Source organism: Lipotes vexillifer, unplaced genomic scaffold (genome assembly GCF_000442215.2).
Source record: "Lipotes vexillifer unplaced genomic scaffold, Lipotes_vexillifer_v1.1 scaffold644, whole genome shotgun sequence".
Taxonomy (NCBI): Eukaryota; Metazoa; Chordata; class Mammalia; order Artiodactyla; family Lipotidae; genus Lipotes; species Lipotes vexillifer.
In genome coordinates this window covers 2,959,349-3,031,437 of record NW_006783288.1, presented here as the reverse complement: position 1 = coordinate 3,031,437, position 72,089 = coordinate 2,959,349, and the positions used below count along the sequence as shown (strand labels likewise).

At 36.3% G+C, this 72,089-nt stretch overlaps 2 protein-coding genes across 2 annotated transcripts in view; both read left to right on the top strand.

Moving 5' to 3' along the window:
- The window catches only part of PLAA (phospholipase A2 activating protein), a 37,498-nt gene extending 35,828 nt beyond the window's left edge, over positions 1 to 1,670 (top strand). The window contains exons 14-15 of the mRNA XM_007455922.1: positions 1 to 122; positions 1,144 to 1,670. The exon at positions 1 to 122 is cut by the window's left edge and continues 14 nt beyond it. Of these exons, the coding sequence (XP_007455984.1) occupies positions 1 to 122; positions 1,144 to 1,670 (649 nt within the window). The remainder of the gene's footprint in view (positions 123 to 1,143) is intronic.
- Positions 1,671 to 11,745: 10,075 nt separating this feature from the next.
- CAAP1 (caspase activity and apoptosis inhibitor 1) lies at positions 11,746 to 62,937 on the top strand. The gene is made up of 6 exons (XM_007455912.1): positions 11,746 to 12,113; positions 16,614 to 16,814; positions 17,653 to 17,737; positions 18,634 to 18,709; positions 44,614 to 44,687; positions 62,581 to 62,937. Exons 1-6 carry the CDS (start codon positions 11,799 to 11,801, stop codon positions 62,925 to 62,927), a joined length of 1,098 nt encoding a protein of 365 aa, XP_007455974.1. The 5' UTR covers positions 11,746 to 11,798; the 3' UTR covers positions 62,928 to 62,937.
- The last annotated feature ends 9,152 nt before the right edge of the window (positions 62,938 to 72,089 follow it).

The window sequence follows — 72,089 nt, the reverse complement described above, 5'->3', positions numbered from 1 at the left end:
GTTAACCGAGGATGACTTGGTACTTCTTGAAAAGATACTGTCTCTAATATGTAATAATTCTTCAGAAAAACCCACAGCCCAGCAACTTCAGATTTTATGGAAAGCTGTTAATTGGCCTGAAGGTACAGAAACACTCTTTAAAATGTAACTAGAAAGCAGAAAGTATATCTTTTAATTTCATACTACTGGTGTTTCTAGGTTAAATAAAAGTTGACATGTTAGTTGAAATTCGCATGGGGAAAAACTTCACAAAAAGGATTCACTATACCACTGTAACTCATAGTCTTGCTCTGGTCACATACCTTAAGAGAATCTGAAGGTAATGGGATGATCCCATACATGGACCATTTTGTATACTCTTTCAGAGCATCTGTGGGTTCCCTGCAAGCCATCCACGAAACTCTATCTGACCTGTTAAACATAGGCTAGAAACATTTGCTATAAGTATGTTTCCTTTTATTTAGTTAATTCTTTTTTATTCTAAAAGTGTCCTCTTCCCCATTATTTTTTCATGTAATTGATTTATTGGAGAAAAAATCATTTTTCCTGCAAAATGTCCTATATTTTGAATTTGGCTGATCACTTAATGTGTTCCTCTATCTCTGTTTTTCCTGCTAGACATAATTAGATTCTGGTTCAGTAGTTTTTTTCAGGTGAATATCCTTTATAAATGATGTTGCATACTACCTTTATATCACAGGGCCCATAATTTCTGCTTTCCTCACTTTTAATGATGTTAAGGTTGTTTAGCGCATTCATTTACATGGTGTCTACCCAGTCCCTTAAATATAAATCCTTCCACCAATGTGTATAATAAGCATCCTGTTGTCATTTGTGAACTGGAATTCTCCTATGAAGAACTTTCCCTCAATTCTTTGGTCTTGTTTTAGAATTTTTTAAAAGCAAGGTCCCAATCCTATTCTTTGCACAAAGATTTATTGAATACTCACTGTATGTCAAGCTATTTTAATAACCCAGGAGAGTTACCATATTTTTAAAGTAATGTGATCTTGTAGCAATAAATACAGTTTCTATAAATATGAAAAATCAGTTAACACAAGTTTCAGAACTATACACATTTTGTAAAGCAGGCATATGATTTTTAATGTTTTTTTAACATTAATGAATTTTTCTTTTCAATAGATATTGTCTTTCCTGCACTTGACATTCTTCGGTTATCAATTAAACATCCCAGGTTCAGCAGCCATCTCATCAGTCTTCTGAACCCTAAAGGAAAGCCAGCAAACCAGCTGCTTGCTCTCAGGACTTTTTGCAATTGTTTTGTTGGCCAGGCAGGACAAAAGCTCATGATGTCCCAGAGGGAATCACTACTGTCCCATGCAATAGAACTGAAATCAGGGAGCAATAAGAACATTCACATTGCTCTGGCTACATTAACCCTGAACTATTCTGTTTGTTTTCATAAAGACCATAACATTGAAGGGAAAGCTCAGTGCTTGTCAGTAATTAGCACAGTCTTGGAAGTTGTACAAGACCTGGAAGCCACTTTTAGACTTCTTGTGGCTCTTGGGACACTTATCAGTGATGATTCAAACGCTGTACAATTAGCCAAATCTTTAGGCGTTGATTCTCAAATAAAAAAGTATGCCTCGGTATCAGAACCAGCTAAAGTAAGTGAATGCTGTAGACTTATCCTAAATTTACTGTAACAGTGGGCTTGGGGACTGAGATTTTAAATTGGTAAGTTTTTTTTTTTTCTCACATTTCACGTGTCTGATTACAGATGATGAAAACAATGCTGTGGATTAAGTAAAATTTCAGATCTTGTAAAGTGGGGGCGGGGGAGGGGAAACAAAGGAGAAATAAAATTTTTGCACTGATGAACTGTGAAATTTTCCTGGGTAATGGGGATAGGTTTTTTAATAGTTCAGATATAAATTAAGAATGAGCTATGACCAACAGCAACACAACTACAGTGGTGTAGTTCCCTTACCTTAGCCAACTAGGAGAAGACAAGGGCTTTTATTTATGTAATCTGCTTTACTACTTATATACCCCAGACTGTTACTTGTTGGTGGTTGTCTTTTATTTAATTTCTGCTCTACTCATTTTCATTGCTGGATTCTTTCAACAGCACTGATTGATTTCAAGGTTTTGTTTTAGGACAACTACTTTAGAATTTTTAAAATTAAATTTGTTATAAATTATTCCATATATTGAAAAGATATAAAATAATTTCTTCATTTAAGTCCTTTGTAAATAGAAAGTTTGTTTGATGGCTCATTTTTAGTTCAAGTAAAAGCAAATTACTAAGCTGTGTTATGTGTATCAGTTCAGACAGATGAAGCTCCAAATTGACTACAGGCTTATGATCCAGTTTCTTTTCCCCTTCACTATTTGAGGTAACTTCATTATTCATTCCAGTTTCGATATCTGATTGTCTATTTTTGGTCATTTCCATTATATCAAAGGGAATTTGGAATGTGTTGAATATTATCAGGCAATTGAGCGAGCGAGAATACATCAAACTGTTATTTGCAAGTCGAGAGACTGTCATGGGAAATTAGTATTTTTGAGCCTCTAACATGGTCCCGGTATAGTGCTAAACACTTGGATATTTAATTCCCAAATCCTGTTAAATGTAGGGTGATGTTATCTCTATTTTCAGAAGTAAAGATAGTGGGATGAATCATGATGGGAAAAAAGGAAAAGTACAAACCATAACATACTTCCTAGAGAGGGAGGGGTCACAAATTTGTCTATGAACATCCTAGCAATGAACATCAAGAAGGAACCAACCCATTAATTATATAATTTATTGTGTCTAAGAGAACCTTAATTTCTTAAGAGAAGTGTAACTATTCTTAATCTAAAATAGTGAGCATCATTCCCAACATTTATGATATTTAGAACCATGAATTTCCTGGCTTAATGCCAAATTGCAGTCTAAGAAGAACAGTTCCTCCCCAATGAGAGAGGAATGGTTTGATTATCTAGATTAAGCCAAGGAAAAACTTTTGGAATATCAAAAGAGAATGGGTAAAATGTAAATTGAGGGGATATGTATTTTGCTAAGTATTAAATTGCAATTTTCTGGTGTGTACCCAGACGTTAAATATTGTTTGCTGTTTCCATTAGTTACCCGTGCTTTGCTTTTTGTCGAATTGGGATTTAGGGGGTTAAGTCAAAGTTAAATGACTGCATTAAGAGTGTAACTGGGTCAGCCTGGTTCAGTGCTTACAATACAGTGCTTTCTTTTTAACATGTTGTGTTTAGCATGCAATTGTAAGTACAATTTATCTGCAATATTTTGAAATACTAGGTACCTTTGAATAATGGTAGGATGTAAAGTCTTCGTTAAGAATAGGAGTTTACTCTTCAAAATGTAAGGGGTGGCAAATGGTAAACACTGTTTGCTTCCCATTAGTGTGCAAGTGTTTTTATAACCACTTTTATTATACTGTTATGTCATGTTTATTGAAGAAAAATTACAAAATACAGTTTAGCAAAAAGGAAAAAAAATCCCACTTGAAAGATTAAGTGATAAGTGGTGATCTAATTGTTTTAAAGATTTTTTTAAGTTACTTTTTTCCATGATTCCCTTATTATTTTTTTCTGAATAGAAAAATACACATTCATTGAATAAAACACACACACATTAAATAAAAATTGCCTATAATTCCACTACCCAGAGAGAATCATTCTTGACATCTTGTGCCATATCAATTGGTATGTAAACATGTTTTATTTTTTAAAAAAAGGATCGTATGATACACATTGTTCAATAACCTGATTTTTAAACTTGACATATAGTACACATATTTCCACCTTAATAAATATGTTATATTGATGTGCCCATTTCCTATTATCTGACATTGTTTCCTATTTCAGCTATCAAGCAATGCTATGGCAAATCTCACAAGTTTCTTACTAATTCCTTCGGATACATTTTATACTTGGAATTGGTGGGTCAAGTTAATGCACATTTTTAAACTTCGATAAATGTTGCCAAATCACCTCCAGTGGTAAAAGTCTTGGAGTGAATGTTCTTCATATTGCATTAGAAACAGTTGCCTGCAAAAGAGCTAAGTTATCATTGTCTCTAATTCATTAACTATTATAGTCCCCCTCTGGCATTACATTTTTAAAAATGAGCATTTTAGGGAATTCTCTGGCTGTCCAGTGGTTAGGATTCCACGCTTCCACTGCAGGGGGGCAGGGTTCGATCCCTGGTTAGAGAACTAAGATCCCCCATGCCACACGGTGTGGCCAATAAATAAATAAATAAAACGAGCATGTTATGATTTTTCATGACTAGCTGAATTTATAATTAAATAACAATGTGACAAAATTTTTTTATCTACCTCATAATCTTCTTAAAATAATGGAAGAAGCATAGCTAAAAACCTTCTTCACAAAGATAATTCTGGGGATAAGACTGGGTTATGGCTTCCTTAGCAGTTACCACTGTATACTATGGTTATTTTGTGAAAAAATAATAAAATGTATAGAGGATCATTAGTGACGTATCATCCTTTCTAGAGGTCTTGAGATATAAATTACCCACCTGAGAATAGGAAATGTTATTCAGTCATTTTAAAAAATAACTTATTATTACTCTAATTTCTAGTGCATTTTTCTGTAGAAAATTATACACAGTATCTCAGTCTGTTTCAGTCTGTTGTAGTCTGCTACAACAAAAATACCATAGATTTGGTGGCTTAAACAACAAACATTTACTTCTCACAGTTCCAGAGACTGGAAGGTCCAAGATAAAGGTGCTGGCATATTTGGTGTTTGGTAAAGGCTCACTTTCTGGCTCTTAGATGCTGTCTTCCTGTGTCCTTGCATGGCAGAAGGGAGGGGGGAGCTCTCTGGGGACCCCTCAATCCTGAGGGCTCCACTCTCATGATCTAATCACCTCCCAAAGGCTCCACCTCCAAATACCATCACGTAAGAGATTATGTTTCAACATATTTTGAAGAGGCACATTCAGTCTGTAGCACACAGTGTAGTTGTCATTATAAATACAATTTTGAAGACTTTCATTTAACATCATTTTTCCATGTGTTTCCTTTCAATTTTTTAATGAAAATGTTCATACATACAATGAACACTCATGGACTTGCCAACTAGGTTCTGCAGTTGTTAACATTTTGCCATATTTGCTTTATCTCTATTGTTAATACTTCCATTTGAAATTATTTTAAAATAAGTTACAAATAACACACTTATCAACTAAATACTTCATTATGCATCTTTTAAGAAAAAAACATTTTAAAGAATATTCTTATTAATAACCACATACTAAAAGAATTAGTAATTTCATAACATCTAATATCCAGTGTATATTCAAATTTCCTCATTGTCCTAAGAATGTTTTTTATAACTTTTGTTCTAAAGGATCTAATCTAAAAATTCAAGTTTTATGTATTGAATTTAGTTATTTGGTTATATGGCTCTTTGATCTCTTAATCTATAACAGTTCCTCTATCTCTCTTTTTTTTTTTTTTAATCATTGACTTTGAAGTGTGTTGGCCAATCCAGAATGTTAACTACTCCCATTTTGTATTTGTAAAAAATATTCTTATAACCCTACTGTATTATCTACTGTTGCTTAATAAATTACCTCAATACTTAGTGACTTAAAATAACACAAATTTATTATCTCAAATTTTCTGTGAGTGAGGAATCCTGCCACAACTTAGCTGGTTCCTCTGCTGCTTTGTTTCACATGAGGCTGCAATCAAGGTGCCCACCAAGGCTGGGGGTCTCAGCTGAAGGCTGGACTGGGGAAGGATGCATTTTTTTAAGCTCACTTACATAGTTAGTGTTCAGTTCTTTTTGATTGCTGAGTTAAGGACCTCAGTTCCTAGCTGGCTGTTGGCCAGAGGCTGCCATCAGTTTTGCCTGGTGGGCCTCCCTGACATGGCCAGTTGCTTCATCAAAGCCAGGAAGAGAGAGTCTGCTAGCAGGACCAACAAGAATCTTTATAATTTAATCACAAACATGACATCCCCTCAACATCAAGATACTCTATTGCTTGGAAGTAAATTACTCAAGAGAAGTGGATTACACAAGGTTATGAATACCAGGGAGAGGGATCTTTGGTGGCCCTCTTAGAATTTGCCTGCCACACCTATTTCCTATAAACAGAAAGCTAAATCCAAAGGCTTGGGTAGATTGAAATTAGACTATTGTGGCCACAATATTCACAGGTGATTAGTACCTGTTTTTTGTTTGTTTGTTTTTTTACTTGATTGCATCATATCTGAGCTTCCTTAATGATGTTTTCCTTCGCTTGACTAAAGGACGTTAGGAGAATAAACATGGTATAATTGGCATTCTAGTTACCATCTCAACAAAGATGGGCGAACATTTTTTTTGGAGGGGGACATTTTTTTAAAGTTTTCTTGTTCTTAAATATTTTTCCACCTGTCTGCTTCCCAAAGTGGTTATCAGGTTTTATTTGTTTAATATTTGAAATTAGGATGCTTGTTTTCCAAGGATACTAAGAGAGGCAGGATCTTGACTTTGAGGGCAAAAGTAAACCACTCGTGCCTGTCATGGAGGAAAATAGCCTTCAGAATAAGGTGGGTAATGGAAGTTTTAGAGGAGAAAGCTGACCAACATACTTCTGTAAAGTAGGTAAGCTGATATTGATGCTAGGCCTAAGATGAATTCCTGGGACTTAAAACTTGACCCTGGGTTTCCTGGACATTTTATAATAAATCAGAAAAGTATAATGTCCAAGTGGCAATGATATTTTCATTAGATAAGATGTAATAGAGATAACATCACTCTACATTTAAGGCATATGATATAGCAATGTTTACTCAATGGTTTGCAACTGTATTTAAAACCAACCAGTTGAGCAGCATTGCAAAGAACAGATGAATTTAAGTAAACTAAATAGCATGCATTAAGCAAGTACATTATGCTATTTCCTATGTTTACCATTATTTCCATGGGGCAAGTACTGCTAGTAATCTTACTTTTATAGGTGAAGAAACTGAAAGAGGTCAAGTAAATTTTTTTGACAAGTCAGTAGTAACAAAACAACAAAATTATATTTAAAAAATGATGTTGGCAAAACTGGATATCCATATGGAGAAAAATCTCAATTTGTAGTAGCCACTTCACTTTATCATGATAGCAACTATGATGGTTGGTAGTGGCATGTAGGGTTGATACATAGAGCAGAAAAAAGTGGCCTGAAACAAGTCCTCAAACCACATTTCTTTCATTCGTGTGTCCTCAAAGGAACTAATAAATTCAAGAAATGTTTGCTTACATCTACATCATTTAAAATTTCAGTAGAGCAACCAGAGATGCACTGTAATACAGCAAAAGAGTACTGGGTTTGGAGTTAAAAAGCCATATAGTTCAGTGATATTTCCACCACTTACTAATGAGTTAAGGCAAGTTACTTAACCTCAGTCCCAGTTTACACATCTCTACATTGAGATTTCATAAAATAGAAGAATACGATATTTGTGTAAAAGCCTAGCAAAATACGGGTTTCCCTGGTTGCACAGTGGTTAAGAATCCACCTGCCAATGCAGGGGACACAGGTTCGAGCCCTGGTCCGGGAAGATCCCACATGCCGCGGAGTAACTAAGCCCATGCGTCACAACTACTGAGCCTGCGCTCTAGAGCCTTTGAGCCCAACTACTGAAGCCTGTGCGCCTAAAGCCGGTGCTCTGCAACAAGAGAAGCCACAACAATGAGAAGCCCAAGCACCGCAAGGAAGAGCAGCCCCCGCTCACCGCATCTAGAGAAAGCCCGCGCATAGCAATGAAGACCCAACGCAGCCAAAAAAAAAAAAAAAAAGCCTAGCAAAATATCTGCCACATTTGTGTTTACCAGGCATTACTTTCAAAGATAACCAAGTCTAACATCTTCTTTAACAATGAAAGTGACTGCTGTGTACGAAGAATATTTAAAAGGAAAAGAAAAATACTAGATTTTATTGCTACAGAGGGAAAAGGTGCCCATGTAGGTGGTAGGGGGTGGTGGTGTCCTGATGATTTTTTAATAAAAGCAGTTGGTTGGAACTCTAAACACAAATATCCTTACACTTCTTTATAATGCCACAGAACCTCACCATGAAATATACAGGCATTTCTGTTAGAATATAAGAATCACATCTACCCATCCTATAGCTGTAGTATTGAACAGTGACTCATTTGATATCAAACAGCGTTGAAGGTCCTTCTCATAACTAGCAGAGAAATACAAGGAAAGAGGGGGCAGGGGGAGTCTAGAAAGTATGCATATAAGTTAACTATAGCCACAGTAATACTGCACAGAAAACAATAACAAAAACGATAGCATTTATTTAGCTCAGGAGTTAACAAGTTCGGGGTTTGGCTGATCCTGGCTAGGCTCATTTGTGACTGCTCTACTCTGGACTTGACTGGATAGCTTAGCTGGGGCAGCTGAGCCCTATTTGTCTCCTCTTTCTCCTGGGACCAATGGGCTAGTCTGAGTATATAATTTTTATGGTGATGGTGGAAGCACAAGAGTGAACCATCCTAACTGCACAAGCCTTTTTTTCTTTTTTTGCACAAGCTGTTTTTGAGACTGCTTGCTGCACATCTGCTAATATCCCCTTGGCTTCATTAAGTCATATGGTTGACTCCACTTTGCAGGAATTATGTCTCTAGTCAGTGGAAGAAGGACATCAAATTACATGGCAAAGGGCACAAATACAGAGAGGTGAAGACCTGGAGCCATTAATGCCATTTACCACAGTGACGACATAGAAAGAAGCTCTGTGTGGATCTGCAACTTCTCAGTACAGAGTTTAACAAGCATTGAGTTTCTAGCATGTGCCAGATACTGTATTATATGTTGAGACTACAAAGATATGTAATACACGGCCTCTGTTCATGAGAACCAACAGTATTTTGAAGAAGATATTAGCAAGTGCCTGCAGTGGAGAGTTTTGGTTGCTCTGTAGGGAGAAGAGTAGGCTATAAAGGAAAAAGCGGCTAATCTTAGCACGGTTCAGAATGCAAGTGATTTGGAAGGGTTTTAAATAAGAAGTGATACTTGAAGTGAAACCTTAGATGTAGTTAAGGTGAGTGGAGGTGGGGTTTTTGAATAGTCTCGGAGGGTATATTTCTAGGAAAGCTATGGGGCAGCAGAAATAAATGCTGTTCCTGGAACATCTTACATGTCGTAAGTTGTATTAATTAGGACTCTAGGTTGCAAGTGACAGAAAGTAACAGATCAGCTTAAAAAAAAAAAAAAGAATTATTGGCTCACTGATGAAAAATGACACCATTAGGACTTTCTGTGTCTTGTTTCAGCAAGTGTCTCTTGTTGGTCTCATTCTCTTAGCATCCTTCCCAGGACAGGGAACACGACAACTAGCAGCTATGAGGTAACTTCCTTATAGTTCATCATTTAAGATGAAAGAGGAAAATTCTCATCTAATGTCTCTTTATAAAATTCCAGAGGAGTACTGATTGGCCCCAGCATTAATGCATCCTGTCCCTAGCCAATCACTGTGATTAATGCTCACTGGGTTAACTCACTGAAGAGTAGTTATGAAAATGGCCTATAAATCCCAATCTCTGTCCACCCTCCCGCATATTTGTTCCAGGGCAGAAAAGCAGTCCTGCATCTGCTTGCACAGCTTTTAAGTTCATAACAATATTTAGTGCTGGGCCTCTTAAGCTCTATAATATTGGGTTGAACCATATGAAACTGTCACCATTCAACCAGTTTTGACTTAGAAAAAAGGCAATTTCATATGGTTCAACCTACATAGACAATGGCATCTCACTGACTCTAAGCCAACCTGGATGTCTCTGTCATATTCACACCATGAGTCAAAGCCCTTTCCCTGTCTTCATGACCTCATTTAAGCTTAATTACCTCCTTAAACTCCCTACCCCAAATATAGTTATATTGGGTTATATACAAATTTTGGAGGAACATAATTCAGTTCATAACAAGGTCACAACAGTTACATGTTATTGATTTTATGTATTTATTCTGTCTGTGAATATACTGTAATATTCCCATTCCTTTCAGGCATGAGACTTAATGAGGCCAATATGGAACTCCTGAGGGCACAGTGGGCTTGGCCTCAGCACTGACTTTAGAAGGCAAATATAAGGGTGGAATGTGGAGTGGAGACAGCTATTTTCCCAGACCTGGGATTGCCCCTGCAACCTGGTTTGTTTTAGGCACTTACTAAATAAGTGCTGAGTGACTGAGACAGGTAGGGAATGTGGTCAAAGAGAGGTTTCTTTTTTCAACTGCTTTCTGTCACCTCAATGAAAGTTAGAAAATTACTACCACCCAGGTAGTGTTGCACTATCCTTACCTTTTTCCTTCTGTGGCTAAAGACCTCAGCTGAGACCACTGAAGCCAAAAGGTGACACATTTTTTTATGTGTTCTTGATCTCTGATTTTAAAACCTGGTTTGTGTTTAGATCCAAAAATCCCACACAGCAGCCCACAAAAGCTAACGTTCATAAAACTATGACCCATAATCTATTTTCAAAAACTCACTCGTCTTTTTCTTGTCCCTCATGCACTCTATGCAGGAAATACATAATCTTCGGAAATACTCCCTAAATTCTCTTCTATTCTTTTCCATTGCTGCCTTCACACACTGCTCCTTTTCTTTTGCATTTCTTGCCTCAAATCCCTTTAAAAAATGGTCTGGGATCTCCTTATTGGTCACCTCCACTCCTAAACTCTTCTTGTTTTCCTCTCCTTCAAAAAACCATGAACTAGTGTGAAACGGCAGTTTATGAGGAAAGAAGGAAGAGAGAAAAGGTAGCAACACTAATATGCCAATAGTATTTTATTCCTGCTCCCCTTTCCCCAACATAAAGAATTAATTTACATTTAGCAGTTCGCTATACTTACTCTGGTAGATAAATGGTTAAACACTACCGGACTACTTGATGATGAGGAAACAGTGTTCCAATCAGTGGAAAAGTATTCAACACTGTAAGTCAAGAATCCAAGTTAAAACTACTATTATCATGTGTCAGAACAAATTCTTACAAAGATTTCAGTGTATGCATGACATTCTAAGTTGGTTCAGCCCTTCTTTTTCAAAGGAACTCGATTAAATAGAAGAAAAATAAGATGCTTATATCCTTTGATCAATTTTTTTAGTACAAAATAATGTAAATTTTTTCTTAAGTTATTTATAGCGGCATTTTTCTGACAATGTGCCAGGCTGTCAACAACATAAGCGCCAGTATTTGAATATTAAATAAAGAATAAATACAAACGTCAAGGGCCTTTAGAGTGAAAAGGAATCATGCCCAGAGAGTAGTGTTAATGGAGAAAAACAAAGAAGCAGAAGACCCTACTCTTGTACAACTCTCTAAAATACATTTAAAAAAAGCTATCCACGTGATGATGATAATGAGATTTCCCTTAAATTTTCTTTATTGTTGTTAGTGTCAACCAAAAACTGAAAGACAAATGACATTGGAGAATCAAACAATATACCTTTACCTTACTGTGTATTGTATATAGACAAAGATTGAAAAACAGTATCAATAAGGCAAAGAGTTGTTGTAATGCTCCGCCTTCGGCCCTTTGTAGGGGTGTGAAAACAAACAACAAAAAACCACCCACCTTACTCACCTGCCGCAAACTCAAGCCTACCTCCTCAGCTGGCGGAGGAAGCGCTATTGGCCCCGGCCCCGCCTCCAGAAACGCCTCGTGACGTCAGCGATGCGGCCGGAAGTGACGTCAAAGCTGCGACGCCCCGTGCCCGCTGCTAGCTGGTGCCGCAGGGTTTAGGTCGATCCAGAAGCGGCGGGCTTTCCCCGGATGGTTGCAGCAGAGGGATCATGACGGGGAAGAAGTCTTCCCGGGAGAAGCGGCGCAAACGAAGCGGTCAGGAGGCGGCGGCGGCGCTCGCGGCGCCCGCGGCGCCGGACCCGGTTCCCGCCGTCGCCAGCGGCGGCAGTGGAAGCACCAGCGGTTGCGGGAGCGCCAGCGGCTGCGGGAGCGTCACCTGCTGTGGGAACACCAGCTTGAGTGGAAGTGTCACCGGCGGTGGGAGCTGCGGCAGCTGCTGGGGTGGGAGCAGCGTGGAGCGCAGTGAGCGCCGTAAGCGGAGGAGCACTGACTCATCTGCCAGCGTCTCCGGCTCCTTGCAGCAGGTGCGTGCGTGCTCTTCTCGCCTCTTCTCGAAGCGGCTGCGTTTCCGGAAGAAGGTGGGCTAGGAGCGGAATGTGGCAGCGGGATGCGGAGCCGGAGGTATCTTATGTTAGCGCTGCAATCCTAAGGGGTCCCGTGTTTGAAGTTCACGTTCCTAAGTTCCCTTGAACCCCACACTCGCACGTCTTGAACTTAAAGTTTCCGATTTACCGATCGTCTGACTCATACTGCTTTTGGCTTCTTCCACTCCTGTGGTCTCCTCAGTCTCCTTGAAAAGTATGGGTCAGGAACTACCCTTCAGTGCCCTTGCGAGCCGCGCTTTATTTCTCTCTTCCACCACGTTACAAGATGAGAAAATTGAGGCCCAAAGAGGTTAAGGAAGTTTACCCACAGTCAGTTTGTTAATAACGCCTACATTCGAATGCAATATCTGATTATAAAAGCCATGTTCTTTATGCTCCATCGACCTAGCAAGATATTAACGTTTTTTAAAAAAAGTTTGCTTATATTATAAAACAAATGCGTGAATACGTACTTTAAATGTATACAACACAGAAATGAAGGGAAAATCATGGAAGTCTCTATGCTTCCCTATTAATAGTTTGATATGCAGTCTCTTTATTAACTCCTGTCAGCCCTGATAATTCTTTTTTTATTTAAATTTTTTTGAATTTTTATTTTTTATTGGAGTATAGTTGATTTACGGTGTTGTGTTAGTTTCAGGTGTACAGCAAAGTGCCTCAGTTATACATGTACATATATCCTTTTTCAGCCCTGATATTTCTTATATTTTGTTCTTTTCAAAATTTTATTTACTTATTTTTGGCTGCGTTGGGTCTTTGTTGCTGCGCACAGCCTTTCTCTAGTTGCAGTGAGTGGGGGCTGCTCTTCATTGCGGTGCGCGGGCCTCTCATTGCAGTGACTTCTCTTGTGGAGCACGGGCTCTAGGCGCACGGGCTTCAGTAGTTGTGGCACGCGGGCTCAATAGTTGTGGCTCACGGGCTCTAGAGTGGAGGCTCAGTAGTTGTGGCGCACGGGCTAAGTTGCTCTGCGGCATGTGGGATCTTCCCGGACCAGGGCTTGAACCCGTGTGCCCTGCATTGGCAGGCGGATTCTTAACCACGGCGCCACCAGGGAAGTCCTTTTCTTTCTTTTTAATCTAAGGCTTTTAGTATAGTGTTGAACACAAGCGTTCATAGTAGGCATTCTTTTCCCATGTTTTTTGTAGTAGAAACATTTCTAATTTTACACCAGTAAGTGTATTTGCCATAGGTTCTGAAAGATACCTTTGATCAAGTTAAGGACATTTTCTTTAATTCGTGGTTTTCTGAGGGTTGTAGAGTTCTATCAGATGTCTTTAGGGCATTGTGTTGAGGTGATCAGTAGTTTTCATTCTTAATCTGATTATGTAATTTTATTGATAAGTTAACTTATATTGAATTGTCCTCAGCATTCTTGGGATAAATACTATTTGATTTGTTGATTTGGTTGTTGTACTCGGCTGAAATTCAGTATCTTTACTTTTGTGCCTATGTTCTTAAGTTAAATAAGCTTACTGTTTTTATTTTTGTAGTTAACCTGTCTTGTTTTGGTATCAGGGTTATGGTAGTCTTATGGATTGAGTTGGGAAAGCTTTGCATTTTTTTTGGTGTGTTCCAGAGTAGTTTATATCTTTTTCTCAAAGATATGTCGGAACTTGACTGTTGGACCATACAGCTGTCGGGGTCTGGTGGATTTTTCTAGGGGTGTTTTTTTTTTCTCTTAACTGCCATCTATTTTTCCCAGAATTCTTCAGTAGTTATAGATCTATGCATTTTTTCCACCCCTTCTAGATTCAGTTTTGGATATCACCATTCTTATCTTAGTTTCCATGTCTTTAGTACTCTTTAGTATTATGGGGAGACCAATAATAAGGATTCTATAAGCATTTGCATACAGAACTAAACTGTACTTCTCATGGGAAGTAACTGTATTTGTAAAAGAAAAAAAGAAGTCATTATATATTAGGCATGTAGAGAACATTGCAAAATTCCAGTAGTGCCACAATATTTGTTGTGTACTGCATTCCCTATTGTTGTTAACAGCTTTATAGAGATATAATTCACATACCATACAATTCACTAATTTCAAGTATACAGTTCACTGGTTTTTGAGTATATTCACAGAGTGGTGCAACCATCACTGTAGTCAATTTTAAAATATTTTCATCATCCCCAGAAGAAACCCTATATGTAATTTTTAGCTGTCATCCCTACTAGCCCTACACCCATACACCCATTCTATCCCTAGGCAATCACTAATCTACTTTCTATCTCTATAGATTTTTTTCTTTTGGCTGCGTTGGGTCTTCGTTGCTGTGTGCGGGCTTTCTCTAGTTGTAGCGAGCGGGGCTATTCTTTGTTGCGATGTGTGGGCGTCTCATTGTGGTGGCTTCTCTTGTTGCGGAGCACGGGCTCTATGGCGTGCTGGCTTCAGTAGTTGTGGCACGCGGTTCTAGAGCGCAGGGTCTGTAGTTGTGGCACACGGGCTTAGTTGCTCTGCAGCATGCGGGATCTTCCCAGACCAGGGCTCGAACCCGTGTCCCCTGCATTGGCAGGCGGATTCTTAACCACTGAGCCACCAGGGAAGTCCTCTCTATAGACTTATACATTTCCCTGTTCTGGGCATTTTATATGAATAGAATCATATGTGATCTTTTGTCTGGCTTCTCTCACTTAGCATATTTGTTTTTCAGAGTCTGCCCATGTTTTAACACGTATCAGTACTTCATTTCTTTTTGTAGCTGAATAATATTTCATTGTGTAGCTAATACCACATTTAATTTTTTAATTTGTCAATTGATGTAGACATTTGGATTGTTTCCAACTTTTGGCTATTATGCATAATGCTGCAATGAGCATTTGTGTACAAGTTTCTGTGTGGACATTATGGTTACATTTCTTTTGGATATATATCCAGGAATGAAATTTCTGCATCATATGGCAACTTTATAAGGAACTACAAACCATTTTCCAAACCAGCTGCACTGTTTTATATTCCTACTAGCACTGTATGGGAGTTCAGTTCCTTTACATCCTTGCTAACACCTGAATTGCTTTGTGAGCCATTAGGACAAGAGCTAACCTTTGCTTTTTCAGTGTAATTATCATAGTGTTCTTTAAAATTAGCCTGTTTTTAAACTGCATTTTAAACAATTGCGTTAGAAAGTATAAAAAGGAAAACTACTTGAATAATATAGTTAGGGATTTTCCTGAGGAAATGACTTTTAAATTGATACCTGAGTTTGTTGATCTTGAGAGTATAGAGTGATGGGGAAGTGGGGAAGAAAGACTCTCCTAGACAGAAGAACAGTGTGTACAAAAGCCCTGCCTGTATGAAATGAAGGGAGAAAACCTTATGTTTGAGTAGTTCAGACAAGGTCGCTGTGTTTGGAACACAATGAGCATGAAGGACCTAATAGGCTATGTTACCCTAAGAACAGTGGGAAGTCAATGACAGCTTATATCAGTAAATAGGGAGGATGAGTATATGTGCGTTTTATAAAATCCATTTTGGTGACAGTATACAAAACAGATTGGCAAGACCTCATATTAGATGTAGGGAGTCCAGTTAAGTGCTACTGAGGTAATCTAGGCAAAAAGAGGATGGTACCTTGGATCAGGGTTATGGCAGTAGATTTGGAGAGACTGGATAGATTTGGGAGATAGGAGGTAAAATTGATTGAAATGTCTTAAATTACTTGCCTGCTTTGAATATCATTAGATATATAACAGTTTTTAAAATGATAGAGACTTCCCTGGTGACCCAGTGGCTGAGAATCCATTTTCCAATGCAGGGGACGCGGGTTCGATCCCTGGTTAGGGAACCAAGATCCCACACTCCGCGGGGCAACTAAGCCTGCACGCTGCAAGTACTGAGCCCACGCGCCTCAACTAGAGAGTATGCGCGCTGCAAACTGCAGAGCCTGTGTGCTGCAACTAAGACCCAATGCCACCAAAAATAAATAAATAAATAAATAAATAAATAAATATTTTTTAAAAAGAAATCTTTATTTAAAAAAATGACAATAGCTTCTGGTAAGCAATGATACTTTATTATGTAATATTTGTGGTTTATAACATTTTTGCTGCTATCCCATTTCTTTTTATGAATTAAGAAGAATGACAATGCATACATAAAATTCTTGGGTGAATTGTCTACTGGAGGAATATCGTATTCCACAAGTATAAAATTGTAGGAAATCATTCAGTATTGAGTATATTTTCCTTTGTGTGTCCTAGGATATTATCTCTTCACTTTTTCTTAATTAATTGATAATTACAGAGTGGAGAGTAACTTCAAAGAATACTGAGCAATTAAATAATCTTTCCTATGGTTTTAAATAAATAATTTGTGCAAAAAAAGAATTTGGAAATGTTTAACAAGATTTTATTAAATGAAAATGTATGACATTATAGACATATTTCTGTTGTCTAATGGTTCTTTATCTCTTTTAATTTTAGGAAGCCAAATATCTTTTGCCAACTCTGGAAAAAGAGTTATTCTTGGCAGAGCACAGTGACCTTGAAGAAGGTGGATTAGACCTGACTGTGGCATTAAAACCAGTTAGTTTCTATATATCAGACAAAAAAGAAATGCTTCAGCAGTGTTTCTGTATCATAGGAGAGAAGAAGTTACAGAAGATGCTTCCTGATGTGTTAAAGGTACTTCATTACATACATTATCAGGCTATCCACATATACAGAATATACAAACACTTTTTTTATAGCAGTCATTTTACTTAATGGAAATTATAATTGGATGTTTTCAACTAATATGAGCTACTTCAAAAAGATATAAAGAAGGGATTTTGTAGAACGTAAATGGCTTTGTATATTTAAAATTTTGCCAGGAAGAAATAGGGTACTTTACTATATTTAGGTAAGGAATTTTTTGACCTTCTGGAAATTACTCTATTAAATACAGGCAGTTTAAGTAACTAAGTTAGAGGTATACTGATTTTTTCTGGTGCTTTAAGCAGTAGTGTACTGCTGTGTAACAGTATGCAATGATAGTTGGTAATAGCCTATATTTCATTAAATTCATGAATGTTTTCATATATTTATCACTGAAAATTATTCAGGGAAATACATGGTATTCTAATTTTACAGATGTGGAAAAAAAGCCGTGGACAAGTTAAGCCCAACATCATATATATCTAAGATGTATGGAGCTAGGACTTGAATATTTAAGCCTTTAGAGGTATTACCTAACATAAGTAGGCTGCAATTAAGAATATCTGGGCACCTACTTATTCTTCAGTTTGTTCTTCATAATAAACATGACTTTATATATCCAAATCAAAACTCTGTAAATTATAATATTTACATGTTAACTGGCAGGTCTTCACATTTCATCCCAGAAAAAAATTTATGTGGCTTTTAATTTGTTTTACTGTGGGATTTTGCTTAGCAGACTTTTTTTTTTAAATGGTTGCTGTTTTCTAGTTTATATTGGTGCTTTGTTATATAAATGCATTTTTTAAAATGTCATTTTCTTTAGAACTGTTCAATAGAAGAAATTAAAAAACTGTGCCAGGAACAGTTAGAGCTCCTGTCTGAAAAAAAAATCTTGAAGATTCTTGAGGGTAAGAATGCGTATTTCTACCTTCTGGTAACTTAGTGGTTAATACTATACTTAGCATAAATCCTGAGGTATTCTTTTTTTTTCTTTTTTTAACTTAACTGTTACTTTAATTTTATTATTGGGTAATCACTGAGTATTTTTACCTCTGTTTGTACAGAAATATAGTTTACATATCAGAATAGCGTCTCAGGAATGGACTTTTTGATGTATGTATGGTTTCTCCAAATCAGTTGTGTAGGTAAGAGCATTAAGTTTGTGCACAATAAAAAAATGAAATAAAAAATGTTTACCCAAAATACTATAAAAAATTACTTATTGAGAAGGCAAAGCCTTCTCTTAAAATATTTTAAAATTTTCTGCTTTATATTCTTACTGCTTTTAATTATCTGTTGAATACCATTTCTGCTCTAATAAGACCCAAATGCAGAGTTAGAAGAATTGCCAACATTTATCTGTCTGCCTGAAGTAAGACTCTTCTTTGTATATATTACCTGTAGAATTTTGGATTTTAAAGCTTTTCTTTTTGGGCTCTACAAGGATATTAACATTAGCATTACAAGAGAAGGAACAAAAAAATGGAGAATTTCCATTTCCAGAGATAACATCTTTTTTAAATGTAAAATGGTGATAGATGTATACATGTGTGTATAGTTTGTAAGTATTATATGTACACACCTTCTTGCTTATATATATTTTGTACATTTATAAAATAGATAAAGGGAAGGCAATGACAAATACCTAATAAGGCATTTTAAATATAAGCAATTAAAAATGTCATCTTTCAGCAACTCTCAAGTTATTTAATCGTCACTTTATACATGACACTTTCTGTATAATGATTAAATCACTCTGACATTTTATGAGCATGCTTTCAATTTTTTTTATGTCATTCATAAGGTGACAATGGTATGGACTCTGATGTGGAAGAAGAGGCAGATGATGGCTCTAAGATGGGATCTGATTTAGTTAGTCAGTAAGTTAAAAACTTTCATTTTTATTTCAGAATTTCTTTGTTATCCCTTTGGTGATTTCTTACCTCAAGAATGTGATTGTTTTTCTGTGTTATGTTTATATAAAGTGATTCAACAATGTTGGATTGATTTTTTTACTTGTAATGATTAGTCCTTTTGGTATATATGAGAATGAAGTTAATTGCTTTCAGGATTAAGATGATTTTCTTAAACTACTGCTCAGATATAGGACTGCAACAATGCCAACCTCAAGCCGAATCACATTTCTCATTTGGAATTTGAATATATGTATCACTAGTGATACCCACTATTTATTAAGTATTATACTTACTCTACCAAACATTATGTTAGTAGTTTAGAAGACTTTATCTCACTGAATATCTTCTACATACCTATTAATGTTTGGTGATAATAGCTTCTTTTCATAGCTGAGATAGTAAGGTGGTTCACTTTATATAGGTACATATAATTTGATTATTGTGATGATGAAAAATACCTGATGTTTTGGGATGCTGACTAATCAAGAAGCAACATGCTAATTTCTTTTTCTAGATTACTCTGCTCTGCCATGGGCTCATCAAACTTTCACCCACTGATTTTATCATCTATTGATGATTTTTGACTAAAACAATTTTTTTTTTGATAGTTGCCAAAGACTGACTTGTATCTCTGTTTGCAGACTTTGGCTATAGGCAGTAGCACAAATAAAAACAGATAACCAGAGGCAGTAGCATAAATAAGTAGCACAGATTTAACCTGAAACCTTGAGTATATTTTCATTTCTAATACAATGCTGTTGGGTAAGTATCACTGAAAAAAGATAATTTAATTTCATGTTATAACTGTAGAGGGCATCAAATAATCTACTTATACTGAAGCATTGAAGAAATCATTGTATCTTGGTTGCCTCATAATCAGTAGATTTTTGGTCATCACATACATGTTGCCTAGGAGTGTCACAGGATGATTTAACTTAGCCACAGAGTAGAAAATGTACACATTTCTAAAAAGTCTTGCTATTGATTTTCTTTCAAAATACTTAGCTTTAAATTGCCTATGTAGTATGCTAATCTAGTTCAGATAGTTTAACCATTTACAAGGCTTGTCACTTCTTAGTTTCTTTTTTTTATTTTTTATTTTTTTAAATTTATTCGTTTATTTTTGGCTGCGTTGGGTCTTTGTTGCTGTGCACAAGCTTTCTCTAGTTGCAGTGAGCAGGGGCTACTCTTTGTTGCGGTGTGTGCGCTTCTCTTTGCAGTGGCTTCTGTTGTTGTGGAGCATGGGCTCTAGGCGCGCGGGCTTCAGTAGATGTGGCACATGGGCTCAGTAGTTGTGGCTCGCGGGCTCTAGAATGCAGGCTCAGTAGTTGTGGCGCATGATGGGCTTAGGTGCTCTGCAGCATGTGGGATCTTCCTGGATCAGGGATCAAGCCCGTGTCCCCTGCATTGGCAGGCAGATTCTTAACCACTGCGTCACCAGGGAAGTCCTTAGTTCTTAAATTATCTAAATTAACCATCTTGCTTCTTGATGTTTCTTACAGAGCATCAACTTCTGCTTGATTACATTTGTTTGCCTTTATTTAAGGCAAATGTTTTGCCTCTTTGTTTGCCTCTCCTTATTTTTCCTTGACACTTGAGGTGTCAAGTTTAAGTCCTTTATTGTTCACACCTGAACATTAATGCTACGTTTTCTACTGTTAGAAGCCATTTGATGGATAGCCAATCAGATTAGAAACTTAATTCTCTTAAAAAAAAAATTACAACAAAATACAGTATTTGACTTCTGAACTTTTCTAATGAAAAAAATGGTGATTAGATTCAAAGTGACTATTGCAAAGAACCCATTTTTACAATGTTACTGTAAGACAGATCATGTTAGCTTTTAAATGCTGCAATGAGCAGGTTAAGCAATCACAAATATTACCCAAAACTGTCATAGTAGCCACTTGTGGATCTGATAAGTGCCAGATCATTGGGATTCTTTTGAGTTATTTGAGAATATAGGCTTTAAAAAAAAAAAAGCTACAAGATGCCAAATAAATAATAATACTAAGCTAGAAGATGCCAAATAAGCTAAAGATGCCAGATAAATAATAATATTAAAGCTAACACTTACTGAGCCAGTAAGTGTTGTATGCCAGACACTGTTCTAATCACTTTATATGCCTTCATTCACTCATTGGGTTTGTACAACAACCTTGTGAGGTAGGTGGTATTAGCATCAGCATTTTACAAATGGAAAGATAAGGCCCAGAAAGATTTGTGTGCCTGAGGTCACACAAATGAATGTGAAAGTAGGAGGAATGTTAGTTCTGAAAAGATTATATAAGCATTCATGTTAATGGACCTGGCTTTAAGACACTTAACCTTCCGTAAAACCACTTTATACATTTGTAAAATGTGGGTAATCCTTGCTTCAGTAGGATTATTGGGATTAAATGAGCTAATGTGACTTGTTATTATTTGTTTACTATTTTATTATTAATAATCTTAGTTATGAATGGGGAGATATACTGCAGTGTGAAACAATGAAGGTGGGACAGGGAGTTAATGTGAGAAGATGCTGGCTTTAGTGCATGTTCCTGACATTTGCTATGTGCTTTGTGCTTAAAGGGACAATTCAGTCCTGTTAATCTCTATAGAAGAGAACTAAACCTGGTGGGCAGACTTATAAAAGCCTCGTTCCAGTGCTTCAGCAGAGGGCTAAGTTAGTTAACATGTTTGGTCCTTGGTGCTGAAAATTTCCATGTTTTTTATTACCTGCTGGTTTTTTACTCTCTAATAAATAACAGTAGTCTGAGCTGTCCAGATGCTGAGGGAACAGTTACGAGTAGGCAAAGACCAATGAAAGGAATTCAATAATTTGAGAGAGGAAAATGAAGCTGAATAAGTTGAATAGGTAGCTTCTGTGGAACACAGAATTAATAGACTATAGGAAAGAAAACTTTAACAAAATAATGAAAACTCTCAAAGAAGTACAATTAGAGCACAAGTGTAGTTTTTATTTAATAAATTTATTTATTTATCTTTTTATCTTTGGCTGCGTTGGGTCTTTGTTGCTGCACACAGGCTCTCTCTAGTTGCAGCGAGTGGGGACTGGTGGCTTCTCTTGTTGCAGAGCATGGGCTCCAGGTGTGTGGGCTTCATTAGTTGTGGCACGTGGGCTCAGTAGTTGTGGCTCGGGCTCTAGAGCACAGGCACGTTAGTTGTGTCACGTGGGCTCAGTAGTTGTGGCTAGTGGGCTCTAGAGCACAGGCTCAGTAGTTGTGGCACGCAGGCTTTGTTGTTCCGTGGCATGTGGGATCTTCCCGGACCAGGGCTCAAATCTGTGTCCCCTGCATTGTCAGGTGGACTCTTAACCACTGTGCCACCAGGGAAGTCCCCACAAATGTAGTTTTAGGAACTAAAAATAAATTCTGAATTCCTAAACTTAGGAGACAAACTGATAAAGAGGTTAGCTATGATTGGCGCCACATCATTTTCCTAAGAAATCAAGTTGAATAAATAAATACAGAATAATAAAAGCCACACACATGAGTTATGTTTAACTCATGGCTACCTGGAAGACAATTTTAGACCTATCCTGAACATACTAGAAATTATAGAAAGAGAAACAAATAGCTAGAAAAGTATTGAAGAAATGATCGAATTAAAATTTTTGATTTAAAGACTTAATACTGTAAGGGCAAGGATAATGAGAAAACACCTGGTTATGGGCTGAATTATGTTCCTTCAAAATTCATATGTGGAAATCCCTAACCCCTACCACCTCTGAATGTAATCTCATTTGGGGATAAGGTCTTTAAAGAGGTAAATGGGACTTCCCTGGTGGTTCAGTGGTAAAGAATCCACCTTACAATGCAGGGGATGTGGGTTCAATCCCTGGTCAGGGAACTAGGATCCCACATGCCTTGGGGCAGCTAAGCCCATGCACCACAACTATTGAGCTCGCACTCCTCAACTAGAGCCCACGTGCCTCAGACTACAGAGCCCATGTGCCCTGGAGCCTGTGCACCACAGCTAGAGAAGAGAAAACCCGCACACAACTAGAGAGAAGCCCACACACTGCAACGAAGAGCCCGAGTGCCGCAACTAAGACCTGACGCAGCCAAAAATAAAAATAAAATATATAAACAAAACAAATAAATAATACATAATATTTAATATATAAATAATAAATTTATTATACATTTATAATTTATTTATTTATATTAAATAAATAATAATAAACAAATAAATAATAAATAAATCTTTTTTTAAAAAGAGGTGATTAAGTTAATCCAATATGATTGGTGTCCTTATAAGAAAAGAAAATTTGAGTACACTGAAAGACTCCAGGGCTGGGCACACACAGAGAAGAGCCATGTGAGGACACAGCCAGAAGGCAGCCATCTGCAAGCCTCAGAAGAAACCAAACCTGCAGACACCTTGATCTTTGACTTCTACCTTGCGGAACTGTGAGAAACACATTTTTGTCATTAAGCCAGCCAGCCTTTGGTATTTTGTTGTGGCAGCTTTAACAAACAAATACAAACTTACATGTACGTGTGTGTGTATAAATTTCCCAGTGAAATTTTTTTCCCCAAACTTTTTATTTTGGAAGACTTCAAACTTATATAAAAGTTGAAAGAATGATGTAATGAACATCCATATACCCTCTACCTAGATTCAGCAACATTAACATCTTGCCATTTTTGCTTTTGCTCTCTTCTTATATTTATCCTTTTTCCCCAAGAGCCATTTGTATTAGGCTGCTAGAGCTGCCATAGCAGAATACCGCAGACTGCCTGGCTTAAACAACAGAAATTCATTTTCTCACAGTTCTGGAGGCTGAAAGTCCAGATCAGGGTACTGGCAGGGTTGTTTTCTCTGAGGCCTCTCTCCTTGGCTTGCAGATGGCCATCCTCTTGCTGCCTTTTCACTTGGTTGTCTTTCTCTGTGTGTGTCACCCTGGTGTCTCTCCCTGTGTCTTAATCTCCCCTTATAAGGACACTAGTCAGATTGGATTAGCACCTACCATAATGGCCTTATTTTAAGTTAATTAGCTTTATAAAGGCCCTATCTCCAAAACAGTCAACATTCTTAGGCACTGGGGTTAGGGTTTCACATATGAATTCTTTGTGGGGAAACAGTTCGGCTCATAACCTATTAAAAAATAAGTTACAGATGTCATAACATTTCATGCTTAAACAGTTCAGTATGCACTTCCTAAAAATAAGGAGAGTTTTACAGCCACAATGCCATCATCACTTTTCAGAAATAAACAGTAATTCAAATAATATCATCTAATATATTGCCCATATAAAATTCCCCCAATTACTAAAAAAAGTTTATAGTTTACTTATTTATTTTAATTAATTAATTGATTCTGATCCAGGATCCAGTTGGAATTCATATGTTCTGTTTGATTGTTAGTATTTCAAAGCTAAATTTAAAGAGAAGATTGAGATATGAGAGAGAAAAGCTTAATGACCAGCCCAGGAACTTAGTTCACATCTTAAAGGAATTTTAAAAATAACAAACCAAAAGAAAGTTGGAAAAATGAAACAACAAAGGTAAACATTAAAACTAAGAAACAAAAAACAAAAGGATAATTTAAATTTATTAACTTGATTTTTATAAAGACAAGAAAATAAGATAAACTCTTCTTCGGTCTGATTAAGGAAATAAGTAGAGAGCAATTCAAATTGAGATTAGTGAGAAAGGAGGAGACAGAATCATAGGCATGTATGAGTTTAAAAGAATAATGAGAATCCTCATGCAGCATTGTATAAACAAACTTGAAGTGAGCAAATGTATGGTATTCTGTCAAATTCAAATTAACCAAATTAACTTCTCCCAAAAGTGGAAAACTTGAAGAGATTAACAAAGAAGAAATTAGAAAGGTGAATAGAGATCTGTTGAAAAAGACAAGGTGAATTCACAACTGAATCATTATTTGCATGATGTAATGTGTTTAATGTGTTTACAGCTAATGAAACATTCAGTAATGCATGCCATCTGTTACTGTTTTCAAACAGATTACACCTGTGTTATTTAAATTAGTCCAAGCCCTAGAAAAAGATGAAAAGATCTTCAGTTTACTTTATGATTTCTGCATAGCTTTAATATCCCAAATTTCATAAATAGTGCCAAAAAAGTGTGCAGGGGATTATAGACCTTCTCACTTGTGAATATAGATGTAAAAATTGTAAGTACAACATTAGCATATCGAATCCAGCAGTGTGTCAGTGGGTAATTATGCTACTGACCAAGTAGGATTTACTCTAGGAATTTACAGGAGACTTCATTAGAAAGTCTATTAGCATAAGTCATTTCATCAAATTAAAGGAGAAAAATTACATGGTCAGATAAGGAGATGCTAAAAAGGCCTTTGCTAATATTCAGCAGTCATTTCTAATATAAGCTGTAGGTAAAGAAGATATAGTAGAAAACTATTCAGATATGATAATGACCATTTGACCAAGCTTAACTACCCACTTGGTGAATTAAAATGACGAATCAGACAGGGTCATTCATTTTCAATGTTTCTTGGAGGTTCTAGCAAATGCATTTAGACCAAAAAAACAAAAACCCCCCCCCCCCCCCCCCCCCACACACACATGCAACATTGATGGTAGGGAGTAATTAACTGGTCAAAGGCAGCTAAAAGAGATGGGATGATGGAAGCAGAGATTGATGCACTTTGAAGATGGAAAAAGGAGCCACAAGCTAAGGAATGCAGGTGATCTTTCAGAAGCTGGAAAAGACAAGGAAATGGATTCTGCAGAAGAAATGTAGCACTACCTACATCTTGATTCTAGTGTCGTAAGACTAATTTGGGATTTCTGACCTCCAGAACTGTAAGATAATAAATTCACATTGTTTTAAGCCACTAAATTTGTGGTGATTTTTGTTACAGTGGCAATAGAAAACTATGCAAGGTACTTGATTAAAACCTAGACATAAGCCCGAGTTTTAGATTGTTGCCTGTAACCATAGAGATGTTTTGCTCAACTTAAATATTTAAAAAATTTTCAAATAGTTCCAACATTTAAAAATCAAGTGATAACACACCAAAGTTTGGATTTCTGACTTGCTTGAAAATCAGATCAAGCAACCTTTCCTGAGAAGGCAAAAAAAATTTGGAGCTGAATGTAGGTACTCTCTTTTTGAGTGGCATGTATATGTTTCACTTTGCCACATAGTACTTCATTTGCCTCTATGCCTAATGTACAGAATGTCTAGAAAATGAGACTCTGATTCAAGGGAAAATACATAAAGGCCAAAGGTTTGCCTTGGAACCAGTTCTGTCAGTTTGTCAGTGTCTTATCAACTGAGACATACACCTTTACCTTTTTATCCCAATTTTGATGAACAAAAAGAATTTTAAATAGGTCTAGATAAAGCAGTCTATGGTATTAAAGACACGTGAAAATTTTGATATTTTCTTTTAACGGCAACCTGTGTGCTTTTATTGTGGTGTTTATGGGAAAGGACATAACATTAATAGCTTCTTAGAATTATCTAAGAAGCTGTAAAGTGACAACTTTCAGTATGAGGTATATGTATGCGTATGTGTATGTATATGGTATTTAATATGCCCTATGTAAATTAATTTTCTCCTAAACCATTAAAAGTTTGAAAATACAGAAGTACACACAAATGTTTATGCACAAGGGAAAAAAATCTAAATTTATATTTTCAGTTTTATATGATCTCCTCACATTGTTAGCTTTATATTTTTAAGTTATATTTATCTTCTAAGGTCAGCTTTCAAATACATGTTTTTTCCCCCAAGCTCTCTTGATCTCTACTGCTTTTTAAAATTTTGATTGCTTACTCATACTTACTTTACAGTAGTTCTTTTTTACTACCCAAAGGAAAAATAAAGTAGTAGTTATATATAAGAAATTTTTGACAGTGTACTACTTTGAAACTTGAAATTAGTGAGTGTTAACTTATAACAATTTTAATCGGAATGAGATGCAGGAACTATGAAGATAGAACATTCCTAGTTTCTAAATACCTTCATTTTTAAAAAGGTGAGGGATGGGTTTGTCTGTCACTTTAGTTCACCGTAGGTAAGTAAATGAGCAACTTTGTATTGTACTGAGATAGTCTAAAAATTTTAGCATTTACAGTTTTGCAGTGTTTTAAAACTTAGATATTGTGACAAGATTTGCACATGTTACAGATTACAAGTTGCTTAACAAGAACAACAATTTTAAGTAAATAAGGTAATATGCCTGGAATCAGAGCGCTCTCTTCATTTGGAAAAGAAGCTTTATTATAGCTAAAGTAACACTAAAAATGAGAACAGGTATTAGCTTGGCCTATAATGTGAGATGATTACACCCTTAAGAATATGTTTGTAATGAAATTTAAGTCTTGAATAGTGCAATAAAATAATCAGGATTGAGGTTTTATATAAAAAGAATAAAAATACACTTTAGGGAAATCTTAACGATGTTTTAGAATTGATTTAATAAATACCTTTATGATTTTAAATTAATATGCTTTTAGTGAATGATATTGAGGGAGATATCAGTGGAAATGAAGTTGTATTTCTCTATGGATAATAAGCAGTGATGAGATAATATACCAGTTCTAGAAGGCAAAGAAATTTAAAAATCGAGATTCTCAAACTAAGGTATATTGAAAAGTAGGTTCTATAGGAGTGTTCTGGAACTATTGATTCTAGTCACTGCTTCTTAGCAGAGGATGGGCATGTTCTAAATTAGTTATGAAATTCTAGTTTTGGGTTGATTAACTTTCTGAAAAAGTAAGATACTCCTGAACAGGCCTTAGAGCTTTTAGGTAATACATATAATTTGAACAACAACCCTAATAGTGATATGTGGTAGAACTCTGATGCCATTTGTTAGTTGAATAAAAAGTGTTAGTTTTTCTTTTGTTTTTAGTAAGGGAGAAGCATTCATGTCCTTTTTGATGAGTTATAACTATCTTGTGGGTTCAGCTCAGCTGGCATTAGAGTACTGAGTTGGATTTGTTCCAATTCAGGCAACGCACTCCTTGGATTATGTATGTATAAGTAACTTTCAAATGGGCAATAGTACTAAGCCAAATGCTGAACTCTCAGTGTCAATAAAACTAAACTTGTTGGGAATAAAAGAGTCCTTCATAAACTGCTATTATTAAGCTTCAAAGGAATAAAAAACATTTGAATAAAATTTACAGTGCTCCAGAGCATTGAATTAATGGGCAGCATAAATGTACAGTACATAATTAAGTAAGCATTTTTATGAATAGATACAAAAATAGGCCTCAGGTAGACCCTAGACCCGGGCTTATTAGGAATAATACCTTCACAAATTGACCTGTGATTGATCTCACTCACTCTGGAATGTATGACGTTGTTTTGTAACAGTTATGTGTTTGTTTTAACTCTATTATGAAAAATTTCAGTGCACGATGAACCCTTGAATACCTATCACCCACTATGTTTTAACTCTATTATGAAAAATTTCAGTGCACGATGAACCCTTGAATACCTATCACCCACTGTGTTTCCTCCCATATTATTTTAAACCCCCTGCTTTCAACTTGATAACTTTGAAGCAGATGTTGACCCAGTTCTTTTTAAATATTTAGCAGATAGGCACCTCTCTAGAATCTTTAGAACATTCCTTGAAATGGGAGGGCCTGAGCCTTCTTAGATAGGCTCTTCATTTGAATTGCAACTGTGTTTTCCGTTGGGGAATTTTGAGGGTCTTGGGAAGGATTTTCTGGTTTTGTAACTGTCTACACACACAAAAAATCTTTCTTTGTGTTACAGAAAGCTGATTTTTAAACTGTATCTGTTATTGTTTTCCCATCAGTCGTTTTAATGCCTCAGCTTGCTGCTCAAGCACTAGATTAGATGTAAGCAGGTAGTTTTCCTTTTCTCTGCTCTTCCCTTATGACTTTTTAAAAAAATGTAAGATTTTCTTAATCACTTATCTGATTCTTTGTATTAACTGTCTTTTCCATTTCACTTGAAAAATAAATTCACTGATGTTAAGTGCACTAAACTGGTTGTTAATGATTATTCTTTAATACGCTGGTGCACTTCTCCCACCATTTGAAGTTTTTGCTTACCAAGAGTCACTTGTATTTGTTTCCAGTGCAGTTACTGTAGTTTTACAATATAGTTATATGAAAAAACAGGTGAAATATCAGTATAAAAAGATTATTTGATCACGCTGAATGCTTTGGAAAAACTCAAACTGCAGTTGTTTTTAGCTGTGGGATAACAACAGTAAAAGTTTGGGCAGCACTGTATAAATAAAGAGGGTTATTTTTTTCTGCGCTCGGATTTTTGTGCTTTAAATAAGCCAAAAGTAGAGATATAGTCAATGGCTTATATGAGTAGGATGAGACTGAACTCTTCCATGGATTCATATCAAAGATAAGGCTTCATATCCAAAGGCTGATGAATGAAGATACATTTCTGTTTTATGTTAACCTAAAAAGCTTAAATTATATATGGAACTTTTTTTCTTTTTTAACATCTTTATTGGAGTATAATTGCTTTACAATGGTGTGTTACTTTCTGCTTTATAACAAACTGAACCATTTATACATATACATATATCCCCATATCTCTTCCCTTTTGCGGCTCCCTCCCTCCCACCCTCCCTATCCCACCCTTCTAGGTGGTCACAAAGCACCGAGCTTTTCTCCCTGTGCTATGCGGTTGCTTCCCACTAGCTAGCTATTTTACATTTGGCAGTGTATATATGTCCATGCCACTCTCTGACTCTGTCACAGCTTACTGTTCCCCCTCCCCATATCCTCAAGTCCATTCTGTAATAATAGGTCTGTCTTTATTCCCGTCTTGCCCCTAGGTTCTTCATGACCATTTTTTCCCCCTAAGATTCCATATATACGTGTTAGGATATGGTATTTGTCTTTCTCTTTCTGACTTACTTCACTCTGTATGACAGACTCTAGGTCCATCCACTTCATTAAAAATAACTCAATTTCGTTTCTTTTTATGGCTGAGTGATATTCCAGTGTATACATGTGCCACATCTTTATCCATTCATCTGTTGATGACACTTAGGTTGTTTCCATGTCCTGGCTATTGTAAATAGAGCTGCAATGAATATTTTAGTACATGACTCTTTTTGAATTATGGTTTTCTCAGGGTATATGCCCAGTAGTGGGATTGCTGGGTCGTATAGAAGTTCTATTTTTAGTTTTCTAAGGAACCTCCACACTGTTCTCCATAGTGGCTGTATCAGTTTACATTCCCACCAACAGTGCAAGAGTGTTCCCTTTTCTTCACACCCTCTCCAGCCCTTATTGTTTGTAGATATTTTGATGATGGCCATTCTGACCAGTGTGAGATGATATCTCATTGTAGTTTTGATTTGCATTTCTCTAATGATTAATGATGTTGAGCATTCTTTCATGTGTTTGTTGGCAATCTGTATATCTTTGGAGAAAAAATGTCTATTTAGGTCTTCTGCCCATTTTTGGATTGGGTTGTTTATTTTTTTGTTATTGAGCTGCATGAGCTGCCTGTAAATTTTAGAGATTAATCCTTTGTCAGTTGATTCATTTGCAAATATTTTCTCCCATTCTGAGGGCTGTCTTTTGGTCTTGTTTATGGTTTCCTTTGCTGTGCAAAAGCTTTGAAGTTTCATTAGGTCCCATTTGTTTATTTTTGTTTTTATTTCCATTTCTCTAGGAGGTGGGTCAAAAAGGATCTTGCTGTGATTTATGTCATTGGGTGTTCTGCCTATGTTTTCCTCTAAGAGATTTATAGTGTCTGGCCTTACATATAGTGTCTGGCCTCTTTAATCCATTTTGAGTTTATATTTGTGTATGGTGTTAGGGAGTGTTCTAATTTCATACTTATACATGTAGCTGTCCAGTTTTCCCAGCAGCACTTACTGAAGAGGCTTTCTTTTCTTCACTGTATATTCTTGCCTCCTTTATCAAACATAAGGTGACCATATGTGCGTGGGTTTATCTCTGGGCTTTCTACCCTATTTCTGTTTTTGTGCCAGTAACATACTATCTTGATTACTGTAGCTTTGTAGTATAGTGTGAGTCAGGAGCCTGATTCCTCCAGCTCCATTTTTCTTTCTCAGGATTGCTTTGGCTATTCGGGGTCTTTTGTGTTTCCATACAAATTGTGAAATTTTTTATTCTAGTTCTGTGAAAAATGCCAGTAGTTGGATAGGGATTGCATTGAATCTGTAGATTGCTTTGGGTAGTAGAGTCATTTTCACAATGTTGATTCTTCCAATCCAAGAACATGGTATATCTCTCCATCTATTTGTATCATCTTTAATTTCTTTCATCAGTGTCTTATAATTTTCTGCATACAGGTCTTTTGTCTCCTTAGGTAGGTTTATTCCTAGATATTTTATTCTTTTTGTTGCAATGGTAAATGGGAATGTTTTCTTAATTTAACTTTCAGATTTTTCATCATTAGTGTATAGGAATGCTAGAGATTTCTTAGCATTAATTTTGTATCCTGCAACTTTACCAAATTCATTGAATAGCTCTAGTAGTTTTCTGGGAGCATCTTTCGAATTCTCTATATATAGTATCATGTCATCTGCAGTGACAGCTTTCCTTTTCCTTTCCTGATTTGGATTCCTTTTGTTTCTTTTTCTTCTCTGATTGCTGTGGCTAAAACGTCCAAAACTATGTTGAATAATAGTGGTGAGAGTGGGCAACCTTGTCTTGTTCCTGATCTTAGTGGAAATGCTTTCAGTTTTTCACCATTGAGGACAATGTTGGCTGTGGGTTTGTCATATATGGCCTTTATTATGTTGAGGAAAGTTCCCTCTATGCCTACTTTCTGGAAGGTTTTTATCCTAAATGGGTGTTGAATTTTGTCAAAAGCTTTCTCTGCATCTATTGAGATGATTATATGGTTTATCTCCTTCAATTTGATAATATGGTGTATCACATTGATTGATTTGCATATATTGAAGAATCCTTGCATTCCTGGAATAAACCCCACTTGATCATGGTATATGATGCTTTTAATGTGCTGTTGGATTCTGTTTGCTAGTATTTTGTTGAGGATTTTTCTATCTATGTTCATCAGTGATATTGGCCTGTAATTTTCTTTCTTTGTGACATCCTTGTCTGGTTTCGGTATCAGGGTGATGGTGGTCTCATAGAATGAGTTCGGGAGTGTTCCTCCCCCTGCTATATATTGGAAGAGTTTGAGAAGTATGGGTGTTAGCCCTTCTCTAAATGTTTGATAGAATTAGCCTGTGAAGCCATCTGGTCCTGGGCTTTTGTTTGTTGGTAGATTTTTAATCACAGTTTGAATTTCAGTGCTTGTGATTGACCTGTTCATATTTTCTATTTCTTCCTGGTTCAGTCTCGGAAGGTTGTGCATTTCTAAGAATTTGTCCATTTCTTCCAGGTTGTCCATTTTATTGGCATAGAGTTGCTTGTAGTAATCTCTCATGATCCTTTGTATTGCTGCAGTGTAAGTTGTTACACTTAACTTTTTCATTTCTAAGTCTATTGATTTGAGTCTTCTCCCTTTTTTTCTCCTTGATGAGTCTGCCTAATGGTTTGTCAATTTTCTTTATCTTCTCAAAAAAACAGCTTTTAGTATTGATCTTTGCTCTCGTTTCCTTCATTTCTTTTTCATTTATTTCTGATCTGATCTTTATGTCTTCTTTCCTTCTGGTAACTTTGGGGTTTTTTTGTTCTTCTTTCTCTAATTGCTTTAGGTGTAAGGTTAGGTTGTTTATTTGAGATGTTTCTTTTTTCTTAAGGTAGGATTGTATTGCTGTAAACTTCCCTCTTAAAACTGCTTTTGCTGCATCCCATAGGTTTTGGGTCGTCGTGTTTTCATTGTCATTTGTTTCTAGGTATTTTTTGATTTCCTCTTTGATTTCTTCAGTGATCTCTTGGTTATTAAGTAGTGTATTGTTTAGCTTCCATGTGTTTGTATTTTTTTCAGATTTTTTCCTGTAATTGCTATCTAGTCTCATAGCGTTGTGGTTGGAAAAGATACTTGATACGATTTCAATTTTCTTAAATTTACAAAGGCTTGATTTGTGACCCAAGATATGATCTTTCCTGGAGAATGTACCATGAGCACTTGAGAAGAATGTGTATTCTGTTGTTTTTGGATGGAATGTCCTATAAATATCAGTAAAGTCCATCTTGTTTAATGTATCATTTAAAGCTTGTGTTTATTTATGTATTTTCATTTTGGATGATCTGTCCATTGGTGAAAGTGGGGTGTTAAAGTCCCCTCCTATGATTGTGTTACTGTCGATTTCCTCTTTTATGGCTGTTAGTATTTGCCTTATGTATTGAGGTGCTCCTATGTTGGGTGCATAAATATTTACAATTGTTCTATCTTCTTCTTGGATCAATCCCTTGATCCAAGACTTTTATTTTAAAGTCTATTTTGTCTGATGTGAGAATTGGTACTCCTGCTTTCTTTTGATTTCCATTTGCATGTAATATCTTTTTCCATCCCCTCACTTTCAGTCTGTATGTGTCCCTAGGTCGAAGTGGGTCTCTTGTAGACAGCATATATTCTGGTCTTATTTTTGTATCCATTCAGCCAGTCTGTGCCTTTTGGTTGGAGCATTTAATGCATTTACATTTAAGGTAATTATCGATATGTTTGTTCCTATTACCATTTTCTTAATTGTTTTGGGTTTGTTATTGTAGATCTTTTCCTTCTCTTCTGTTTCCTGCCTAGAGAAGTTCCTTTAGCATTTGTTGTCAAGCTGGTTTGGTGGTGCTGAATTCTCTTAGCCTTTGCTTGTCTGTAAAGGTTTTAATTCCTCCATCAAATCTGAATGAGAGATCTTTGCTGGGTAGAGTAATCTTGGTTGTAGGTTTTTCCCTTTCATCACTTTAAATATGTCCTGCCACTCCCTTCTGGCTTGCAGAGTTTCTGCTGAAACATCAGCTGTTAACCTTATGGGGAGTCCCTTGTGTGTTATTTGTTGTTTTTCCCTTGCTGCTTTTAATATTTTTTTGTATTTAATTTTTGATAGTTTGATCAATATGTGTCTTGGCGTGTTTCTCCTTGGATTTATCCTGTATGGGACTCTCTGTGCTTCCTTGAGTTGATTAACTATTTCCTTTCCCATATCAGGGAAGTTTTCAACTATAATCTCTTCAAATATTTTCTCTCCCTTTTTTTTTCTCTTCTTCTACTGGGACCCCTGTACGTCACATGTTGGTGCATTTAATATTGTCCCAGAGGTCTCTGAGAGTGTTCTCAATTCTTTTCATTCTTTTTTCTTTATTCTGCTCTGCAGTAGTTATTTCACTATTTTATCTTCCAGGTCACTTATCCGTTCTTCTGCCTCAGTTATTCTGCTATTGATCCTTTCTAGATAATTTTTAATTTCATTTATTGTGTTGTTCATCATTGTTTGTTTGCTCTTTAGTTCTTCTAGGTCCTCGTTAAATGTTTCTTGTATTTTCTCTATTCTATTTCCAAGATTTTGGATCATCTTTACTCTCATTATTCTGAATTCTTTTTCAGGTAGACTGCCTATTTCCGCTTCATTTGTTAGGTCTGGTGGTTTTTTACCTTGCTCCTTCATCTGCTGTGTGTTTTTCTGTCTTCATTTTGTTTAAGTTACTGTTTTTGGGGTCTCCTTTTTGCAGGCTGCAGGTTTGTAGTTCCCATTGTTTTTGGTGTCTGTCCCAAGTGGCTAAGGTTGTTTCAGTGGGTTGGTTCAGTAGGCTTTCTGGTGGAGGGGACTAGCGCCTGTGTCCTGGTTGATGAGGCTGGATCTTGTCTTTCTGGTGGGCAGGTCCACATCTGGTGGTGTGTTTTGGGGTGTCTGTGACCTTATGATTTTAGGCAGCCTCTCTGCTAATGGGTGGGGTTGTGTTCCTGTCTTGCTAGTTGTTTTGCATACGGTGTCCAGCACTGTAGCGTGCTGGTCGTTGAGTGAAGCTGAGTCTTGGCGTGGAGATGGAGATCTCTGGGAGATTTTCGCCGTTTGATATTACGCGTGGCTGGGAGGTCTCTTGTGGACAAGTGCCCTGAACTTGGGTCTCCCACCTCAGAGGCACAGCCCTGACGCCTGGCTGGAGCACCAAGAGCCTTTCATCCTCACAGCTCAGAATAAAAGGGAGTAAAAATAGAAAGAAGATAATGTGAAATAAAAAAAAATAAAATAAAGTTATTAAAATAAAAAAATATTAAGAAAATATTTTTTAAAAGTTAAAAAAAGCAAACACACACAAAAAACAGACAGAACCCTAGGACGAATGGTAAAAGCAAAGCTATACAGACAAAATCACACACAGAAGCATACATATACACACTCACAAAAAGAGGAAAAGGGGAAAAAATCATAAATCTTGCTCTCAAAGTCCACCTCCTCAATTTGGGATGATTGTCTATTCATGTATTCCACAGATGCAGGGTACATCAAGTTGATTGTGGAGATTTAATCCTCTGCTCCTGAGGTTGCTGGGAGAAATTTCCCTTTCCCTTCTTTGTTTGCACAGCTCCTGGGGCTCAGCTTTGGATTTGGCCCCGCCTCTGCGTGTAGGTCGCCTGAGGGCATCTGTTCTTCGCTCACCCAGGACGGGGTTAAAGAAGCAGCTGATTTGGCAGCTCTGGCTCACTCAGGCCGGGGGACGGGAGGGGTACGGAGTGCGGCGTGAGTGGGGGGGGTGGGGGGGGTGGTTACGGATGCAGGGCGAGGCTGCAGCAGAGGCCGTTGTGACATTGCACCATCCTTAGGCACACCGTGTGTTCTCCCAGGGAAGTTGTCCCTGGATCCCGGGACCCTGGCAGTGGCAGGCTGTACAGGCTCCCGGGAGGGGAGGTCTGGAGAGTGACCTCTGCTTGCACACAGACTTCTTGGTCGCGGCAGCCGCAGTCTTAGAGTCCCATTCCCGTCTCTGGGGTCCGCGCTGATAGCCGCGGCTCGCGCCCGTCTCGAGCTCCTTTAAGCAGCGCTCTTAATCCCCTCTCCTTGCCCTCCAGGAAACAAAGAGGGAAGAAAAAGTCTCTTGCCTCTTCCGCAGCTCCAGACTTTTCCCCGGACTCCCTCCCAGCTAGCCGTGGTGCACTAACCCCCTGCAGGCTGTGTTCACGCTTCCAACCCCAGTCCTCTCCCTGCTATCCAAGCCAGAGCCTTAGCTCCCAGCCCCGCCCGTCCCTGCGGGTGAGCACACGAGCCTCTCGGGCTGGTGAGCGCCGGTCGGTGCCGATCCTCTGTGCGGGAATCTCCCCGCTCTGCCCTCCGCACCCCTGTTGCTGCGCTCTCCTCCGCGGCGCCGAAGCTCCCCCTCCGCCACCCGCAGTCTCCGCCCGCGAAGGGCCTTTCTCGTGTGTAGAAACCTTTCCTCCTTCACAGCTCCTTCCCGCTGGTGCAGGTCTCGTCCCTATTCTTCTGTCTCTGTTTTTCCTTTTGCCCTACCCAGGTATGTGGGGAGTTTCTTGCCTTTTGGGAGGTCTGAGGTCTTCTGCCAGCGTGCAGTAGGTGTTCTGTAGGAGTTGTTCCACGTGTAGATGTATTTCCGATGTATTTGTGGGGAGGAAGGTGATCTCTGCGTCTTCGTCTTCCGCCATCTTGAAGCTCCTCCTATATGTAACTTTTAAAAGTGTTTCCATGTGTTAATAAAAATTTTTTTTTTTTCAGTTAAGTGATACCATCTTGTCCGAGTTAGACAAAAGGGACTTCACTGTATTAGGTTTTTCTTGTGTTTATTTTTTTATTACGAAAAGTGTCAAGTGTATAGAAAAGTAGAACAGTATAATGAAACCCCCAAATAACTATTGCCTAAGCCTAACAATTATTACAGTTTTCCATATTTATTTTATCTATTTTCTTGAAGTATTGTAAGTTGATTCTACATATTTATGTTTGAATTTTCAGTAAATAAGGACATTTTCCCACATAGCCGTGTATCTTGTGTGTGTTATTTAACAGCTTATTTATTTGAATGGTAAATGTATGCACATAGTATAAAGTTTTTTAAAGTATATAGTGAAAATAAGTCTCGCTCTTTTTTCTGTTCCCCATTCTGAATCCCTTCCTGTAGGCAGCCACAGTAAACCAGTTTCTTGTGCTTCCTCCCAGAGAAATTGTATACATTTACAAATGTATAAGTGTATGTATAGTTTTTCTTGTCACACAAATGGTAGCATACTGTGCAAACTGTTCCATACCCTTTTTTGTTTAATTTTTTCCATTTAATAGTATGACTTTTTTGTATTTTGTTCTACCTAGTGCATATAAGGCTTCATACACACACACACACACACACACACACACACACACCTGTATACTATTCCATTGTTGAATATAGCAAAAGTCTATCTATAGACATTTTAAGTGTTTACTGTCTTCTGTTACTGCATATGATATGAGTATCTCTGTATGTAAGTCATCTTGTTCTTCTGTGTTTATATAAAGCCCTATAAGTTAATTGTTGGATCAGATGTTTGGGCATTTGAAATTTTAATAGATACTGCCTAATCGACTTTAAGAGTTTAAACCAGTTTATACCCCTCCCCCAAAATGTGGAATACATGTTTTCATATACTTTAGTTAATATAATATTATATAATATTTTGATCTTTGTTCATCTGATAGGTAAAAAAGGATATCTCATTGGAATTTTAATTTATATTCTCTGAGTGAAATTGACTGTCTTTCCATATATTACAAAGCTATTTGAATTTCCTTTTTCTGTGAGCTTTTTCATTTTTGTTTACCTTGTGTGTGTATGTAGGTAGAGGTCTTTGGTCTTTTTTTTTTAATTAATTTATTTTATTATTTGTTTTGGGCGCACTGGGTCTTTGTTGGGGGTACATGAGCTTTCTCTAGTTGCGGCGAGCGGAGGCTACTCTTCATTGCGGTGCACAGGCTTCTCTTTGCTGTGGCTTCTCTTGTTGCAGAGCATGGGCTCTAGGCGCACAGGTTTCAGTAGTTGCAGCATGCAGGCTCAATAGTTGCGGTATGCGGGCTCAGTAGTTGTTGCTTGCGGGCTCTAGAGGGCAGGCTCAGTAGTTGTGGCTCACGGGCTCTAGAGCACAGGCTCAGTAGTTGTGGCACATGGGCTTAGTTGCTCCACTGCATGTGGGATCTTCCTGGACCAGGGATTGAATCCATGTCCCCTGCATTGTCAGGAGGATTCTTAACCACTGTGCCACCAGGGAAGTCCCCTCTGGTCTTTTTAATCCGTTGTTTGTGATGTGGGTTGCAATTTTTTTTCTTTTTGCTTGTTGCTTTTTTTTTTTTTTACTTTGTTTATGGCTTTTATTGATCTTTTGCACATGCATAAATATTTCATGTTTATGTAGTCTGATTTTTTCAATCTTTTATTGTTTCTGGGTTTTATATTTACAAAAGTCCTTCTCTATTCTGAAATTATAAAAAGTATTTTTCATACTTTCTCTTAGTACTTTATGGTTTTTTTAAATGTTTAAATCTTTGATTCATTTGGAATTTGTTTTGGTTACCAGTTGTATTTGCTCATGTCTGTCTTTTCATTGAAATTTTCCACTGTAAAATAATAATTCTGTCTTGATGATTTAATAGCATATCTTAGTTTTTCCAATAGAAAGAAGTATTTTCCTATGATGTCTTGGGGTCAAATTTTGAATGAAAACTGACCTGATACTTTGAGATATAGATGATGGCTACATATAATTTTTAATATTACCGCTTGGAGAACTATTTCTTTAAGTAGGAGAAAGTCTGCATAAATGTAAAGAATGAAGGTTCTAGAGTTAAACTGCCTGCATTTTTAGCAGCAGAACTCCACAGCTTACTATCTCTCTGACCTCTGGCGAGTTAGTTAACCTCTCTGGGCCTCAGTTTCCTTGTTTGGAGAATAGGGGTAATATCAGTACCTACTCATAGGATTGTGATGATGATTAAATGGGAAAAGATTGTAAAGTGCTTAGAATAGTAGTTGTTGAAATGCATTGAAAAAAATGTTGCTGTATTTGCTCTAGAATTTTTACTATGAATCACTGAATTTTTACTTTGAGTCACACAATCACTGTTCTTAAAATTCCACTTTACATTGATGAGTATTGGGGATTCCCTTCCCCAAATTCCTTTTATGAAAGCCTAAAGAAAGCAAAAGAATTCATTGTGATTTTTTAAAATTATTATTCTTTACTGTTACTGCCTTTTAAAAACAATTTATTGCTTACAAGTGTCTTTTTCATTTATTACAAACATAGTTTAAATTAAGAGAAAACTATTGTATACATATTTTAAAGCATACAAGGATTTTTTTCACAAATGAGATCAATTTGTTAAATTGCCATTACTTCTGTATGCTAAATTCTTTTAGACATAGTGTATGTATTATAAAGGGCTTGACTCTGTGCTTTTTGGCTGGTAAAGGGTAATAAATTGGTTATCTGTACCCCAGTTATGTTCTTGTGTCCTTCTAAATTAGCTGTAATACTTAGGCAGACTATTCTATATAATAGCTTTATCAGAAATAACAGAATACGTTTTTCAGAAAACCTTCACAGAAAGTACTACTAATCATTGACAGTATTGCGACTTAATGCTTAGATAGGACTCCACATTCAAAGTAGTAGGATATTTACACATCCTACTTGTGCACCTTTAAATAAAGCACTTATGAAGTGATCTCATACAATTTTTAAAACTGGAAAAGGCTTGAAAGCAGGAATATAAGGATAGAACAAAGAGGAGAACCTCTGTGATTCCCTTTAGTCACTTTTATATAGATTAGAGCCCCCATTTAGAGAACTGACTTATTTACAAAAACTTGGAGTTGTGGGGGGCAATTTATAGAATGAATTCTTAGAGAATCATGGATCAGAGAAACTGGAGTATGGTAACTGATTTTTGGAATTATGTTATTTGGGGAAAGGAAATGGAAACAAGGGTTAAATTTTGCTATCTTGAGGAATGAGCTTGGTGAGGGAAACACTAGAGATGTGAATTTATTTGCTGTTTGGAAAGGCCCTTTGAGAAAGATTATTTTGCTCCATTCCATAGTGTTTGAGGGTTACATTTGAGCACTACGTGATTTCATTTTTCTGAACTTGTTCTAAGGCTTTGTGGTACCCCAACTTAAAAAATACAGTGTAATTTAGATACAAAAATATTAAAAGTGTAATTTAGATAAAAGCGTAATTTTTTTTTTTTTTTTTTTTTTTTTTTTACTATATATATATATAGTTATGCAGGTTTGGACAAATTTATCTACCATCACAGCCACAATATAGACCCGTTCCATCATACCAAGAATTTCCCCCATGGCTCTTTGTAGTCCACTCCTTCTCCTGTGTCCAACCCTTGACAACCTGATTTATGTCCTCACACTTTTTCTTCTTCCAGAATGTCATATAGATAAATACAGTATATAGGCTTCTTTCACTTAGCATAATGCATTTGAGATTCACTTATGTTGCTGTGTATATAAGTAGCTCCTTCCTTTTCCTTGCTGAGTAGTTGATATTCCATTGTGTGGGTGAACCACAGTTTGCTTATCCATTCTCCAGTTCAGGTAATATAGTAGGCAGAAAAATGACTCTCTGATCTCCAGAACTTAAGAATGTGTTACTTTATATATTGAGAAAAGGGACTTTGCAGATTTGGTTAAGGTTAAGGACTTTGAGATGGGGAGATTATCCTGGATTATCCAGGTTATCCCAGTCTCATCACACCGAGTTATTAAAAGTGGAAGAGGAAGACAGAAGAAGACTAGGTCAGAGAGATGTGACATGAGAAGACCTTGACTGGAAGCTGGGTAAGCAGCAAGGCAACAGGGATTTTGGCCCTACCATCTCAGGGAACAAATTTATGCCAACAATCCAAATGAGCAGGAAATGAATTCTCCCCTAGAGTCTCCAGAAAAGATTGCAGCCTGTGGACACTTTGATTTTAGCCCAGTGAGACCCCTCCCAGACTTCTGACCTACAGAACTGTGATACACATTTATGTTGTTGTTTTAAACTATTGACCATATATGTGTTAGATCTGTTTCTGTACTCTAATCTGTTTTATTAATCCAGATGTTTATCCTTTCTCTAATACCATTACTATCTTGGTTACTGTAGCTTTTTACTCTTGAAATGTGATAGTGTGCATCCTTAAACTTGGTTATTCTTTTTCACAATTGTTTTTGGCTACTCTAGTTTCTTTGCCTGTCTCTTATTTTTAATAGTAGAAAGCTCATAACATGATAAGCTGGCACCATTCAGCCTCTAGTTTTACTCCCAGGATAGTGGAGAGAATCAAGGGTTTATCTGTCGTTAGGCCAGTTTGCCTGATTCTTTGTTAGCTGAGTTTTTCCAAAGTGGGAGGAATCCTTCTGGTTTGGTTCTCTCTTTTTCCTTCTGTTGAGGTCTCTTCCCAGTATTTTTCTTTTGGACAAGAAATTGATTTTTTTTTTTTTCTGTTTAGCAATATATTTTAAACCTTAGTAATTCACATGTGTGGTTGTTCTTGATTAAGTCCTACAGATCTCCCCAGTGTATTACTCTGATTTTAAAAAACAAATTCATTGGAGTTATAAGAAAGCATCACTCATAGAACCATATTTGGAGTAAAAGAAAGAAAGTTGGACTGATACTGGTTTGAGAACTTAAATCCCAAGGATAGATATAGGGCTCTTTTATAATTCAAGGCCAAGATTGTAAATTAAGGTGCTTTAAGGAGCATTGCAGATGGGAGAAGAGAATTGGGGAAATAAAAACTGTCTTTTTTTTTTCTTAATGGAAAAGACTACAAAAAGCATTGCAAGATTCTTAAGCCAGATTTTTAGTGTGTTCCTTCCCTCCCCCCTTTTTTCTCTTCACCTCTTCTCTCTCCAGTTATTATAAAATTCTTATATGGTTTTAAAGCGTTTGATAGAAATATTTAAATGTAATTTAACTATAAATTGGAATTCCTTTAGTTTTCCTAACTCTGACACTTAGTATGTTTCATTATGTTGGGGGAGACAATTTTCTTACACTTTAAGACATTTCCTTTTTTGTTTCCATCTTGCCTTTTATGCTCTTTAGTGAAAATCTTTAAATTGCATTACATAACTCTGAATGTGTATGATAATTTTAGTTGCAAATCTATGTCTTGGAAATATTAAAATTCCAAACTATTTTCTGGAACATTTTTTCAGCTTCAGATGATACTGATGTAAAAGCATCTAGCTTTTCACTTTTCAGCCACAAGGTGGTGTACTACCTCTACTGTCTGAAGTTTTTTTTGGTGATTTTCTTCAACAGCCTGATCAAATCCACCTTAAGAGAAAACAGAACATTATAAACATTCACTTCCAGCAATAAAAAAATTTGTTTATGACAGCAGATAGTCTTTATAGAGGGGTCCAGTTTTATTTGAAGGGGATTCAAGGAGCTTTCACAGAGAAAATCAAATAATGCATAAAATAATCCATTTCGCTACATTATTATTAATTAAAAATTTTTATTTGGAAATAATTTCAGAATTATTAAGATGTTGCGGGAATAAGAATAGTACAAGAAACATACATATATCCTTTACCTGGATTTACCTATTATTAACATTTAGTCCCATTTTCACACCTTCTCTTTATATACTTGTATATTTTCTTCTGAAACATTTGAGGCTAAGTTACATACAGCATGACACTTTACCTCTAAATACTACATTGTACTTTTCCTAAAATAGTGATATTCTTTTTCATATAACCACAATACATTGTTAACTTCAGTAAATTCAGCTTTAGTAAATTTAACATTGATACTTTTATCCAGTCTGCCATCAGTGTTTTAGTTTGTCACTTGATTCAGTAATATCCTTTATAATGTTTTCCCCCTCTAGTTGAGCAGTCTCAAGTCAGTTATGACATTTAATTGTCATGACTCTTTAGCCTCCTTTAACCTGGAATATTTCTACAGCCTTTCTTTGTCTTTTATAACATTGACTTTAACTCCCCTCCCTCTTTTTAATAGAACATTACTCATTTCCACTTGCGGTTTGTCTCATGATTCCTCATGATATAGGTTATACATTCTCAGCTATAATGTTGCGTGAGTGATGTTGTGTCTTTATTAGGTATTGCATATGCCCATGGTCCTTTTAATGGTGATGTTACATTATGTTTTTGTTCAAGTCATTTTTTTAAAAAGTTAGGTGTATGTGTTTAGAAGAGAAATAAGTGCCATTCAGGTATAAGAGCAAACAGACATTTTCTCTAAAGGAATATACTTAGAAATAGATTAATGTTCCCAGTAGGTAAAATCTAATTTGATGTAAGGCTTGAGGTGGCATATTTTAACTTTATTCTTTGCAGAGCTTTTTTTTTTTCTTTTTTTTTTTGGCTGCGTTGGGTCGTTGTTGCTGTGCTTGGGCTTTCTTTAGTGGCGGTGAGCGGGGGCTACTCTTCGTTGCAGTGGCTTCTCTTGCCATGGGCTCTAGGCATGCAGGCTTCAGTAGTTGTGGCTCATGGACTCTAGAGTGCAGGCTCAGTAGTTGTGGTGCACTGGCTTAGTTGCTTCGTGGCATGTGGGATCTTCCTGGACCAGGGATCGAACCCTTGTCCCCTGCATTGATAGGCAGATTATTAACCACTGTGCCATCAGGGAAGTCCCCTTTGCAAAGCTTTTAATGTGGTATATTGGCATTTAATCTGCCCCTAGATTGCCAGGGTGTGTTGTTGATATCCTCCTTGGAATCTGCTAGTCATTCTGGTGAAAGAATAAAATCTGAGTAGGTGACATTAGACAGAAAGAAGGATAAAAAATGGAGCTATCTCAATTATAAATCTCTAAGATGTCATAATACCAAGTTAAATATTTCATAGTTTCTATTTGAGTTTGTACTTTTATTAGTAAAGTTTTAATACAGAACAAACTTATAAGTGCCAAATGTGTTGACTGGAAAGAAAATTGTAAACTTCTCAAAGAAATAATCAGAAGTCTTTATCCTTTAGTTATTAGGGATTTGTTATTAAGTGGATATAAAAAGTTTTGTGAATACGAAAATTTCCTAGATATTTCTAGTATGTTAGTCTTAGGTTGTGATAAAAATTCTCAGAAGGTAATGGATATGTATTTTAAAGAAAATAGTTATTTTGAATATTTACAATAATTAATGTCTTGACTTTTGCTGTAAAGTATTTGTAACATCAGTATTGGTATTGTAACATCAATAATGGTATAATGCTCTCTAAGAAAGAGTATTAGTTTAGTTTACAGCTCTTTTGCAGAAATAGTGAATCAAGAACTTTTTTTATGGCATGATCTTATACATAATCCATTTACTTTGATTACATATGTATATTGCAAATAAGATATGTATTTTCCACATCCTGTAGACACCAAAGCATTTGAGGTATGAAATTAGATGAATGTAAATAATTTGAGGGCTTCTTCCCTGGTGGCGCAGTGGTTGAGAGTCCGCCTGCCGATGCAGGGGGCACGGGTTCGTGCCCCAGTCCGGGAGGATCCCACATGCCGCGGAGCGGCTGGGCCCATGAGCCATGGCCGCTGAGCCTGCACGTCCGGAGCCTGTGCTCCGCAATGGGAGAGGCCACAACAGTGAGAGGCCCGCGAACCGCAAAAACAAACAAACAAAAATAATTTGAATGCCAGAATGCCCATTAAATTTAACAGTCGAACTTGAAAAATTACTAGATTCTTCTGTGAGTTATGATTTCTCCCATCACCTACCCTGCAGAGTATTGGAAGGGAGAGAAAATTAACCTCGGTATTCATTCCAGGTTTGTTCCTTGATTTTACAAAGTATACTACTTAAATTGGTAGTAGTTTATAGCCACTGCTTCTGACACTTGTATTCATGTTTCTGAGTTTCCAGAATGTACTGAGTGGTACCCTGGGGGCTGAGAAGAATTCACTGTGTCTTCTCAAGTGTATAACTTAATTCTAGGAACCTCAGCAGTAAATATTATTTCATTGAATAATGTTTAAAAGATTGTTTTTATTTATTTTCATTCCTCAGACAAGACATCTGTATAGATTCTACTTCATCCCTGAGAGAGAACAAGCAACCTGAAGGTTTGGAATTAAAACAAGGTATGGATCACGTACTTAACTTTTTCTGTAACATTTTACCTGAAAATTATAAGCATTTTACCAATAATAAATTTTCACAGTCTTCCAGTTTGCCCCCATTTTATAGATAGGGAAACAAAATAGTTTATTTAGCCTAAGATCAAGAGTAAGATATACATCCTTTATTTCATGACTCCTTTAGCCATTGGAGTGGTTCTGTCTTAGTGCTGTATGGTTACAGATGCCAACAGAAAGGTGTCATTTTTGAATAGTTTTAATTCAGTAATCTATTATATATTCTCACCTCCAAGATACTGTAGCTATGTTAACTGGATAGCTTTGGGTTGTATATGTTTTACAGAGTAACTTTTTTCTGTATTTTTTTTTTGCTAGGTATTTTATCCTTATTTACTTTCTTTCTCATATATTATTTTCTATAAATCAGTAATTTTTGACATTACCAGCTAACAGAAGTAAAATGGTAGTTGTTATTTATTCAAGCCAGGTAGATGAATAGGGCTAATCTTTTAGATGTCTTTTTTTGTTGTTGTTTTTTTCTCATGCCTAGTAGGGAAAACTGAATGTAAAAATAAACTTTTATTAGTTAATCAAAGATTACCTCACATTTTTCCATTTTTCTGATAAAAACTACTTCAGAGCGGTGAGAATCTGTTGCAGCCAAGAGGGGTTATTTTGTTTATTTTGTAGGCAACTAGTCTTTGATGGCTTAGAATAGTTTCTCTAAAACTTGAATCATAAGAACTTATTTGGTAGAGAGAAACAGGTCATCAGTTTACTTAGGCAGAATTTCTTTTTTTAAGCCGTGGCCGGTACTACTAATGCTTAATTAAGAAAGGGAGGGACTTCCCTGGTGGCACAGTAGTTAAGAACCCCCCTGCCAGTGCAGGGGACACAGGTTCGATCCCTGGTCCTGGAAGATCCCACATGCTGCCGAGCAGCTAAGCCGGTGCACTGCAACTACTGAGCCTGCTCTCTAGAGCCCGCAGGCCACAACTACTGAGCCCTTGTGCCACAACTCCTGAAGCCCATGTGCCTAGAGCCCGTGCTCTGCCACAAGAGAAGCCACCATAATGAGAAGCCTGCACACCGCAAAGAAGAGTAGCCCCCACTCGCCGCAACAAGAGAAAGCCCGCGTGCAGCAACGAAGACCCAATGCATCCAAAAATAAATAAATTAAATAAATTAATTAAAAACAAAATATGTATTTAAAAAATAAGAAAAAGGGAAAACGTTGATTAATTAATTTTGTGATTCCTTCAGTTTATATGTAGTGAGAACAAAATCTAGATTTTCTGTAATTCTAACTTACGTTCTCTGGCGTTTATAAATATTTCTGATGATTTTGAGAATTCCAGTGCCAGACAAAATTACATCTTTGTGTCCTTATCCTTCTCAGCACCCCCATAGACAGAAACTCAGATTCATAGTTTTATTTACATTTGTTTGTCATGTATCAATACATGCCAAGCACACATCATTTCCATATAATGTAGTCATGGTCATTTAACTCTTATGCCCCATGTGTAATTTGACAGCACTGCTATTGTTTCTGCCTTTGTTCTGTTCTTTGCATTTAATGAGCAGGAGGCGTGGAGACTGTGCTATTAAATTATCTGTGGAGAGAAGAATACCATATATATATACGTACAGCTGATTCACTTTATTTTGCAGCAGAAACTAACACAGCATTGTAAAGCAATTATACTCCAATAAAGATGTTAAAAAAAATCCTGAAAAATAAATTTAAAAAAAGAATGCCATATAAAGGATAGAAAAGTCTAGAATGGGCAGGTTGATTCCAGTTCCCAGGGAAAAAGGAATGGGGACCTCATTGTGCAAATTAGCCAGTGCTGCCCTCTAAGGGAAGAGGTTTTTCTGCTCCTGTGTTCAGGCACCTGGAGCTCTCTTCAGAATTCCCTTCCTGGTGCTAACAGCCTATTTTGCTGTGTTTTTTTGTTTGTTTGTTTTTGTTTTTTATGGTAACTTCAGTAATTGGAAAATTAGGGATGGAGGTGAAGAAGGAGAGAAAAATAATTCAGTAACCAGATATCACAAAGCCTAGTTTTTTGTGCTCAGGAGCCTTTATAGACACTCTTGGGTTCTCACCTCAGCATCAGAAACATCAAGAACACACTGTCATCAGTAAGTGACAGCAAGCAGAGGAGAGGAAACAGGAGATCCAAGCACAGCAGTTACCATTTTGCAGTACAGTTCATATTCATACTGTAACTAAATTTGTAGAAAATGGTTAAATTAATTAGAAAGCAGGGAAATAAGTGAAGTCTTTTAGAAAAATGCCTATGAAATGGTTAAAATTTTAAATTTTGTTGCATAATGGGATAAACGTAAGTTATTTAGAAGATTCAATTATATGAAACTTTTTACAGACAAATATTAGTATAGCTGAAATCTGAACCAGATAGTAACTAACTTGCTTGGAGTTAACCAAGAAGGTGAGGTACCCCAGGAAACAAATCCTGACAGGCTCAGTAAAGATTATTGCCTTTATTTTAAATGAACTAATATTGTCTGTCTTTAATATGCAGAACTTTCAAAATTGATTTAATATTATCTGTAACTTTCTATTTTTGCTCACAGTTATTAGCTCAATAAAAGCAGAGCATAATTCTCCTTGTGAATGCGTTGTCATTTTATTTAATGGCTTGACCATTTAAGAAAATTAATTGAAGCTTACTTAGTACTAAAGTTACCCTTTTCTCAGTAGACCAAAATATAAAGCAGCATTGAATTTTCCGTTTGTTCTTTCAGGATAAAATAAATCTTATATGCCCTATTAATGGTATATGATATTGACAAGTAACTTAAATTATATTTTCAGTTTGTTTCTAAAATACTCAGTACTGAGAAACAGTGACTATGAATTAGGTAAATTGAAATTGGCATTTCTTTGTCTAGTACTGGTATTATTTTATCAATAAGAAATTTATTTATGAAACTGGCTGTGCTGAAGGTACCAGATTGTACACTAACTTTCACCTTCACTGTGCAAACATTATTTAAATGTAAATATAATCTACTAGTTATTGGTCCTGTAGTAAAATAGGATTAGGATTAGTGTCCTAAGTCATTCATTTTTACCAGGAGGGTAGTTGTATAAGAATGGTTTATATAAATTTTCTAAATTAGTCGTTTGTGCTACAGTTAAGAAAAAAATGAAACTGCTGTTTGTCAAAGGTATTTAATGCATAGAAAATACTTATAAAATATCAAACAAATCTTTGCTAATCTTAATGAATTCTCTTCTCTATATTTATCTGTAAATAAATAAAGTTAAGACATTTAGTAATATTAAAACAATTTAAATTTTTGCTTTAAAGTTTACAACTGGGGTAAACTTTGTGTAATTTTGCAAATTATTCTCCTTTGTAACTTCAAGAATTAAACTCTTATGTTTGCATTCCTTCTTTTTTTTTTTTTTAATTTCTTTATTTATTTTGGCTGTGTTGTGTCTTCGTTTCTGTGCGAGGGCTTTCTCTAGTTGAGGCGGGCGGGGGGCCACTCTTCATCGCGGTGCGCGGGCCTCTCACTATCGCGGCCTCTCTTCTTGGGGAGCACAGGCTCCAGACGCGCAGGCTCAGTAGTTGTGGCTCACGGGCCCAGTTGCTCCGTGGCATGCGGGATCTTCCCAGACCGGGGCTCGAACCCGTGTCCCCTGCATCGGCAGGCGGACTCTCAACCGCTGCGCCACCAGGGAAGCCCCTGCATTCCTTCTTGTAAATTGTTATGAGAAATTTTTTTTTTTACTATACATGATTAATTAAATAGCTAAGTTAAAAATTGTGTATTCAGGTTGACGAGAAGAGTTGAGGTTTATAGTAGTCCCTTTAAAATATTTGAAGGGCTGTTAAATAGAAGACTGATTAGGCTTGTTCTGTATTGAAAATTTGAGAATAAAAGCAGGACCAATAGATAAGGTTATCATTAAACTTGTTTGGATCGATTTATTTATTTCAAATAATCAGATGTATCAGAAAATGCATTGGGCTGCCTTCTGAGATACATACATCCCTATTGCTAAAGGTGTTTGAACACAGGTTGCACAAATGGCCACTTGGTGGTGCTGTTGTAGAGCAGATTCTCGTAATGTTTAAATATTTGGATGTTTGGCCTCGATCTTGAAGTTCCTTTCTTATCAGATTTTCTAAAGAACAGGGCCTAGAGCAGTGTCTGCACTTGTGAAGAGTGCTTCTTAGTAACTGTTTTATTAAATTGTTTAATGGAAGAAGAATGAGATATACAATGTTTTCTATCTCTACATTTTTCTGTTAGAGAAAAAGATGCTTGATTTTTTAGTCTTTAAGCTGTATGATGGTTCCTTAAGATGCATTCATTTGAATACAGTTATAAAAATAAGTAATGTAACCACATAAAACGATTAAAATTAATAAGACATTGACTACATTTTACTCTGAATCTTTTACATTAACTGTTTGATGTGAAAATTATCCCTCTTTTCTATTAGAGAAAGATGTGCAAACACACACACAAAATGCACAGACTTTTGCTGTGGTTAGACTCAAATCTTGTCACTTTTTTAAAAGTAATGTAGTTGCCTCATGCAATTATATTTTGGCCTTCTAATTCAAGAGTTAATGAATGATAGGACTTCCCTGATGGCACAGTGGTTAAGAATCCTGGGGTAGAGTGCAGAGCACACGGGTTTGATCCTTGGTCTCGGAAGATCCCACATGCCGCAGAGCAACTAAGCCCATGTGCCACAACTACTGAGCCTGTGCTCTAGAGCCCGCAAGCCACAACTACTGAAGCCCACGTGCCTAGAGCCAGTGCTTTGCAACAGGAGAAGCCACTGCAATGAGAAGCCTGCATGCTGCAACAAGAGTAGCCCCTGCTCACAGCAACTAGAGAAAGCCTGTGCACCGCAACGAAGACCCAATGCAGGCATAAATAAATAAATAAATTTAAAAAAACAGTTAATGAATGATAGACAGCTTTAAGAATTACCTTGTTGAGAGCTTCAAGAATTTGAAAAGTAGACTTTAATAGGGGAAAATTGTTTTCAGTAGTTAAACCATGTGATGAAAGTTTAGATAGGTATTTTCTTTGGGCTTCTTTCAGCCTTTCAGACCACTGGTCACCACAGTGTAATTATACACACTCCCTGGGAATGCAAGATGAAAATACTAGAGCTTCTAAAGTAAATAAATACATATAAACTTATATATTTAAACCTCTCCCTTTTAAAATTTTCAGTTACATGTATGTAATTGTAATGGTTCATATTAATTATGTATTAATTTATAAGTAAATAAAAAATATGTAGTTGGACAGGTACTTAAAAAATGTTTTCACTGATAGGTTTATGTAAATAATGAAGTTGAGAGACCGCTCTTTTAGACTATTATAAAGGATTGATGGTGGCCATAATGTATTCATTTATTACTTCAAAAAATTCAATTTTATATGGGATATTTTCCATCATTTAGCAAAGATTAAATGTAAAATTGTGTGAGACTGAGTCCTTAAGGTGAGAGAGAAATGGAAAAACTCAATTTTTGTTCTTTTTGCTTCTGTTGTTGTTGTTCTGAGGTAGTACTGCACTAGGAGAAGGGAAGGTAGGTACGGAGAGGGACTAGAATAAAAAAGAATGAAGAAATCAGTTTGCAGTTACAAAGGGGTTGAGTTTTGCTGAAAAGAACTTTACAACCATGAAGGAATAAGTACAAGTTATATAAAATTGAAAAGATAATGAGAAAAATGTCATCAGAGACTTTTATTGCACTGTAAAGGAAGAGAGAATGAAGATCATCAGTTAATTAAGTAGCATTTGTAGGCCAGAAGTTTTACGTGAAGAAGTCTGGATTGGCAAACATGAGCTCTGTGCTGCCTCTTCCTTTGAAAACCAAAATTGCAGGTAGGAGTGTTAGAGAGCTGAGGGGAAACTGAAAAGAAAGTGTTAGAAGGCTGTTCTGGAGTTGGAAGCAGAGAAGCATGTGTACTACTGATTTGTTTTCAAGTTTGAGTCTAATTCCTTTCCTCCTTGCCCTTGATTATCTCCTTGACTGGCTCTAACAAATAAGTATTCACAGAATGCAGCTTTTCAACACAAGTTAACTTCTTTAAAAGATTAAAAAAAACTTGTTCTGGGGAAATGTTATCCAGTTCAGCAGTTGGTGAAGTAAAAAGAGATTGTGGTGTAACCATCAGTGTGGCATAAGAATTTACATTTCTTTTCTCATTCCTTTGAGCTTTTTCACAAGTTATTACCAGCAATGACACCAACATGATCCTCCCTGCTTTTTAATTTGTCTCTTTCTATGAATAGTAGTTGAATGAAAGGGTAAAAATTACATTTTATATGGAAATTAGCCCATACTGTTCCTGTACCTTTTGAAGGCCCTTCTGTTGCATTTGAATGTGAGACTTTTCTGGATTTAAAAAAAAAAAAGTAAACAGATAAGGTTTTTGGATGCATAATGCTCTGTGTGTTTTTTATCAAGAATGAAATTATGAATTTGCTTCAGTATTCAGAGAGAAATGTTAATTTCTGTGTTTCTTTAAATTGTACTCATTTTAAACATTCTATCTTGTGATGCATTTCATAGGATCCTAGACACACTCTTAGGGGAGCTACTTTGGAGGCTGCATACTCCAACCCTTCCTCAGATGTTTGGATCCTCTGCGTTTTTCAGCCACTATGTTCTCATCCAGTTCATTGGGAAAAGTACCTCCTTATATAGAAGTGCTGCTACCGAAAGAAAGATAGTAAATACTAGGCTTGAAATCAATTTTGTTAACAGTTCCTGAACTTTTTATACACCTCACACCTAGCCTATGATTTAATCAGCCGTTTTGGTTGCCACATCATATAGTTGATACATATTGACCTTGTAGTTAACAAGCTTTATTTTTATTTTTAAAAACTAATACTTAAAATTTTTTTGAACAGCTTTAAATTAGGCTTACAAAAAATTGAGTGGAAAGTACAGAGCTCCTGTATACCCGCTTACCACCGCTTCTCCCAGTTTCCCATATTATCATCTTGCATTAGTGTGGTAAATTTGTTAAAATTGATGAGGCACTATTAATACATTATTACTAACTAAAGTCCATAGTTGCCTGTTTATTTACTTTTGTTATAACACTGCCCAATAATTAATAATTGTTTTCAATTCAATAAGCATTTATGAGTACCTAAATTTAGGTACTTAAGGTAAAGGATTGTGTCTTAGGATTCTTTAAGTCTTCAATGCTTGTCTCTAGTGGATACTCATATTCTTTTGAATGAGTAAGTGGATGGATAGATGACTAAAAGAATTCCTTCTTTCTCTTCTGTCCTGTCCAGTCTGTACAAGGTTCTTGAAGAGAAGATAGAAATGAAATAGAATACTAGTTATATTTACCTATTAATATTCTACCACCTACCCCAAAGAGTGTGTTGCTTATAAGCTTGTTTTTCTTTCTGGTCTTAACAAAACTGAGCCATGTTTTGGTTTGTTTCCCTTAGCCTTTAGCTTTGTTTATATTGCTTGTATAGATTCATACCAGTCTTTTATATTAAGCATTGATCATGTGCCCTTTATAAAATATGTAGTCATCATAGAGATTCTTCTGTAGCTTATATTTCTTTGGATATTTCCTCATTTGGATAATTAATGTTTGGTTAGAGTTTTATTTTTTTATTTTTTGCGGTACGCGGGCCTCACTGTTGTGGCCTCTCCCGTTGTGGAGCACAAGCTCCAAACGCACAGGCTCAGCGGCCATGGCTCATGCGCCCAGCCGCTCCGCGGCATGTGGGATCTTCCCGGACGGGGGCACGAACCCGTGTTCCCTGCATCGGGAGGCGGACTCTCAACCACTGCGCCACCAGGGAAGCCCGAGTTTTAATTTTGAACATCTTCTACACTCTTGAACTGTCCTTCCCCATGAGATTATCTTTTTTCCAGCCATTCTGAAAACATACAGGACACTTTTTCCACCTTCATACCATATACTCTAAGGTGACAGAGTTATTTTTTCCAAAGACTCTCACTACTTCCACATATTTTCTTTTATGGAAAGAATGAGGGTGAAACTGACAGTTTTCGTTATTTTTCCTACTTCTTTAATGAAAGTGTTTTTAGTTTTAGGGTAGGATTTCTATGTTTTATGAAATGCACTACCACTTTTTTGGCATACTGATAATGACTGGCTGCTTTCTGCATGAGTATATAAAAGATACTTTTACATTATCAAAAATTAGAATCCAGTCTTTAGTATCTCTTTGTAAGCTTATATTTATATTTAAACAAACTAAAGCAGTGTCGCAGGAAACGTGGCATATTTTGAGGTAGATGATGAGTTGAAGAACGCCTTCCTTGGATGGGCAGATTGTGCAGCACTGAGATGTTACTAGCAGAGAATATTTGAGTGTGATGCCCTTTTAAATTCATAAGTTCCAGCAAATCTTTGGGGAGAACAGTTGCCTGATTTTAAACAGCAGTGCTTGTAAATACGCTACTCTGTCTTCATTTTTAACCCCATGTTTTATGTTTTGTATGTTTGTATGTTTTCATATTAGAAGCCTATTTAATCAAATGGTAGGAGAAATGATGAATGACATTTAAAAATATGTTCTTCCTGTTTACTTTCAGATTACTAGAGGAAGGGTAGTCAGGAATCTCTCATGTGTTAGACTGTTATTGTACCCCAGTGTGACCCCAAAATATTTACTTACCTGATCCATTGTAAAAGCCTGTTGTGCTTTTTATCCTGGAATGGTGATGTCTTCAGAGGCAGTAATTTTGGGTACTACCCTTTTCTGTATTCTCATGTCTGCGTTTTATTCTGTTAGGCTCACATACTATACTGAGTTTAGATCTAATACTTTGCCTTTGTCCATTCTGTCCCTCACACTTGGGAGTTTCCTCCCCTGTCAATATCACCTGTTAGATTCTAAGACCTACTTAATAATACATGTCTGTAAAGATCTCCTTGACTTTTCACTATTGCTTTATATACTGTGATATTCTATTATACTTTATATTGTACAATTTAGCATTTTAAAGTGTGATGTTCATATTTTAAGCATCCTCAAGCATCATGAAGGCAAAACCTGTGTCTTAAATCCTGCCACACATGTTTAGTCTACACTACCTGTGGCATTTTGTAAGGCCTACTTCTGTGGCCTTTACAGCACATATGTAAATAGATACTGAGTGAATATTTATTGATTCTTGGACTAATCTCTGGATTCGTGGTTCTTAAAAGTTAGGTTTACAGGCTAGCAGACAATCATTTATCCAGAAGTTTAATGGATAGTTCAAGGGGTTTGGTAAAATACTAGACAGTTTTTCTGTATTAAATTGTTTGCATTTTCTTTTTTATGGGTAATAGTTGGTTAATGTCATGATTAAGTTTTGAATATGATGGTTAACATGATGCACTTAAAGTTAAATCAATAGTTTAAAACACTGCATGAAAAAAAATAGCCAAGATCTGTTAGTTTTATTGAGAGGAAGATTGAAGGCTTATCCAGAAAAAATTATTCTTGTATATTAAAAGAACAGTTTTGTTTCTTTTTCAGAAAATAAAGTTTTGGCTTCTTGAAAAGGCTGGAACTCACTAAAAATGTTAAAAGTTATCAAGCTGACTTTCTACAGTTAGAATACATTAAAAATGTGTTCTTCATAACTTAAAAAATTTTTAAACCAAAATTATCTGTAGTCTAAGAAAAGAAATCCATGGAGGCATAGCATTGCTGTCCAATATATCATATACTTTATTACTAATGAGATTCCAGCAGATTGATAACGCCGGAGGCCTTGGAGAGTTAAGATTCTAGAGGGAAGGATGGTGAAATGTGTTGTTCTAAATGGCATAACCACTGAACATGAATAACTTAAAATCAGATGAGAAAAACTAATTAAAATAGAAAAAGTAAAATAGTTTAACCCTTCTAATAACCAACTCTATGTTTGCTTGATAGGAAAATTGGATTTTGATTTTCTCATTTTCTTTTCCAGTGTGTGTGTGTGTGTGTGTGTGTGTGTGTGTGTGTGTATTAAAACCTGTTGTTACAGGTTTCTAAATAAAAATCAACTTTAAAAAACCTTTTTATTTGGGAAATTTTCAAGCAAAAATAGAAAGGAAAATAGGAATATTAATTCCCATGTACTCAGCTACATCTTCAACAATTACCCACCTATGTCTAATCTTTTTTCATCTATATTCCTACCTGCTTCCTACCCGTTATGTTATTTTAAAGCAAATCCTACATCTTTTCAGTTCATTTGTATATATTTTAGTATCAATATATCTCTTAAAGATAAGAGGTGGGTTTTTAAACATAATCATAATACCTTAAAAAGTAGCATTTCTTAAATCATCAGATAATATTCAGAAAGTGTTCAGATTTAAACCTAGCTGTTCATTGGTGGGTATTGTGATATTAAGATTGATCTATTGGGTCCGGTGTTGTCAGCCTAATGGTTTTAATAGCTATTTAGTATTGTCTAGTTCCATTATTTCATTAGGGGTTACAGAACAGTGATAATGTAATTTTAATCCTGAGATATTCAGTGTTCAGACTTCTCTGATTGTTTTTTAAAACTATATTTGTAAGAATCGGGATCCAAATAAGGTCCCTACATTGCAATTGGATGATACTGAGTCTCTTTTTAATCTACTCCCCTTTCTCCCTCTCTTTGCAGTTTATTTCTTGAAGAAGCTGGGTTGTCGGAGTTTCTCAGTTTAAATTTACTGATTGCATTTCAGTGTTTTATTTAACATTATTTTTCTGTAAATTGATAATTAGATATAGAAGCTTGATCAGATTCATGTTCAATCTTTTAACAAGAATATTTAGAAGCAGTGTTGTGTCCTCGAGACACAGAGTATGTCATTACTCCTCTTTTTTGTGAGCATGTCCGTAGCCATTGGAATGTATTGTCCACAGTGGCTGATAAGAATGCTCTTGATTTCTTGAGGCTATCTTTTCTTGGACATCTATTTTTTCCCTCCTCGGAAATTTTAAGAACTATTTTTTTTTATCGTTGAGTTCTGATATTTCACAGGGTGTGTCTTAGGTGTGATGCTCTTGGCAGACCCTTTCAGTGTGAAAGCCTTCTTTGTTTCATATCAGTTTTCTTCTCATTTCTTTATTTGTATTTTTTGGGGGTATAGTTGCTTTACAATGTTGTGTTAGTTTCTGCTGTACAGTGAAGTGAATCAGCTATATGTATACATATATCCCCTCTTTTTTGGATTTCCTTCCCATTTAGGTCACCACAGAGCACTGAGTAGAGTTCCTAGTGCTATACAGTAGGTTTCCGTTAGTTATCTATTTTATACATAGTATTTTCCCTCTCCACTCCCTCTCTTCTTGCTTTCTGACTTGTTCCATTGCTTTAAGTCTCTGCTCAACTGTTACTGTATCAAATCACAGTGATCACTCTCTATGAAAACATTCTGCTACTATCTTCTATCCTGCTTTATTTTTTTCATAGAACCTGATGTTGATTTATTTATAGTGTCTCTCCTATGACTTAATGGTAAGGCGAGGACTTTTTAAAAATTCACTGCTGTTTCCTCAGTGTTTAAAACAATGTTGTACATAGTAGGTTTGTTGAATTAATTATATTAAGTTGTTGGACTTGTGAGTCATTCATCCTCATCTCTTAACTTTTATTGCATATTTTAAATATATTTTTATTTTCTACATTTTGAAAGGTTTTTTTTTTTTAAACATTGTCTTTCAACAACCATTGAATGTTTGCTCTTGATAACTGTAATTGTAAATTATAATATTTCTTGTTCTCTGGTCCTTTTTCATTGCACCGTGTGCTTGTTTTATGGCTACATTGTCTACTTCAAACTCCATAAGGATACTAAGTAGACACCCCAACCCCTCATTCTCCTCCAGTAGAATATCTTCTTTTCCCTAAATTTTCTTTATGTCCTCCTTTGTTCATCTTGGTTCTTCATTTATTGTAGTTTTTCTGGTAGCTGGTTTGGGTTTCTTCAATAGATGTTTAGTTATATTTCTCTACCAGATCTCTTTAGTGTAAGTGAATGGGGTAGGCCTCCCAATAGAGTGCTTGGGCATGTGTCAGGGAAGGGGAGGGAAGGAAGGAAGGGTTCAGTTGACTCAGCTATTCTGAATGAGTTTAATTATCTTGCTGTATATTCCAAAGCCAACTCTTCCTTGCTTCTAAGACTCTAAGAAAGAATTACACTTATCTGTGGTGTCTTTGGCAGTGATTTTGCTTTGCTTTTATTTTTCTGTCCATTTTATCCTGCCTACTTACATTTTGTAAAAATCCAGCAAAATTTCTTTTTAGATGATACCCTTTCTTATCTAATATTACAATTTCTTTTTTCAGTACGCAGGCCTCTCACTGTTGTGGCCTTTCCCATTGCGGAGCACAGGCTCCGGGCGCGCAGGCCCAGCGGCCATGGCTAACGGGCCCAGCCACTCTGCGGCCTGTGGGGGCCTCCCGGACCAGGGCACGAACCCATGTCCCCTGCATCGGCAGGCGGACTCTCAACCACTGCGCCACCAGGGGAGCCCTATAATTTCTTTTTTAAACTTTCTGCAAGGTTATATTCTTAGAAATGGTTGAAGAAATACATATGTTCATAGAGCAAAATTGGAAAACTCAATTTCTTCTCTTCCCCTTCTACTTTTACTCCCCTCCCCAGAAGTAAACCACTATTAATAACTTACTTATGTTATTTTTAACATAGTATGATTATTACTCTTTAGCTTACTTTTTTGACTTACCAATGTGTCTTGATCATTTTTGCATCTTGCCAATTTATTACTTTTTTCTCCAGATGGCTGAAATTCTTATTCTTTACTAATGAGTAAAAAGTAATATCTTAATGTTTTAATTTGTATTTCCCTGATGAAAAATTATATTGATCATTTTTTATGTTTATTGATCCTTTGTATTTCATATTTTGTGAAATGCTTAACCCGTTTCTATCCTTTGCCCATGTTTTTAGTTATTTCTAACAATACCCAGACATTGTATGTATCCTTACATTTGTCCTGTTAAAAAATGTATTTTGCTAATATTTTCTTGTAGGTTTGCCCCGTCTTATAATTTTATTTGTAGTCTATTTTCTTTCTCAGAAGTCTTACGTTTTTTCAGCTTTGTTTGTTGATATTTTTCCTTTGTGGTTCTCCGTTTTGTATTTTACTTAGGAAGGACTGATGTTTGTTATTTTCATTCTCAGTTAATTTACAGGTATTTTTTCTTTTTTATAAATTTATTTATTTGTTTGTTTATGGCTGCATTTGGTCTTCGTTGCTGTGTGCAGGCTTCCTCTGGTTTGCGGCAAGCATGGGCTACACTTCGTTGCGGTGCACGGGCTTCTCATTGGGTGGCTTCTCTTGTTGCAGAGCACCGGCTCTAGGCACATGGTCTTCAGTAGTTGTGGCACTTGGGCTCAGTAGTTGTGGCTCACGAGCTCCAGAGCTCGGGCTCAGTAATTGTGGTGCACGGGCTTAGTTGCTCTGCAGCATGTGGGATCTCGCTGGACCAGGGCTTAAACCCTTGTCCCCTGCATTTTTTTTTTTTGCGGTACGCGGGCCTCTCATTTTTGTGGCCTCTCTCATTGCGGAGCACAGGCTCTGGACGCGCAGGCTTAGCAGCCGTGGCTCATGGGCCCAGCCGCTCCACGGCATGTGGGATCTTCCCGGACTGGGGCACGAACCCGTGTCCCCTGAATCAGCAGGCGGACTCTCAACCACTGCGCCACCAGGGAAGCCCGACAGGTGGATTCTTAACCACTGTGGCACAAGGGAAGTCCTAATTTACAGTTTTTATGCTATTATTTTTAAGTATCTCTCCTGTCACTTCAGTGGCTTCTTGATAGGGAAAGGAATTAGATAAGTGTGCTCAATTTGCCATCTTTATCAGGAATTCAGACAGGTACTTAATTATTCCATGTACTAGGGTTTGTCTCTTGGCTTAATTTAATAACTCACTATCAAGAAGTTTCACAAGCATGTAGTCACTCATAACATTAGATATGCTTTCATTTTATGCCTTAAAAGTATTCTGATATGTTGAATTATTTGCAAGTGGAATATTATAGGCCTTATCAAGGTTTAAATGTAATATAACTTAAAAGTCCTTTTTAATTTTCATTACTCAAAATATTTAATAATTCTTCTATGTTTGTTTACTTTGGATAATTAAAACTTTTATTTTAACAAAAAGCAAACATAAAATGTTTTCCTTTATCTAGCTCAGGAGAAAATCTGTAGCTTTCAAGCATTGAGGTTTGTTATAGATGATAATAAAAATACAGGTATTGCAGTTTAGCTTTTCTATTATGTAGTACACTCCCATTTTTAAATACCAAAACTATATTAATTTTAAAGTGATTGAGTCTTTTGTAGTTGTAAATTTTCTCCTTGTCAGTAAAATATTTGAAGAGTGTTGGGTGTTCTATTTAGTTGTGAAATATTTTCCCTTTTTGGTTTTATCCCATGTTTATAACTATGCCTCATTAAATATAAACAAATATTTTCTCTGATAAATTGTTCCATTTATTCATCTGTGTTAGTGATGAATTTAGATAGTGATTGATTCATTTTGCTGTCTAGATACTGAATCTAGATGGATTGATTTATTATTTAAAAAGCTTTAGTACTTGGGTACAGTTTGACAGGTATGAATCAAGTTGGTAGCACAGAAGATAGCAGGAAAACAAAAGAAAAGAGAAATGATGAATGTATACAGATCAGAGGAAAATGGAATAGAATGTATATTTGTGAGTAGTTGGCTAGGGGATCAACCATAAGAGATGAATGCTCAATAATTCCTTGTATTGCTTTTTCCCTGAAAAATTTTTTAACTCTACTCTGTGTTCCTTAGCCAAATTCTTCAATTCCTTTAGTCCTTTCCCTTAAGTTATTTGATTCATTTCTTTAGTTATACTGCTTTTTCTCTGAAGTTCTCTAAATGGTATGTAGTATTTTTAGGGCCACCCATGTTACATTAATTCTGCTCTTTTATATAATCTAGTAAGGAATATATCATACCCTCTTGTTTCTTTGTGTATATTTTAAAGTTACTTTATTTAAAATTTTTTAAATTTAATTTGTTTATTTTAATTTTAATTTTATTGGAGTATAGTTGATTTATAATGTGTTAGTTTCAGATGTACAGCAGAGTGATTCAGTTATACATAAACATATATTCATTCTTTTATAGATTCTTTTCTCATATAGGTTATCACAGAATAGAATATCACAGAATATTGAGTAGTTCCCTGTGCTATACAGTAGGTCCTTGTTGGTTATTTATCTTATATATAGTAGTATGTGTATGTTCATCCCAAGCTCCTGATTTATTCCTCCCCCCACCTTTCTCCTTTGGTAACCATAAGTTTGTTTTCGATATCTGTAAGTCTATTTCTGTCTTGTAAATCGGTTCATTTGTATCTTTTTTTAAAAATTAGATTCCATATATGAGTGGTATTATATGATATTTGTCTTTCTCTCTCTGACTTACTTCACTTAGTATGATAATCTCTAGGTTCATCCATGTTGGTGCAAATGACATTACTTCATTCTTTTTTATGGCTGAGCAATATTCCATTGTATATATGTACCACATCTAAGTTACTTTAGTTACTTTGCTGCTTTATGACATCAGTAATTTGGGTCTAATTTTATGCTTGCTCTTTTCCCTGAGCCGTTTTTTATTGTAATGTCTTTAACAGTCAACAGTCTGAATTCTTATTCTTAATATTTTCAATTACATTTGTATTATTTTACCTCAGACCCACCTGTCTTTATTTTTCTTGGTGGATTTCAATAGCCTTACTTTAACATCATGCCTACAGTAAAACTGTTTTTATTTATTTTAGAGTAGTACAGATAATTTCCCTGAGATTCATTTGTTACTCTCAGACTCCTAAGCCCATGTAAAAACTTGAAGATGCTCTTTTGTAGAATTCTCTTATAATTTAAATGTGTACTCACTTCCCTGTGAACACACATGTGCACACACACATTTTCACATATGCAGAATGGGGGTGTCGAAGGACAGAACGTGACCACACTGACATTTTGAGGGCTTAGAATGAGGCATTTTAGGTTAAAGTTACTTTTTTTGGAAAACGTGTACAAGTTATACCCCTTCTGATTTGAGGATCATAATTGACAACAAGAAAACCTGCTATTTCTAATACTTAGGATGAGAGTAAATTATCTTTGAAAATGTATTCATATATTTGCAAGCTATACCTTAAAAGTCAGTAGAATGAAGAAAATTAAGAAATAGTGAAAAGACTTGAAGTATGATCCTAGATCTTTACATAGTTTGTCAGATTACATTGTACAAATCACTTACCTTATTTTCACATTTGTGAAGTGAAGTGCTTATGCTAAATTGTTTTAGGTACAGATTCTACAAAGCTTTGGCATCCATGGTGCAGGTATAATGGGCAGATGGAACTTGTGAATGCTTTTACCAATACTGTGCTACAGAGAACTCAGTCACTTGGATTTGGATAATTTTTAATGTAAACTGAGAACACCAAATTTATAGAGCCCCATTTCTTCAGTGAATAACATGTATAGCTGTTTCTGATTAAAAAAATAAAGCAAACCCCACCTCTGCCCTCTAAAAATGTTTGAAACAAACCAATAGAAAATATAATCAAAAAAAGTTTTTTCATAAAGAGTTTTCTCCTTTGAAACATTGAGAGGGTGTGTAGCAGAATCAAGGTCACTAAATCATTTATTTTAAAATCCATGGAGTAGAATTGTTTATACATTCTATTATCAGAATTTTCCATCTGTCAATCTATGTTTTGTCAATGTTCTTCCTACTACAAGAAAACTAACAAAGCTAACAATTGGGGGATCATTACTTTCTTTTTAAAAGACATATTAGGAATTTAAAAGATAAATAAATTGGAGGTATAAAGGAGCACTCAAAGTTGTAAATAACTCATGGACTTCAGTAATGGTCCAGGCCAAGGTGGTTGAGGGCTACAATCTGTGTTTATATGCAAGTTCTTAGCATCAGTTATAGAAGTTTTATAACAAAATGTATTTAAAAAATTTATGGCGTACTAACTTTATTAATTAAAATCCTCTTGGTGAAAAGTTATTTTACCTTAGAAAGTGGCCTTAGGCATTCTCCTTTAATTTATTGATTTAGAACAAAGTGTTTGAAAAAGTATATGAAAAGCTTTGAAATAATTGCAAGGTACATGGTGTCCAGCTTGCCAGTGATATTTTTCCTTTTTTGTAGTTTATAAGGCAAAGTATTTTAAACTCTTTCTCAAATAGAATTTTGCTTCTTCAGTAATAAGCTATACTCTATCCAAAGGGTGTCAACATTTTGTAATGTAGAGGCTTCACTGTGGTCTAAAGAGTTACGGTATTTTAATTAGGAAAATTGATCAGGGACATCCGTATGATGGTGTACATTTCCCAGTGCTCCCATATTCTTCTAAATTGGAATGAAAAATACATTAAAATTTACATTAAATTACATCTGTTTTCAAAGTTAAAGGGGGGAACCCTGGTGGTCCAGTGGTTAGGACTCGGCGCCTTCACTGCTGGGGCCTGTGTTCAATCCCCAGTCAGGGAACTAAGGCCCCACAATCTATGCGGGGGCGGAAAAAAAAAGAAAAGGAGGAAGGGAGGGAGGAAGGAAGGAAGGAAGGGAAGGAGGAAAGAAGGAAAGAAAGGGCGGGAGGGAGGGAGAGAGGGAGGAAGGGAAGAAGGGAGGAAGGAAGTTGAGTCAGGGGAAAAGGGGGTTGGGATGGGGTTTATGGAATGTATTTGGGACTCCATGGTGGGAGGTGGGGGTCACAGCAGCCCTTTCATCATAAACAGAAAGGAAATTTTGATCAGGGCATTTAGGTTACATGGTTCTTTGCCTTTTTTTGTTTGTTACAGGCAAAGGGGAAGATAGTGATGTACTCAGTATAAATGCAGATGCTTATGACAGCGACATAGAAGGCCCATGCAATGAAGAAGCAGCTGCTCCTGAGGTCTCAGAAAATACAGTCCAAAGTGAAGCTGGTCAGATAGATGACCTGGAAAAAGACATTGAGAAAAGTGTGAATGAGATTCTGGGACTGGCAGAGTCTAGCCCAAAGGAACCGAAAGCCGCCACCCTGACTGTTCCTCCACCAGAAGATGTTCAGCCTTCTGCACAGCAGCTGGAGCTGCTAGAACTTGAGATGAGGGCAAGAGCTATTAAAGCCCTAATGAAAGCTGGTGATATAAAAAAGCCAGCCTAGTTTATTTAAATTGTATCTGAATATTAGATGTGTTTGAACAAAGCCACATCATATACTTTTTTGTATCTAAAGTTTATTTGGGGTCTTACATGATATTTCTCATGTAACTCTTATTAGATAAACTCATTTTAGGCCTAAAATACATGTTTTTGTTGTTGTTGTTACTTTTGTATTATATATGTTATTGTTTTCTGAATTCATGGCAAATATCATTGGGTAACCTGGATACTTTGTTAGATGAGTATTTAGCTATATCTGCAAATTAATACCAGAAAAGCCATTAGCAAAGAGTCATGGTATTTTTTTCTTTAGTTTGAAATGTTTTGACATCAAACCAAAAAGTTTATGAAAGATTGACCAAGCATGTTGCCTTTAGGCTACCTGTATTTTGCGATAGAATATTAAATTATTGCTCCTAGGTTTGTTAACAATTTAAGAAATTTAGTTATGCTTATATGCACTTTTAAAATATGTACTGCATTGAAGATGCCTTCTATGGTGTGGACTTGCTAGTAAAAACTGAGTGACATTTTTGTTACAAGACTTAGAGATCCAAAATGGCTGAGAAAAGCTTTCTTTATAAAAGAAAAGGACTTAAAGCATTTTTTAACAATGTAGAAGTAATTGCCCAACTTTAATTCCAGCAGACAAGTTATTCTAACGGGTGTGTGATATTACTGGACGCTTAGTTCATTTTTTTTCCTTCAATAAAAAGGGAAGGGCTTGCCTGGTGGCGCAGTGGTTGAGAGTCCACCTGCCGATGCAGGGGACACGGGTTCATGCCCCGGTCCGGGAAGATCCCACATGCCGTGGAGCGGCTGGGCCCGTGAGCCATGGCCGCTGAGCCTGCGCGTCCGGAGCCTGTGCTCCGCAACAGGAGAGGCCACAACAGTGAGAGAGAGGCCCCCGTACTGCAAAAAAAAAAAAAAAAAAAAAAAAAGGGAACACATTTTAATTTACATTCCAAGCTATTAGGGAAAGGAGACTATTTTATCGTACAGCCTTTCATCCAATGTTTTTGCTTGAAGATCTGATGTGCCATAATTAAAATAATTAATTTTAAATTAATGAATTAAAAATAATAAAGAATGTCATTCTGGATCTGAGGACTTTTGATACATTTCCAAAAATGAAACTAATTTCAGGAAGCTTTGATAAGTTGATGTAATAATTAATCTAATTTTGTATAGTTTTTGTAAATAAATTAACATCCTGCCACAATTATGGATGCTTGCCCCATCACTAATTGTAGTTGTTTGGTACCAAAGTAAATTTAGGTGGAGACTCTTAAAATAAATTAATTTTTTTTCTAAAAGATAAATCTGGAACTGTTGTTTTTATATTTGCTAACAAAAACAGTATATTTTATTTATAAGCCATGTTCTGTTAATGTTGTATGAGGATTTTCCTTATACACAAAACTTACAGGGATTGTGTCTTATTAGCTGGCTTAATTATATGTAAATTTTAGAGGGTTTTTTATGAAAATAGTATTTATGAAACACTGGAGTTGCAGTTAACAAATTCATTTTTGTTGTTCCTGAACATGCCTTTAAATAATCCTGTCATTTTTTTGTGTGGAATCTTTCTAATGAAGGACAGAGGCCTATATCATTTGAAATGCTTCTCTTAGGCTGATAAACATGGATATGATTTAAATAGTTCTCATAGTTACTGCTTCAAAATGAAAAAATCAGTTTCTATTTTAACTTAAAAGTTAAAATAATAACAAAGTAGTGCAGAATAAACTTTATTGCTGCTTATTAATTATAAGATGCAGTAGATGACTTTTGTGTGATCAAACATAGTAGAAAAAGATCTGAGTGCTTTGTAGCTGATAAAAGTCACCACCTTCATGAAGCATTGTGTGTCTGCTGTATTCACTGTGCAGAATTGTTTAGAGGACATTTGACTAGAGTGGGTGTGTTTGAGGTAGAATGAACTGAACAAATCAGAGGCTGCTTGGATTCTTACCTTGGAAAATCAACTTTCTCACTTTTTTTTTTTTGTAATGTTGAAAGACGAGAGGTTTTTGCAAATGAATGGCTTTAGAGAACAGGAATAAGGTTATTTTAGAAATGCCTGGATCAATATATGGGAAAATATCATATATTGATCTGATGCTGTCATTTAAATCATCAGCTCACAGGTATTTATTGACTACCTCAAAGGTGTCTTGTTCAGAATCTTAAACTGTTATGGTGTAGGAATGTTGTGGTGTAGATTTTAGCATGGAATAGACTGATTAATAAACATATGAGCGCTGCTTTGTTTTATGCCCAATTCTTCCCTTTTGCCAAGGTAAAGAAAAATTTTAGGCAATGTTTAATTAGTGATTAAGAGGAAAAAAATTTGGCAGCCTAACTTTCCATCCAAAGTCAGGTAATTCTGATATTTGACTAGGAACTTGACCCAAGACTTGAATGATAGGTAGCAACTGGTAATAATGGGTCCTCTGCATTAGGCCTTGGCCCACTTTTTGATGTTCCTATTAATACAGAAACTCAAGGTATATCCTAAAAACCTATCAGTAGGTTACCAGCGTGTAGCATAATAATTATGAAAATTACCTAACACTCTCAAGTCCTTTGGTTTTGAACACCATCAGTTCCTTAAAACTATAGGGCAGTATATCTTTTCCTTGTAAATCTTGTCAAAACCTACTTTCAGCAAATCGTTAGATCCTAGGGCATGATTAGCTATCTGAATAAAGGTGTTCTGAGTCATTTGAATAGTAATACAAATTGCAATAAAATATGTGTTTTCAATGCCATTTTCAAGGTAGATGAAGCAGGAGTGAACCCACAATTTAAGCAAAATATAGATGGCAGCCTGAAAGTTTCAAAAATTCTCAGTTCCATTTCATCATAAAAAGTAGGAAAAGAGAGTTTGGTTATAGATACTTTTCCTTTATTGTATAATATCTAATTATTTAAAAGTAAAAGACCAATATGCTTTAACTTAAAACTAATAGATATTTTTACTTTTTTTATTTTCAAGTAGTCTCCCTTTTTAAATAAAAAGAAAAGTGCTAATGAATATATCAGTAGGAACTCAATTTCCTTGATTTTTAATTATTATTTTAAAATGCATTGTGATAAAATGACAAGAGTGTGAGAGTTAACAGAGGGTTCTGATTCTGCCCAAATCAGCTGTGTAACTTTGGACAAGTAACTATAAAATGGGAGAGATGAATCATTAGCCGATTTATAAGGTTTCTTTCTGCTGTAACATCCTGTGATTCCAGTAGAAAATACCATAAAATTTGTGAAACTTAGGGAACTCTTTTGAGTTCAAGTATTTTTTAGGGCTTCCCCTCCTCTTCCCCCTATTCAAAATAGTCTAATCTTTCTTTGTCCCATAGGGTTGCTAGATATGAACAATAGTCCAGTTTTTTTTCTTTTACCTATTTTTTTCACTATTTATTTATTTATGTATGTATTTATTTATTTATCGTTGCTGCCCGCGGACTTTCTCTAGTTGTGGCAGGCGGGGGCTACTCTTCATTGTGGTGCGTGGGCTTCTCATTGCGGTGGCTTCTCTTGTTGTGGAGCATGGGCTCTAGGTGTGCAGGCTTCGGTAGTTGTGGTGCGTGGGCTCAGTAGTTGTGGCACACGGGCTTAGTTGCTCCGTGGCATGTGGGATCTTCCTGGACCAGGGATCGAACCCATGTCCCCTGCATTGGCAGGCAGGTTCTTAACCACTGTGCCACCAGGGAAGTCCTACCTATTAGTCTTTATTTTCAGGGTCATTTGGTAAGTATTGTCTAGAATTATTCACTTTGGCCTATAAACTTAGGTTGCTATCTTTAACTTATTGCTTTATTTATTTCAAAATATGTAGATTTAAGTCAAAAAAATTTTTTCCAAGGCTTATTATAATGAAAAACAGTACTCCCTTCCCTATTCTTTTTACACCAGCTCTTGCTACTGAGAGGTAACCACTTTCAAATCTTTTAGCCTTCTTAAAATTTTACCTTTGTATTTCTAAGTAACATGATTTTTTCCTATTCCTTGATATTTCAGTCTTAGATTTTATTTATTGATCTATTTTGGAATATGAAAATTAAGCTCTGTTCCTTCTCCCTGTTCCCTAAAAATGTAGCTTCCTCTCTCATCCTCCCAATTTAGTGCAGTTACATCACAGTTTTGGTTCAATTAGCATTCAATATTTATACTCTTTTGACTGTGTAAATGTTATTCACAACTGGGTTGTGTGGTATCTGTAATTAGATTTCCTTTTTTGTTCCAATTTTTGTTTTAAGCCGTTTGGAATTAATTTATAATGACCATATTCTTTCATTTGCTCAGTGTTCTCTGTAGTAGCAGTTAAATTGTACCCTAACTACCTACCAGGAGTTTCAGTCTCTTAGTAGGTTCAAACACATCATGTAATCTAGCTTTTTTTTTTTTTCTTTCTTTAAAGACGTTTCTCCTGGGGCTCTCTGTCCTATGCTAATCTGGAATGGTTGCTCTTCACCTCTTTCATGCTGGATATCCCATTTCCTGAATCCTGTCTTCCTCTTTTCGTTTATTCCCTCCTTTTGGTGGTGTACCTCTTCCAACAGCTTCCTGTGAAAAACTGCATAAAGAATAGTTTTGATTCATTGGTGTGACTCAACATGGCTCAATTCTATCCATATGTTCAATTGAAACATTATGTGAGTGTTGACATTAGGCTGGAAACCATTGTCCTTTTCAATTTTACAGCATTGCACCAGTGCCTTTTAACTTCCACTGAAGCTATTGAGAAGTCATTTGTCATTTTGATTCTTGATCTTATGTGCGTCCTGTTTGTTTCTCTTTGGAAGCTGTTAGCATCTTATCTTTACTCCTAATATTCTGAAATTTCTTGATGATGTGTTAAAGGATGGATCTTTTTTTTCCGTCCTTCAGTTAATCATTGATGGACTCTTTTAAAAGGGAAATTCACATCATTGAGTTCTGGGAAGATTTTTAATATTACTTCTTGGATAAGATCCTTCCCTCTAATTTTTTCTAATCTCTATTTCTAAAACTCCTTTTATTAAGATGTGGATATCTAGGCCTAATTTTAAAATTTCTTATTTCTCACTCTTTTCCATCTTTTTCTCCTGATTTCTTATATATTTTCTTAATATTCTCTTCCAGTTCTTCCAATGATTTTTTTTTCTCCTATCATATTTTTAATATCCAAAAGATTTTTTAATTCTCTGAATATTCCCTTTTAAAAGTAGCAGTGTGTTGTGTCTGTAGGGCCATGGCTCCACTCCATGGTGTTCTGGTGACCTTGCACATATCCCCGTAGGCCATGCAGTCAAAGCTTGAACCTCCTGGCCTAAGTCTTGGTGCAGTGCCCTGTTATCTTCCTAGGAACGTGGTCAGACAGTCAAGTCTTGTGAGGAGCCTTCACAAGAACATTTTCTCATCGGCCTTTTCTTCTTGAGGGAAGCTCCCTATTTTGCAGAAGGATGTCTTGAGGCAATTTTCCCATATGCCTCCCTGGTTCCTTGGAGACTTGAGACTTTCTATCTTGCCCCACTTAGGGCACAGCTGTAGGCTATAAAATTTCTTAGCTGCAGCCTGGTGTTAGCACCTCAGCAGCAGTGTCCCGTTAATCCTGTTGCATCTGGTTCCTTTTACTTTGGTGTCACCCTACCCAGAGGCCATGGGGACTTGGCACCTTTGACTACTTTTTTTCACTGTGTAAGTAATAAGCTGCCTGCATCTAAAAAGAGCTTGTTGTTTTTCGTTAATGGCTAAGTCTGTTGGGCCTTGCTTGACCCTTGCCTTGGACTTGTGCTTGATAGTTCCATGGATGAAACATTTTTACCTGTCTGAGGATGTTAATTTTAGTGGTTGTTTTCAAGTTTTCTTCTGCTGTTTTGCCTTCTAGTTCCTTCAATTTAATTTTTTTCTTGTTTGTTTTCCTCTCTAAGGTTGTCTCAGATTTCCTTCAGTCTGTGGTGATCTTTAGCTGCTTTCATTATAAAGACCCTAAAAAGCTGATTGGAAGCCCTGTTTATGGATGAGGCTTGTTAATTGGTACAATTCACTTTTCTTTGGGGCTGCCTGAGGATATCCACAGTTTGCTCTGAAGGCTTTTTCCTGAATGCCCTTAGCTCTGCTTGGTATGCCTGAGTTTAGAATCTCATGCTTCAACTTGGCCAGAGTTTTATGTGGAGTTGGTGGATGAAGGGTTGTCTGTTTGTGAAAACAACTTGCACGTTTTCCCCTCTGCACTGTCTTTGGAGGAACCTAGGATCTTCATTACTTGGGTTTGTGTTTAGAAGCAAGTTGCCTCTTAGTTTCCTACAGCCCTTCAGGTTGCAAACTTCTTGACCTGCTAAGTCAATTCCACTCATTTGTGCTTCAGCTTCCAAAATTTTCTTATCATTTCGGTGGACTTTCATGAGAGAGCAGTGGCAAATGTAGTGTTTAGTATACGTTTAAGCAGATGTTACTTGAATTTTTAAGTTGTTTTTGCTTTGGTCAATTCTGAGTTTTTGTTTTTCTTAAATCCAAGCTTATATTAATTGGTTTCAAGTGGAAAGGTGTGAAAGAGAGTAGACAAGGATGACGGTAGACTAGAATCTGTGATACCTGAGGCTGGCTTATATAGGTCAGCATGTGTTTTTCTTCTTTCGCTCTAGTAATTTTTTTTTTTTTTTTCCTTGCGTTATGCGGGCCTCTCACTGTTGTGGCCTCTCCCATTTGCGGAGCACAGGCTCCGGACGCGCAGGCTCAGTGGCCATGGCTCACGGGCCCAGCCGCTCCGCGGCATGTGGGATCTTCCCGAAACGGGGCACGAACCCGCGTCTCCTGCATCGGCAGGCGGACTCTCAAGCACTGCGCCACCAGGGAAGCCCCGCTCTAGTAATTTTTAAGAGAATCTGTGTTGGTATTAGTTATTGTGCCGATATTTTCAAATATGCTGTGTGCTCTTTCATTATGTAATTTCACATTCTTTTTAATTTTACAAATATTTACTTGAATTCTTATTGTAGTATTTGTTCTTTTGCCCTTGCTTTGGTTTTCTTCTGGATTTCCTGTTATTTGCCATGTGTCTTTGCTTATCTTCAATATATGTCACTTTCTTGTGAACCTTTTTTATCCTCATTTTGAGTTAAATTTTTTTCCCTTTTCACCTATTTCTCTTAAGGCACTATGTTATGTTTATTCACTCCTGTGTTTCTTCTAGTTTTGTTTTCATTTCTGGAGTGATATTTTTCTTTCATTTCCAGTTTCTCCCTAAATTCTGTCCCCTCATTTCTAATTCTGATTCATATTTCACTTTTTTATGGCTTGTATCATTTTCTTAATGACTTTAATCCCATTTTAAAATACAAGGTAATAGTTTTGATATGTTCTGTGGCTCTTTCTGGTGTACTTTTATTGGAGTACATCTGGAGGGCTGTTATTCTGTTCCTTATTCTCTGTTTTATTTATAACAATGTAGCATAGGATTTGATCTTGATATTTTTGTTTGTCATTTTTAGTGAAGCTCATTTTTCTGAACTTTTAAAAGGAACCCGGTTCAGATTAGCTTTTCTATCTTCATACTCCTTTTGGTTTGCAATAGTTGTGGCATGCAGTAGTTGTGGCTTGCGGGCTCTAGAATGCAGGCTCAGTAGTTGTGGCACGTGGGGTTAGTTGCTCCGCAGCATGTAGGATCTTCCTGGACCAGAGATTGAACCCGTGTTCCCTGCATTGGCAGGTGGATTTGTTTTTTGTTCTCTGGTGTTCAAAATTATGCTGCCTTGCTTTCAGAGCTCTGTTCCCCTTTCCCACCTTTACTTGAACTTCTCTTTCCATCTGTTGATTTCCTCTATCCTGATCAGTTTTGATTCTACCACCAAGTGATTCTTCTTAGTGGGACGCTCTCCTAGAAGGGAGCCCTGGCTGGTCCGTTTGAGGAGTGCTTAGGGTCTAGAGTGCTCCTGCTGCTTTGAGACATTATTATCCTCACATTCACCTGCTATTATGAGAGGCAAAACCCATCCCACCTTCAGTTGCTGTCTCAAATTGCCTCACCTGGTTTCTACTTATTTTGAGCGTCTCCTATTATCAGGTCTGTTAGATGCCCAGTTGGCTTCCCTTTGTTTTCTCCTACAGAAGTGCTGATATTATGAAGGTCATAGGACTTGCTAGTGGTTTGTTCTACCTGCTTATATTTTGAGGTTGTTGCATACCTGTACTTAGTCTTGTTTTAAATGTTGTCCGTGGTTCTTGGGTTTTCTTTCCATTGCTCTCCCTGGGTTTATGGAGAGATTCAAAAACTCTTGTTTTTGCTACCACTCTCTTCCCAGGGTACCCTTGTGTTTTCATTTTAAGATATGTAGTCAGTCTTCATTGTAAACAAATAAAAATGTACTTTATATAAAGGAGAGCTGACATATATATGAGATATCTTACTGAATTATTTCAAAGAATTCTTAAAATTATGTTAATTTTATCAAAGCTATTTTTTAATTTTAAAACCAAAGCTTGATTGTTATCTGGCAGAAGCAGTTGTTACCCTGAATGTAAAACATGTGAGTACTGCTCCTTAATAGCAAAGGGAATTAGCTTTATTAGGTATATTCTTATAATAGTTATTGTCAGTTGTAAGATCTTTTTTATTCTCTTAAGATTAAAAGTCATTTGTACAAAAATAAAAAGATATGACATTATAGATTCAGAGAACCAATATTTTAATGTTTTAAAATTTGGGGGGAAGAGAAGAGAATTCACTGTGTCACTTTTAAAAGATAAATTCTTTCTTATTCTTTGAATAACTTATATTTATTCATTAGTCTTCTGTTTTAGTATATCTTCTCTGCCTGGAACGTATTTCCTGAGGCCAAAAGAGAGCTACGAGTTTTAGTAACTGATTTTTTCCCTCTAAATACATTTGGTGTAGGATTTTAAATAAGATTCTATCTTTAGTGTGATATTTAAAATCACCATATTAATGAAATATTGGTATTATCGTATGCCATGTTTATCAATCTATTATAACATGGTCACAAAAACCAAAAAAACTCTGCCTGAAAAGAGATTCAGAAAGTGTCAGTACCATTATTACATAAAGTTTTTCTCTTGTCTTTTAGTTTAAAAGATAGCTTGATGTGGTTGATTACTGTAACACAATTGTTTTGGTATTAAATATCTGTGTAATAGCTTATTTGTGGAATTTTTCTAT

Bases quoted from the DNA above. Each gene is read 5' to 3' on its own strand.
- CAAP1 (XM_007455912.1), top strand. From the start codon at position 11,799: ATGACGGGGAAGAAGTCTTCCCGGGAGAAGCGGCGCAAACGAAGCGGT. The intron at 16,815-17,652 runs GTACTTCATTAC...CATTTTCTTTAG, and splicing joins TGCTTCCTGATGTGTTAAAG to AACTGTTCAATAGAAGAAAT. The intron at 18,710-44,613 runs GTAAGTTAAAAA...TTCATTCCTCAG, and splicing joins GGATCTGATTTAGTTAGTCA to ACAAGACATCTGTATAGATT.